This window comes from Dromiciops gliroides, chromosome 6 (assembly GCF_019393635.1).
Source record: "Dromiciops gliroides isolate mDroGli1 chromosome 6, mDroGli1.pri, whole genome shotgun sequence".
Taxonomy (NCBI): Eukaryota; Metazoa; Chordata; class Mammalia; order Microbiotheria; family Microbiotheriidae; genus Dromiciops; species Dromiciops gliroides.
Window position 1 is genome coordinate 85,583,519 of NC_057866.1, and position 66,426 is coordinate 85,649,944.

At 39.3% G+C, this 66,426-nt stretch overlaps 2 protein-coding genes across 5 annotated transcripts; one reads left to right on the plus strand and one right to left on the minus strand.

The window, feature by feature from the left end:
- Nucleotides 1–4,261: 4,261 nt before the first annotated feature.
- LYAR (Ly1 antibody reactive) lies at nt 4,262–21,768 on the minus strand. Of its 3 annotated transcripts, none has more exons than XM_043969474.1 (10): nt 21,612–21,767; nt 18,435–18,542; nt 16,135–16,304; nt 14,945–15,059; nt 13,002–13,109; nt 12,060–12,143; nt 9,805–10,252; nt 9,545–9,625; nt 6,510–6,595; nt 4,262–5,513 (listed from the first exon to the last, which is right to left on the minus strand). In XM_043969474.1, exons 3-10 carry the CDS (start codon nt 16,254–16,256, stop codon nt 5,379–5,381), a joined length of 1,179 nt encoding a protein of 392 aa, XP_043825409.1. In that variant the 5' UTR covers nt 16,257–16,304; nt 18,435–18,542; nt 21,612–21,767; the 3' UTR covers nt 4,262–5,378. The 3 variants fall into 3 exon arrangements, with proteins under 3 accessions (XP_043825409.1, XP_043825408.1, XP_043825407.1); XM_043969473.1 differs by having other exon boundaries at nt 4,263–5,513; nt 9,545–9,628; nt 18,435–18,539; nt 21,612–21,768; XM_043969472.1 differs by having other exon boundaries at nt 4,263–5,513; nt 9,545–9,628.
- A 104-nt stretch (nt 21,769–21,872) lies between these two features.
- Nucleotides 21,873–54,405, plus strand: ZBTB49 (zinc finger and BTB domain containing 49). 2 transcript variants are annotated; one of them, XM_043969703.1, is made up of 8 exons: nt 21,873–22,007; nt 32,216–32,386; nt 33,629–34,743; nt 37,200–37,246; nt 47,466–47,539; nt 49,427–49,509; nt 49,604–49,765; nt 52,995–54,405. In XM_043969703.1, exons 2-8 carry the CDS (start codon nt 32,235–32,237, stop codon nt 53,669–53,671), a joined length of 2,310 nt encoding a protein of 769 aa, XP_043825638.1. In that variant the 5' UTR covers nt 21,873–22,007; nt 32,216–32,234; the 3' UTR covers nt 53,672–54,405. The 2 variants fall into 2 exon arrangements, with proteins under 2 accessions (XP_043825638.1, XP_043825639.1); XM_043969704.1 differs by lacking the exon at nt 49,604–49,765.
- Nucleotides 54,406–66,426: the final 12,021 nt, after the last annotated feature.

Genomic DNA, 66,426 nt, shown 5'->3' on the forward strand with positions numbered 1-66,426 from the left:
GAGAACTACTGCAAGTTGTTAATTGCTCTTGTTCCTAGAAATGCATTAGGAGAAAGTGAATTCCCTAAAGCTCTTAAAGTTTTCCTTATCTAACTACCAAAAAAAAAATACAACTAAAATCAAGACTGCAGTCCATTCTAAATAAACAAAAGGTTGTGTGGCTATTTTTTTTTTAAAGTTCCTCAGAACCACTTTCGAAGAAGCCTAAGATTAGAATTTCAGACCAAAATGTTTTAAGTGGACCCAGATATTTCAAGTTTTAGGCTTCAAAGGAAAAATGAGAAGAATAAATGTGAAAGGTTTTCAGAGACAAATGATTGAGGAATATAAAGAAATACGGAAAAAAATCTATTTTGAATAATGAAAATAGACCTGGGAACAGAGAATACACCTTGATTAAAATTACATTAAATATTTTTTTAAACCTCTATGTAATCATAGGCTGATGTATCAAGGAAATTTTGAAGTACTATGATTAGTATAGTATGTATTGTATTTTTTTTTTGAGGGTTTTTTGCAGGGCAATGAGGGTTAAGTGATTTGCCCAAGGTCACACAGCTAGTGTCAAGTGTCTGAGGCTGGATTTGAACTCAGGTCCTCCTGAATCCAGGGCCAGTGCTCTATCCACTGCGCCACCTAGCTGCCCCAGTATGTATTGCATTTCATTACTGCAAGGATCCCTGATTTTATCATTGCAGGTATTCCACTGAAATAGAATGTAAGTCCATTATAACTTAGTAAAATGTTAAAAAAAAATATACTTCAACCCCAATCCATAATTTAACCTTCCCTTTTGATGAAGAAAACATAAGTAAAAACATCCAATACAGTGGTCATACTTGGCAAAATGTACAGTATTTTGTCCTAGTTATGCCCTATCTCTCTGCTGAGAGATATTTCATTATCTGTTCTCTAGAACCTTTGTTTTTCAATGACTAAAATTTCCTTCTAGTGATTTTTGTCATTGCTGTAGTTATTTGTGTCTATCATTCTCTTGGTTTTGCTTATTTTTTTTCTTTGTATCAGTTCACACAAATCTTCCCATGTTTCTTTCTTTTTTTTTTTTGTGAGGCAATTGGGGTTAAGTGACTTGCCCAGGGTCACACAGCTAGTAAGTGTCAAGTGTCTGAGGCCAGGTTTGAACTCAGGTCCTCCTGAATCCAAGGCCAGTGCTCTATCCACTGCGCCACCTAGCTGCCCCCCATGTTTCTTTAAATACCTCAATTCATAATTTCTTATTGTACAATAATATAACATTACCATCTTTGCTTTTAGCCACTTCTGATCTATGGATTGCCACATTGTCTCCAGTGTTTTGCTCTTACAAAGTGCTGCTGTAAATATTTTGGTGTCTATTAGACCTTAGTTGTCTTTGCTTTCCTTGAGATATATTCTACATCTACATACATCTAATAGTCAGTGCATATACTCCAAACCACTGGTCTTGCTTCCAGCCGAGCCTCCACAGCCATGATCCAGGAAAGAAGCTCTTGTGGAGAAGGGTCTAGCCATCTCCACCAGCTGCCAACTAGCTTGCACTTATAAGACAGCCAAGCCAGCCTGAAGAAGCAAGGCACTCTGAAGGAGAGAGAGGGAGTGGCAAGTGTCAGGCAGGAGAAAGGCCTGCCCCTGTAGTCATCACCCTGGGAACCCAACACCTGAAGACATGCTCCCTGGCAACTGCCACAGCAGGTGCAGCCCCACCTCTTCAGCAGGCCTGGAAAAGAAAGTTCTCACCACCAAAATCCTTAGTACTGTGCCTCAACATCAGAAACAAGTAAGATTTTTATCATCTACTTTGCCACAAGATACTTGCCATAAGTACCATGGGATCTTCCCATCTGACTTGTGGCTGAAACCTATGTATTGTCTCCTACATATGAGCTCCTGGAAAGCCAGGACTGTCTTGCTTTTCTGTGTTTATCCCTAGTACTTAGCATAGCAATCTGCACATGGTTAAGTGCTTAATAAATGCTTTTTTGTTCACTACTGGGTCAAAGGGTATGGATTTTTTTGTTTTTACCTTCCAAATTGAAATCCAGAGCAATTGGACCACTTTGCAGGTCCACCAACAAAGCACTGGTGTGCCTACCTTCCCACTAATGTTGATCAATTGTACCTTTCATTAGCCTTGTCATTTTGCTAGGGACAAAGTGAAAACCAAGTTGTTTTAATTTGCATTTCTACTACTGTTCATGTTTTCATATAGTCATTTATACTTTATAATTCTTTAGAAAATTTAATATCCTTTTGATGTTTTGATTGTATCTATCCCCTAGGTTTTAGATTTTAGAATTTTAATTTCTTTTCTGTTGTGATTTTATTCATGCAAAAACTTTAAAATTAAATATGGTCAAAACTGCCTATTTTGTCTTTTATGATCTCCTCTATTACTTGTGTGGTTAAGAATTCTTACCCTAGGGGCAGCTAGGTGGCGCAGTGGATAGAGCACTGGCCCTGGATTCAGGAGGACCTGAGTTCAAATCCGGCCTCAGACATTTGACACTTACTAGCTGTGTGACCCTGGGCAAGTCACTTAATCCCAATTGCCTCAAAAAAAAAAAGAAATTAAGAATTCTTTCCCTAGTCTTAGTTGTAAAAAGTACATTTTCTTGGTTTCCTAAGGCTTTTATATTCAGGTTGTCTATTTTTAGCTTGTGGTATCTGGTGGGAAATGTTGATCTAAACCTTGTTTCTGCTAAATTGCTAAAGTATCTCTAGTCTGTTTAAAAAATGTTTTTCTAGCACCGGCCCTGGAGTCAGGAGTACCCGAGTTCAAATCCAGCCTCAGACACTTAATACTTACTAGCTGTGTGACCCTGGGCAAGTCACTTAACCCCAATTGCCTCACTAAAAAAAAAAAAAAGTTTTTCTTCTAATAAACTGTGTTCTTCAGCTTATCATAGTGGACTTTTAAAAATTACTTGTTCCCTGCATAGCTAATTATGTTCCACTGATCTACTTTTTAAAAAACTAAGCACCAAATAGTTTTGCTTTATAATGTTAAATCCTGTTGTAACAAAAAGTATAATGGCTTGAGGGCAGCCTGGTGATGATCATGAGTTAACTTAGTCTGGTGCTTGATGACACACATAGAAGTCTATCACCAGCTCTGTGTACAAAGCCTTGCTTATGCTCCACTGCTGTAGCCTTAAAGATAAAGCCAGTCACCTGCCACAATGACGAGGCATCAGGAGAAAGCTTCTGTGGGGATTATTAAATGAAAAGTGGATAATAAAATAAAAAAGAATAAAATTATGTGTTCTGGGATGAAAGACTTCCATGCTGTCTTCAGTACTGTTCTTTAACAACTTATAGCCATTGCTTGCTCATCTGTTTTCCTCCCTAACAACCGTGTTTTAAATATTTCTATTTCACAGAGTGGGCACAAGCACAAAGTCTAGTTTTCTTTTATAAAAGTCAGCAGAACCAGCCCAAACAAGCTTGTTTTCACATGCATTATATATTCTTAAAATTTCTGGTCTGTGATTTGACTTGTGTAGATGAAGAAACTCCTTCTACCAATGCAGACAAGCATCTGCTATGATTTGCCTGGGGCACACAGAGACTAAAGGACTTGCCCAGAGTCACACAGCTAGTCAGAGAAGGGACTTGAACAGAACTTCAAATCCTCCTAAAGTGTGGGCTTTCCATCCCCAACTCCAGGCTCTCTCAGGTATTGGCTTTTCAGATCCACCCAACCATTGTATTCCATCCCAGAGAGATATTTGGGTAAAAAAAAATCCCATCACTCACTATTTCTAGTGTAGCTCAAGAGATGACCCAAAGCCTCACTTCTCTCCAGCTACTCAACAATCCTCCCAAACTTGAGAAATGCTCTTATCCTGCCCAGAATGGAAAATTCTCTATTGGGGAACTAGCTTTGGTGCATCTTCCCCTTTAGGAAGTACCTCCAGTTCAGTATGATATCACCCATCAAAAGATTCCCCTTCTTTCCTACACTTAGTCTGCTGGATTCCGTTCAATTTTAAGTTATGGCCAAAAGCACCTGTTATTAATCTGTCTACGGCAGCTCTTCCAATCCAAGCCAAAAATAAGGCAAGCACGTACAACTTTAGGAAAAGACTACTTGAATATATAAAAAATCTGAAGGGGAAAGAACTCAAAACAAAAAAACCCAAAACCCCAGTAATCAGAAAGGTAGTTATTTCTTTTAAATAGTTGTCTCTCTATATATAAAATAAAATTTAACCACAACTCTCTACTTACATATTTATTTTGCAAATCAAAATATACCAAGTTATACTAATATGGTAATAAATTAGAGAGTCATATAGATTTTAGAGCCTCCTTTTAGCTGTTACTTTCAGTTTCTGGTTATCTCCACTGGTTTTTGAAGCATGAGATATTCCTGAGGGTCTCAGTGTAAAGTAGATAAAAGCTCATCCCCTGAACTTTCCAAATTTTGTTACTAGCACTCTTTTCCCCTCCTGCCTAACAACTCATTTCAGTACTGGGTGCCCCATTTTGGTTCTGACTGGATATCAATCAGCCATTTACTAAGTCAGCTGAGAACAGTTTAAAGTGGAATCTCTCTCTGAAGTACTGGCAGATGCAAGTGGTGCTGACACCCAGTGAATGTGAGAGGCCACACATACCCATAACCTCCAACAACAGAGCTAGAATCCCCTCCCTTCTCTACCTCGAGAGTGAATAAAAGTCTTGGCATGTCAGCTGAGAAATGATGCAAAGGTCATAGAATCAATCCCAAATGGGCCATTAACCTTCACATCTAAGCCCGTCCAATCATCTCTTAAATCTATACCCTAGATCTTAAGGTAGATGAAGAGTAAGTACATGGATGGGTGAGCACAAACCCACCAACACTGATGGAAATAATAATCTAGAGTATTCTACTGATGGTGGGTAGGCATCCCTTCAAATATACAAACAATATATTCTTGTCACTCCTAGAAGAAATTCTGCAACTCCCTCATACACATACATAGAAAAAATAAAACAACCACTACCACCACCACCACCAAAGTCACATAGAATTCCTGCTAGATTAAAAATGCTTACAAAGGATTAAAATGTACTTCAATTAAATTTAATTAACATTCCCAACTCACTGTATAAGGAATGACATGTCAATGTTTCTGTGTTTAACTGCTGCCAAGGTATCTGTATATTCTAATAAATAAATTCATACTTTCTCAACTCCAGTAATTTTCTGTATCATAAGTTTGGAATAGTAGGCAATTACCTTTATTTTCAGTTAAAAGCTCTACCAAAAATAAACATTTTCCTTAACGTTTAAAAAACACCACTACAAAATCCAAGTGGCTGTCGAATTCTCTGTTTTACAAATAGTGATGGATGGTGGCAGCAAGCAGAAGTCAGGAATAGGAAAATGTTCATTTCAAAAGTTTTACTTTTTCCTTTAAGATCTTAAAGGTGGGGTTCTTGCTGATCTTCTTGTTAAAGGTGACTAGCAGCTCCTCTTCAGATTTGTGGTGTTCATTCGTCACTGCATAGTACTGTGCTAAAACCTCCATGTAAAGAAAACAAATGTCAAATGGACTTAACTGTATTGAAAGGTTGATCTTCAGTGATAAAAAGATGTATTTTGACTAGGGACCAAGGATGACAAAATAACAGTAAAATACTAAAAGAAATGAACTCTCCATGGTAGGACAAACATGGGAGGCAGAATATGATGATGATGATGATGCTCATCACATAGTGTTTACCACATGCCAGGCCCTGCGCTCAGCATTTTGATCCCCCACAAGAACCCTGGGAGGCAGGCGTAATTATTATACCCATTTTACAGATGAGAAAATTGAAGCAAATGAAGTGACTTGCCCAGGGTCACAAAGGTCAGATCTGAACTCAGGTTTTGCTGACTCCAGGCCCAGCACTATCTCCACTGTGCCACCAGGGCCTGGAGTCAGAAGGCCTGGGCTTAAGTTCTAGGCAAATTATGTACTTATTTTAAAATTCATTTTCCTCGACTGTAAAATGGAGATACTAATTGTGAAGCATGTTATGAAGGTGGAATGGACTGGCCTTGATGGCTAGATGTGGCCTTGTGGCTTGAGTCCTATAAAGACAATACTGGAAGTTTCCAACATGGGAAACTTGTTAAATAGCACTGCCAGGAAGAACAGGTCTGAGGGGAAGATAATCTTGGTGGAGCAGGGGATAGAGCACTGGGCTTAGAGGTGGTTCAAATCTGCCCTCAGACCCTTTCTAGCAGAGTGACACTGGGCAAGTCACTTCACCTCTTTTTGCCTCACTTTCCTCAACTGTAAAATGAGGCTATACTAATAGCACCTACCTCACAGGGTTATTGTGAAATCAAACACAGTGCCTGGCACATAGTAGGTGCTTAATAAATGCTTCTTTCTTTCTTCTCCCCTACATCACTGGGTTGTTATAAGTGCTTTGAACATTATACAAATATAAAGTGCTATAATAAAATGCCTGAATATTTTAAAAGAAGGAAACAATCTCGCCAAATAGAGTAATTTAACATTCCATACCTTTTTCCTTAACTTTTTAATTGCTATTTCATTGTCGGGGGCTTGTTTCAGAACAGCTTTGATAGTTCCTTTCCAGTTGAATTTCCCTAAAATGTGATGAATTATACAGAGTATATTATACATGTGCATACATGTATGTATACATATAAATATAATAAATATTTGTTACAAGTTTGGTTTTTTTTTTGTAATAAACATAGAAACACCACCAACTGAGTGAATAAGAGGGTTAGCACAAGGTAACTACTTTTGGAAATGGATGAAATCTTTCCACTGAATGTGCTCACTCGTACCATATTACATTCCAGCTAAGTGGAACTAAGAACTGCTCCCCAGTCTTGTACTTCATTCACTCTGCTCAGTGCAATTCAGTGCGTTCATGCAGGTCTCTCTCCCAATGCCTGGCACATACTCCCTCTACCTCTCCACCTTCTGAAAATGTCATCTCTACCTTCAAAAACACAACAGCTGTTTGTGACTTCAAGAAGCTTACATCTTAATATGAGAGGAAAGATATAGACATGAGTACTGGGGAAGGTTTCCCAGATAAAGTGGTTTTTGTGCTGAGCCTTAGAAGAAACCAATTACATCCCAAGGTAAAAGGGGGAGGGAGGAAAACATCCAGGGCACAGGGAAATAAGGGGCAAAGGCATGAGATAAGAGAGAGAGTATCACGTGTGTGGAACGTCAAGTAGGCTGCTGTAGCTGACAGGAAGGGGCCCAACCATAAAGATCCTTCAATGCCAAAACGTTACACTTGATTCAGGAGATAACAGGGAGCCAGTGGAGTTTACTGAGCCTGGGGATGGCATAGACCCCTCCTTTAGACCCCCTTTGACATCCAGGTAAAGGATGGAATGGAAGGAGTGATTTCAGGCAGACAAAGCAACCTGAAGACTATTGCAGCAATGGTGATGAGAGCTTGAACCATGATCCGAGCTATGTGAATAAAGGAAAAGGAATTATGAGGAATGCTGGGATGGTACAACCAGGTCAACTGAATATGTGAGGTGAGACTGATGAATAGATGATGACACTGAGGGTGTGAACCTGAAAGACTGGTGACCCCAAACAAAAATAACAGGGAAGTTTGGGAAAGGGGAAGAGTTTTGAAGGAAAGAGAATGAGTTCCCTTTTAGACATGTTGAGTTTGAGATGCCTATCTACAGGAAATCCAGTTTAAAAGGTCCAAAAGGCAGTTGGAGATGTGGGATTGGAACTCAGAAGAGAGGCTAAGGCTAGATAGATAAATCTACAAGTTAGAGATAACTGAACCCACAGGAGTGAACAGAAATAGCATAGAGAGAAAAAAGAAAAGGACTGAGGGCAGAACTTTGGAAACATCTATAGTTAAAGGATGAAAATCCCAATTGAGGAGCAATAAAACAGATAGAAACTGTCCAATTTATTCCTAAGGAGTACAGTATTGAAAACAGGGCAACTAGGTGGTGCAGTAGATGGAGCACCAGGCGTGGAATCAGAAGACTCATCTTTATGGGTGCAGACCTGGTGTCAGACACTTACTAGCTGTGAGACCCTGGGCAAGTCACTTTACCCAGTTTGACTTAGTTTCTTCATCTGTAAAATGAATTGTAGAAGGAAATGGCAAACCACTCTAGTACCTTTGCCAAGAAAACCTCAAAATGGGGACATGGAGAGCCACACATAACTGAAACTACTGAACAACAAGGTATCGAAAACATTTGCCCCAAAACCTAATTGGGTTTGATAGATTAAATAACCATATTACCATTACTGCTAAGTTTTGCATGTTTATATATTTATCATTATATTAATTCCATAAGATAAATTATATTGTGGTATCAGGTAAAAAAATTATAAAGCAATCCAGGCAATATCCAGATAACATTATTAGAACTATAGGCCCAAATGCCAGTTTCCCTACTTTATGGACACACACTGTACAAATGTTTTGGCTTACAAATTCATACAATCCTCACAATAAACAAATGGAATATTTATATTTGCCTACGTGCACAGGCTCTGGATCAGAAGAAATCACATAATGTACTTCAATTCCTTCATAAATCCTTCCCTGAGCTCTCCTGAGCTGGATGGGAGTTTTCCCTCATTTAATCTCAGATCACCTTGTACTTCTTTTTAGGCCTTTCTATTCTGATTTGTCTTTTATTTATATGAGTACATGGCTAATTGGTATTTGGGTACCCCCCCTCAATACATTTTTAACCACATGAATGTGAAGAATCTATTTTCTTTTCCCCAGATTTTCACCAGTGCTGAGTATTGAAAAGATCAATATCAAGTCTGTTATCATTTTCTTATTGATGCTACTTATAAGGAATTGATTTTGTCCTGTAATTGCTTAAGTCATGGTTATTTATCTCTGAACTTTGTTCAGAATTCACTTGGCTATTAATGGGTTACGTTTAGAACTCTAACTCTCAAAAAAAATTAAAAAAAAAAACAACAAACAAAAAACTAAAACCAAAACAAACAAAAAAAGAACTCTAACTCTCCTGCTAATCACAGATCTATTCTTGCCTAAGGAATTTAGCTAACCTTGGGGAACACGTGTGAACACCAGATAATCAGGTCTAGTATCTTTACACCACCAAACTATCCTTCAAGGATGTCTGGTTTGCTGTCCCAAAAGGTCTGTCTGTTATCTCTAAACCTTGCAGCTGCACTCAAATAATAAGCACTTCTTAGTTTCATAAGAGAAAAGGGGCTGGGGCTGGGAAGACTCTTAGTTAATTAACCCCCATTACCAATCTCCCAACCAATCATGTTGTCCCCAGTCTCATGATGTCACCAACCTTGCTCTGTACTTCCCAAAACCTATAAAAGGGGAATGGTTCTTTTGCTCAGGGTCTTTGGCATAGGTGGAAGCAAGTCACTCACCCCTTTACTGACAGGCAGCATACCTCTGCTAATAAACGTTATCTTGTGCAAAGAACTGTCTCAGTTTACCCTTGTTAGATTTCATACAATAGCACATTACTCTGAAAATGAAAGTACTAAGGAAAATTTAAATAAAATTGGTTGAAACATACCTTTTATAGGTGTTTCACACTCTTCAGTCTCCACATTAGTGTCTTCTGTGTGTTTTATTTTTTTCTTCTTAGAATCAGCTGCTTCTAGGCATTTAGAAAATTAAAGTACAACACCATTACTACCACTGTCCATAATTTGGAAGGGAAAATACCCCTGTTGGAGTTTTGTACTTAGACTTCAAAATACTTGTGTCAAGAAAAGAAAGAGCAGACTGTTTTTTTCATCATTAGAAAACAAGGTACACAAATGATCCACCTACCTTCTGAATGTTTACGTTTCCTTTTTTCTGCAGGTACTTTCGTCTCTTCCTCTGCCGTCATTTCAACGTGATTCCCATTTCCATTCACTTCTGATTCTGTTGCACATTCCTTCTTGTTTTTTTTCTTCTTATTTTTCTTTTTTTCTGTGTTGCTAATCTCTGGATTTTCTTCCTTTTGGGTATCAAGTTCTTCTTCCTGGTCCCTCTTGCGCTTTTTGGATTTCTGATCACTTGAATTTTCTTGATGGTTTTCCAACTTCAGCTCTTTCTTTTCTTTTTTCCTGTTCTTCTGTCGCTCTTCCTTGCGTTCTCTTTTGTTCTTCTTCACCTCTGGTTGTCCGACTGTTTTCTCACTGACTTCAGTGGGGGGTGTCTTAACTTTGTTTTCCGAATGTTGATTTTCCACTTGGTTGAGGGGCTGTTTCTCTTGTTCATTTATATTTGGTCCCTTGTTATTGGGGGAAAACACAAAATTCAGTCATTTTCTTCCCCCATGTGTATATTAATTTAAGATATCTTTCCACATTATCACCAACATGTGATGAGTTAATAATTTAAGGGAAGAGAGTTTACATTTATATACTATTCTGGTGAAGTGGTAGCCTATATATATATATATAGTTGAAAGACCTGGACCTGGTTCTATTACTCACTAATTTTATGATCTTGGGTAAGTCACTTTACTTCTCTAAATCTGCTTCCCTACCTAAAAAATGAGGATAATCCCAGAAATACCTACCTCACAAAGCCCTAGCAAGAATCAAATGTGATTACATATTACCATAAGCACGTTACTTATAAGTAAGCTGTTACTATGATAGAAAGCACAACAAAGCAGCAATGAATACAAAAACAAGAGGCAGTGACTATCAATCACACAATCTCCAGATAATGCAGCAGACATCACTTCTCCACTGAAAGAGTGAATTTCTTGCCACCTAAACCAGGCCACTCCTTTCATATCTCTCCTATTCTTTTACTTTAGCCTAAATGCTTCCCCTTGACACCTGCTAAAGAGCCTAATGAATCTTTCTTCCTCAACTACCCCTTTAAGGCCACCAAAACCAAGAAAAATCAGTAAGACTGAAAACTAGATATGCAGTGACTCACTCTAGGAATTAAGCCAGAAAACAATGTCAAGTAAGACATATATTCCAAGCTTCCCAAATTAATTTTTTCCTGAATCAATTTTTTTTTTTTGGTAGTTCTGAAGACTCTACCATAAGCAAAATGACTTGTAAATGTCAAATGAAAAATGTGTTTTGGGCGCAGCTAGACAGCACAGTGGATAAAGTACCGGTCCTGAATTCAGGAGGACCTGAGTTCAAATCTGGCCTCAGACACTTGACACTTACTAGCTGTGTGACCCTGGGCAAGTCACTTAACCCTCACTGCCTTGCCAAAAAAAAAAAATGTATTTTGTTTGGGAAGTATACATGCATCAATACATATAAGTTTGTCTCAAACAGCATATAATAAGGAGGGTACTCAATACCATTTTGACCAAGGAAATAAAAACATATAGATTATCAATAACATGGGTATTTACTGAGAAGAAGTTAACAAATAAATTATAAGAGTGGTATTTCCACTAATATTGTAGCAAATAATTTGAAAAAATAAACAAACAAATAAACACCTTGATTCAAACGATAAGTCAATTAATGTAAGGGTACATCATATTTGCAAAATGGAGCTGATAAGATCTGCATTTTCTGTATCAGAAGGTAGGTGTGAGGAAAGTAAACCAAACAATACTAAATAAAATATTGGGTATCATCAAGACCTATTAGTAGCCTCTCAGAGAGTTCAGTGTATTTAAGCACACAAATTTAATTATCTTAAATTTCCCGTTTGTGGGTTGTCCCACTGAAGCAACACCATGTACAACATGGATGATATTACAAACTCTTGCCCAAGCCAACAGGAAAATACTCTCTATAGCAGTCAGGTTTTGGTTTTATCCACAAATTATAAGGCACAAAGAATCTCTATGGAAAAATGTCACACTCCAAGCAGAAACTATCATTTTCTTTCTTTCTTTCTTTTTTTTTTGGTGAGGCAATTGGGGTTAGGTGACTGGCCCAGGGTCACACAGCTAGTAAGTGTTTAAGTGTCTGAGACCAGATTTGAACTCAGGTACTCCTGAATTCAGGGCCTGTGCTTTATCCACTGCGCCATCTAGCTGCCCCTGAAACTATCATTTTCTAACCACTACTCATCTTAACTTTAGCCTACGTTCAGCTATGACTTACATTTCTGGTCGCTTCAGAAAAGATATCCCACACCTGTTCCTGAAGAGAGTCGTTATAAATTCTTAAACTGTTCTTCATCCAGTTCTGTCAAGAAAAGAAGTTCAAAGTTGTATGCGTGACCATCTCTTGATTCAAAATAACAACAGGCCATTCCTAATTTATTCTCTGTCCTTGAAAGGCAAGTCCAGTGGTCAGAGCCACTCCTGTTCTTTCCCTGTTGCTGCTTACAGTTTTTTGGTCTTCCTATCCCAGACTGCTGATGGCTGTGAAATTCCTGTCCTCGACCCCTAATGACCAGGGCAGGGGTGGATGGTGGCAGCAATGGAAGAGCTGAAGAGAGTCCCTGTGCCACTTCTCCTCCTGTCCTTTCTGCTGGGTTCCTGCTCTTCACCCCAGAACCTGGCCTACTGTGATGATTTCATAACTCTCAATTCAGATGAATTTTACTTAGCCTTTGCTGGCATTTAAAGTCCCCATCAATACCTATTTGAAAACAAGCTAAGTAAGGCAGGTGGCAAGGCAAAGGGAGGATGACTTAGGAGAAAGAGCAGCCTCTCCTAAGAAGGGAAAAGGCAAGTCTCGCAAAGCTGTGCCAGAGAAGATTCCCTTCTGAGTTTTTAATCAATGGAAATGCCTCTATTCCCACACCTCTTTTTTTACAGAACAACTTCAGGGGCTCCCTTTACCTTCTCGAGTTAAAATTCTGAATATATTTTCTCCACAGAAACATTGTATTATGGAACAAATTCCATGTCTAACATTGTGGTTTAAATAAGTTTTTATAGGCTAGCCTGGGAACCTAACCAAGACACACAACATTGTTTCAACAAGTATGCTTTCAAACTTAAACAAAAAACCAAACAATATGCCCATGAACTTTCAGAGACAACAGGATGATCTTTTCAAACCTCTTTTTGTAAGGAAGTGACTTCAACTACTTACCTGAAACTTGGCCTTTTTTCTTGGAATATTGTCAAAACCACTAACTTTTTCTAAAATCTCCCGCAATTTGGGGCTAATACTGGGTTTCTTCATTACTTCATGAATCTTCTGCAAAAGGAGAAATGACAGATAGCCATTAAGGATGAATAGTGGTATAAAATCAGTGAATCCAAACATAAACCCAACCAAAAATTCATTATGACACAACAGTTCAACAACCAAATTGATACTACTCACCTACAACTTTATCAAGATCAGAAAGGTCTATCTATGAACCTGTCACTTCCCTCTCATGAAAAAATAAAATACCTGGACAAAGAGTACGACCACATAGCATCCTTTCTTGACTTGGAGTTCATAAACTTTTTTAAAAAGTTTTTTATAACTTTATTTCAATATAATTGGTTTCCTTTATTATCTTAGGTATTTTAGCATATTCATTTAAAAACACTATTCTGAGAAGGGATCCATAGGCTTCACTGGACTGCCAAAAGGGTCCAAAGCGTACAAAAATGTTAGAAACCTTTGCTTTAAGTGGTAAGAGACAACCTCAAGTAGAATCTCAATGAACTAGATTCGAACTCAAAATTGGCTTCATTGAGGTCATAATCAGTAAGACCTATTGCTATGGAAGATAAAAGGACGGTATTTTTATTTATTAGTTCATAGGGATCATGGTCATATTTATAGAGTTGGAAAGGCCCTCAGAAGCCATTTGGTCCAACTCTTTTCATTTCTCACTTCAGGAAATTGGTGTTAACTCTCCCAGAATTTGAACCCAGGTCCTGCTGATTCCATCTCCAGGGCTGGTTTCACTTTGGGGGAATGTTATTAAAGTGTTTAAAATCAATCCTTCTGCACTCTCATTTTCACTTTCTATCTCTTATTTTATGTGTCCATTTTACCCTCTCCTAGGTGATCTACTAGTTACTATATAGCTGTTTTATGAAGTTTATGGTGAATCGAAGAATCACACTTTGTATCACATGTATTGGAGTTTACCTTCTCCCCCTACTAAGCTATGAAGTTCTATAAGGGTACTAATGGTATCCCATTTTTTTATAGTCCCCACCACTGGAAGGAAAGGTACTTTGGCCATAGCATATACTCAATGGATGCCTTATGAAAGAATAACACAATTAATTTTAAAATTGAGTTACATAATGGATCAAAATTGGTTTCCACCCAACTACATTAGATGATCTCTAGTGTCTATCAAATTTTCTGAAGTAGATTTTTTGGGGCTATCCTGCAAATCTAATAATCAATAATATTGTTTCTATGGAGAAAGTATGTTTCAAATAGATGACTTACAAATAAACTTTTAGAACATATCCCATGAATAACTGGCATTTCCTGCACAAACATTTTAGGAAATCTGTCAGGTGATAAAAATCTGTCAATATACATCTCTCTCTCTCTCTTTTTTTTTGGCTTTTTTGCACAGGGCAATGAGGGTTAAGTGACTTGCCCTGAGTCACACAGCTAGTTAAGTGTCAAGTGTCTGAGGCCAGATTTGAACTCAGGCCTTCCTGAATCCAGGGCCAGTGCTTTATCTACTGCAACCACCTAGCTGCCCCCAACATAACATCTCTTTCAAAAGAGCCAATAGTTAGTTATTCCCAGGAACGGTGTCCAGAGTATCCAATTCTATTACCTATTACAGTACTGATCATCTTTAAGGAAAAACTGTTTGGAGCAATAAGCTATTGAGTAAGCAAAGTATGATGTGATTACTAATTCTATCCCTCCTTACTCTTTCCCTCTCATCAAAACCTATCCCTGTCAAGAAGTATTCTTTGCTTTAAAATCAGATACATTTGTAGTCCTAGCAAAACAACAATGACAATAACAAAAAAGCTAATCTCAGTGTATACTATGTACCCAATGTACACAGGACCTTTTTGAAGAAAATTATACAATACAAATGGGATGTATTTTACCTGAATCCATTCTTGCTGTTTAACATCTCCTTTGTTGGTTTTGGCTTCATAACCTTTGCCACCATATTTCTGATCTTCGCTGATACACTTCACATGTTTTTTGTATTCATCACCCCTTAAATATAAAAAGTAACACATTTCAACATATTTGAATTGAAAATGTTAATTCTTATCCTAATACATTAAATACACAAAATACTCCCTATCATATCAATCATTAATTCCAAAATTCCAACATTACACTTCCCAGTAATAATAAGAGACTAGCATTGATACAGCACTTACTATGTGCCAGGCACTGTGCTAAGAGCTTTACAATTATTCTCTCATTTGATCCTCAAAACAACCCTAGAAGGTAGTGCTATTATTATCTCCATTTTACAGATAAGGAAGTTGAAGCAAACAGGGTTAAGTGACTTGGCCAGGGTGATTCTGCTAGTATCCGAGACGAAAACCGAATTCAGTGCCACCTAAGGCTAGCAGGTCAAGGGCTATAACCATGTGATGCTCCCTTGATGTTGCTGTCCAACAGCATGAACTTCATCATTTTCTCTCCTCCAAGGTCCAAAATATAAAATGAAGTTACCCAACTCTGCCTATTCCTTGAATTTTTATGACCAAGCCTACACTATGACAGCAGAATGCCTTATGGGTATACTGGATAGCCATATACAGATGAGCTAGTATGTAAAAGCACTCTAAGCACTAATGTACTAGATGTTTAAGGTTTGTTTTGGCCTTTTCTGGACCTGTAATGTCTTTGCTGACAGATATCCTGTTAATTTCTTCCACTGATGCAGAGCAGTAGCTCAATCTTAAATGGTGGCCCAGGGTGCCGGTGGTCACAAAGTACCTGTCAGAGGCAGGTGTTCCTGACTCTAGCCCCCTTTCCAATATGCCTTTGACAATACAGATGCAAAGCACAAAATCAGTGCAAAGTGACAGCAGCAGCTTCAGTGTGGATGTGTACACACAGGAAGACCACCAAGACAGTTTCTTGGGAAGTACACATAGGCTCCTCCGACTAAGTTACTGCCTCGATGTCCTCACTGTCTCTGGGCCTTTCCTATTAGGACTCTCCCAAATCCTGACTACAACAGCAAGCCTAATTTTCAGGCTCAATGGGAGAATCGATACAACAGCAAGGTCATTTAGAACAGCTTTGAAATTAGCTACAGTAAAAAGCTTACCAGAAGTCTTTGCCACAGTCAATGCAAGAAAGGCACTGACAGTTTTTGCAAATGTTCACATGTTTTTCCACTTGCCCTTTCTTCACTGATTCACCACATGCATTGCATGTAAAAAATACCATTTTAGTAAATGTTTTTTGCTCTACCCAAAACAGATGAAAATTCTTGACCTAAAAGAAAACATGAGATTAATTTTAGATGCCTCAAGAATTTACAGAATACACACATATATACATATATATTTAAAATATATCAAGAAAGATACATATTAAGAAGCAGTAACTATAAATTTAATAGTTTATTCATAATTAAATTAGTCATATGGCTAACTTTCTAAACACATTTTACAGAGACAAATTATACAATACAAACAAAAACTAAAGCAACCTAAATAAAATTACTATGGAGCCCAGTCAAGCCTGGCCTCTTTTTTTGATAAGCTTTTACCCCCTAAAATGGCTAAACCGTAAGCAAAAATAACAAGGTAACAATTTACACCACCTACCATGCATCATTCATACCTAGCTGAATGGTATTTATGTATATGAAATTCATAGAAAAATAATTCTAAATTTGAATTGCAAATGATTATAGCTCACCAAGTGAAATGATAATGCAAATAATAAGGTATCTATAGATTTGTAGGTGCACAGCATGCAGAAGGCTGAGTATTGCTGGTATAAAAGAGAACTACTTCTCCCCCCCCAAAATCACAAGGAAAATAATATAAATGTATTGGTGATGACAGCTGTTTGTCAAAATAGGCCATTTATTACAGCATTCTGCTTCAATACTGCAACTTGCTTACTTGGCCTCTTTTAACAGCAAATAACCCAGGAACCTTTTAATGTTTCTGTCCTTGAATTCCAAGTGAGCCAGAAAAGATCACAGAAAAATAATCCTTAAGACCAGCAACCCATACTGAAAACCAGAGGAATAAACAACTAATCTGGTGAGACCGTCTTCAATCAATCACTTCCTCGAAGGTCCCTGGAAGTGAGCCAAAATTTGGCCGTCACTCTATCTTCGTAGATATAATATAATCAATATACCTCTTCTACTTGCAGGTATTTCTTCCAGGTCTCTAAGTGATAAGTAATGCCTGGCCCTAAGATTAAGAGGGCACACCTAGAGATGGACATTTCTCATGAAGAGAATGTTCTGTCTATAGTGCTTGATGGCATATTACATAAAATACAGGGCTGGGCCACAGTCTCACTGTTAAGGTAAGCTGCTAAGAACATAAACCTGCTCTGTGGTGGGAGCCTAATAAAAAGTTTGGAGGAGGGGAGAGAACACCTCCGAATCTGCAATTACAGGAAGGTTCTTCCTATCACCACTATATACCTCTGTAGGTACTTCCTAAATGTTACTTAGTGATGACAAAGCAGTAATTTTACTTTAACAGGAGAGACACCTATTAATTGAAAGCAGTAACTGAAGGTGCCACATCAGATTCTTGATCTGTTTTAATAGGTCTATTTTAGATCTAATTTCAAATGATGACAAACATAATGCTAAGTATAACAAAAAGTCAACTCCCAATAAAAGGATTAAGTTCATATGAGTATGAACTGTAAAGAATTAATTGTTATTTGAGGATTTTATGCCTTGGTGAGCACTGGCCTGGGGCTCCACCCAATGGTTGTAGCCGTTGCCACGGCGCTGGCACTCATGTCATCACCACTCTCCGATGCCTACGTGGGCCTGGCAAAATTAGAATGACTAGAAGCCTAGTGAGGGCAGTCATGTGACTGTCAGAGCAGCCATCCCATTGGCTGGGGCTGTGTGGGGTTTTTCTGGGATTGGGGGAGGAGAACTGGGCATTCTAGCTGGACGCTGGAACAACAGGAGGTCTGCTGTATATTCTCAGCTGATTCCTGGGTGGTGGTATCTTTTGAGGTTGTATAATTTCCCTTTCCCCATTTTATTTCCTTTCCCTTGATCCTACTGATCCTGTTTTTTTTTTTTTTTTAAGTTCGTTCTTGTTAAAATAAATCCTGTTCTGTTTTGAGGGAGGCTGCCGGTCTCCTTCCTTGCCCCAATATTGCAGCGAGCCACTTAGTTAACACTCCCCAATTAAAAATCGGTCCCCACAGAACCCAGAAAGATGTCATAATCTATGGCCAAAAGTTATAGAAATAATGAACACATTAGGTACAGTAGTCTGCTTGCTGATCATTTATTTAATATTCCAATAATGATTAAAATTTCTATTCTACAATTAAAAAGAATGCCAGGAACATAAATAAGTAAAGGAGTTTCCAATGCTTTTGTGGTGAGGAATGACTGATTCTTACCTGAGGCCTTGTGATCCTGTGGGGGAGGGGCTGCTGGAGAGGAAGGTCCTACCAGCGGACAGGAGGGCAAAGTGATGCTGTCCACAATCAACTGGCCAGGGACCTCTACTAAAGAAGACAAACGAGTGACTCAGAAACATAAAATAGAGTTCAGGAACACAAAATAAAGTTTTATCCTGGTAATGACCTAGTCCAACACTACTGAACTAAGCTACTCACCAAACTCAGGATGACTGAGGGGCTGAGAGAGAGAGAAGCAATCTCCGCCCTGCCTCCCTCCTTCCCCTGACCCTACCACTCATGTGGCAGTGGGAAGTAACAGGAAAGAGAAAGGGAGAACTAGAAAAGAGGATTAGAAGCAGACACGGCAGTCTCCTAGACCCTGTCCTCCTGCCAACCTTCCAACCCAAGGTTTTCAGCACCACTGACGGGAAAGGAAGGAAAATGGATCCACCACATCTACCCCACTCTGGCCCTCAATACATCCTCCAGTCACTACCTCCGTTTCTGCTCCTCACTCCAGAATTCCCTCCCTAGTTGTTTTTCTTTCTTTCTTTTTTTGCAGGACAATGAGGGTTAAGTGATTTGCCCAGGGTCACACAGCTAGTAAGTGTCAAGTATCTGAGGTCGGATTTGAACTCAGGTCCTCCTGAATCCAGGGCCGGTGCTTTACCACTGCACCATGTAGCTGCCCCAGCCGCCCTAGTTGTTTACATACTTTCCTCCAGTAGAACATCAGCCCCAGCTCATGCAAATGATTTCAGAGCTGGGAGAGTGCTCTCTTCTAAACAACCGGATGGAAGGCAAGGGGAGAGTGACTCTCCAATTCCGCAACTAGAGTTGAAGTCTTCAAAGGAAAGGCATTCCTGATATCCCAAGTTAGAACCTGAATTATTTTTCTATAGAATCACTGTTATATTTGAGGTTTGGGCTCAACAATACTATACTTCAGTTCTATTATGAATTATATAGGTTTCAGTGCAGTGCTCTGGGAACCTCAACACCATGTGTGACATCCTTTTTATAAAAAAAAAAAAACTGTCTGAGGTTTTTTGCACAATGATCCATTCCTAAATTAGGGGTTGCTGTTTTAGAAAACAATTTCAGTCATGTTCTGGAGCTTTGGGTAAATTACAGGATCTCTTTCTGCTCTTTTTTGGTACTTTACATTTAGTGGAGATAACAATTTCTACCACCAGCTTGTTATTCATATGGATTAATAGGATAATGCTTGTAATCAGCTTAGTTCTCCTTTAGAAGTCCCAGTGCACATATTAGTATGAGCCATAAAAATAACCTTGATTATCTTTCACACTGTAAAACTGTAAGCCTACAGGAAAGAAAACACACCCTATTCTTTCACTTTATGACTGGGCAAACCAAGTATTAACTCTAAAGAAATCCTGCTTGAACCTACTCAGTGGTACAAATCAACAAGTTCTGATTAAGCATCTACTATTTTCCAGACCCTACGCAAGGCAAAGTTGATGGCGTGAACCCTTGTTAAGTGGGACACACTTTATGTGAAACATTCCCTTCCCATTTTAAGCCATGACTTCATAGTAGTAGCACAGGGACTGGATTTGTGGAAGTCCTGGGTGTGAAAACTCCCTTTGCCAATGCAGGTAAGCACTTCGAAGCTTTATTAAGGGAGCAGGGTCAGAGACAGGACGTTGGTTTCAAGATGGCCCTCTTACTGTATCACACTGCCTCTTGACTACTCAATAATATACTTAGGAAGTGAAGCAAAGACTTATCCCACAGACTAGTGAGACCCAGTGGGAAAATCACAGGTTGATAATTCTGCCCCTAGCAAGCTGTGTGACCTAAAGGAAGCCACTTTCTCCCCCTCTTCCCCTAAAGTCCTGTGGTGATGTCTCATCTTGTCACAGAGACAGTCCTAAGGTCTCAAAATTCAGCCTAATTCAACATTTATTAAGTGCCTATTATATGAAAGGCACACAGATAAAGTAGGAGAGGCAGCTGTAATGTAATGTCCAGTTTGGTATTCAGGAAATGTGGGTTTTAAGTCCTGCCACAGATACACAATAGTTCTGTAATTTAGAAGAAGCCTCTTAGTGTCTCAGAAAACTCTCAAAGTCCTTCTTTCTTGGCAGCAATTGCTCATCACTCATCTTTTAGCTGACTACTGCTCTAATTCTCTTTCTTTTCCTTTCTCCCTATCAAAACATTCAGGGATTAAATGAATTTACACATTCATCGTAACAGAACTGAAAGGGTCCCAAGCAAGTCCAACACTCTTTTTACAGTCATTTTTATCCTCCAAAAGCCAATTCATTTTTTTCCAGGCTGCTTAGCATTTCTCCTTTGCTCTTATCCCATTCTAGCTTACATCATGTTTGTGTATCGATCCTGTTCCCAGAAATCATTTCTCCTCTTTAGGTCCTCTTCGACTCCACACCCCAATCTCAAAAACTTAACGATCTGCTGACTAGAGCTGTGGATAACAAGGTCTCCCCAAAAGGAACAGGGGCGCCTTGCAAGGACGGCTGGGTGTCAGTGCATAAAGCACCTGGCCTGGGCCTCAAACGCGTCCCAACTGTGCGGCCCTGGGCAAGTCAGCTGGCCCATTTGCCTCAGTTTCCTCCCCTGTAATGGGGATAATAGCATCGCAGGACGGCTGTGAGGAGGAAGTGAGGGAATGACTTGTGAGGCTCTAAGCCCGGAGTCATCGCACAGACCGGGCGGCGGTGCAGTGGTTCGGTCGGGCGCCGGGGCTGCCCGTAACTCGCTCCGCTTTGCTACCTGTGTCACCTCCCTCGCCCACCCGGACTAGCCTCTTAACCGGAGATCCCAGAGGCTCGGGCCACATGCAGGAAGAGCCTCCGGAGGTCCGGCCGGTCCTCAGTTAAAGATGACCAAATAGGGACCGGCGGCCAGGGACTCGAACCCAGGTCCTCGGACTGCCGGTCCCTCGCTTTGGCCACGCACCCCACAGGGACTTCCCGGGCACCGGCCCCGCCCGGCCCCAGCTGCACCACGAGGGCGGCGGTCGGCTCAGCCGCCCCTCGGCAGCCCGGGCGCAGGCCGCACGGGATCGCCGCGGTCCACGCTGGGGCTCCGACCCCGCCGGGACGGCCGCCGCCAGCCAGCCCCTTCCCCCGGTGGCGGCCCGTCCTCTGCAGCCTCAGCCCGCCCCACCGGACCATCACTCACCCCAGCCCCGCGCCGGAGAACCGTTTCAACCGCCCGCGCCCGGCACGTGGGCTCCCCCGGGGCGGCGCGTCCCGCGAGTCCGCCTCCCGCCTACAGTCCACGCCGACTGTCTGAGAGTCCGCAACTTGAAGAAGGCGGCGGGGACCGCGCATCGGAGGACACGCGCATGCGTACGCCGCAACCTTTGCTTTTCCCTTTTTTCTCGGCCCCGCCTCCGGCCCCCCCCCAACATCTTCACGCGGAAGTGACGTTACCGGAAGTGCTGTGACAAGGTGCTGTCAAACCGCGGGGCCGAGCGGCCGCCGGCGGAGCCCTGAGTGCTCCGCTGAGCGGCGGGAGCGGAAGGAGCCCGAGGAGGAGGAGAAGGCGGAGTAGGGCACGCGCCCGCTCGGACGGGTAAGGAAGGCCCTCGGGCGCTAGCTGAAGGGACCGGGAAAGACGAGGCCTCGCTCACCGCCTTTCTTGACCCCTGCACCCTCGCCAGGGTCCTCAAAGCTCGCCCAGAGCTTGGGGGAGGCCGGACCGCCGCTGCCGCTGCGGTTCGGGAAGGGTCCTTCACGGCCACCGTAGGAGCTCGCGGTTGGTGTCGCCCCCGGACCAGCCGGACTGCCGTGCTCCCCATGCCTGAAGGGAGAAGGGAGGAAACGGGAACTGGAGTCGGATGGGAGGCGGACAGATAGAGCACCGGAATGGAGGGGTTGACCTAGGCCACCTTCTAAGTTTTACAGATAAGGAAACCAGGTTTCAGAGAGATTAGGTGACTTGACCAAGGTCACAGATTTGAACCCAGTTCTTTCAAATTAGCTCAATGCAAAAAGCCTTAATGGAAGCAAGGAAATGCTGAGTTCTGAATCCTGGGTACCACGTGAACTTTGGGGGCCTCTTTCGTGGCTACTCCACGTGTGTAAAATTAGGGAACAAGCTTTACGAGGTGCTGCACTTAACTGTCAATCAGTAAACAAGCATTTGTTAAGTTTCTTCCATAATGCCAGGCACTGCTAGGCGCTAGGGATTCAAAGACAAAAAAGTGGGAAATGGTCCTGTCTTCAAAGACTTTAAGGGACTAGGGAGAGGGGACAACAATGCACATATGTAGGAATATATGATACAGACAAGAGGTGATTTGGGGGAAAAGCTTCACGTAGAAGGTGGCCCTTGGTCTGAGCACAGAAAGAAACTAAAGATTCCGGCATGCTTGCCTTTTAAATAAGGATTTTTTTCTATTAATAAAAGTATTTTATTTCTCACTATCGACTTCCCATTGAGGGAAAAAAGAAAAACTTTTGTAACAAATATGCAGAAACTAGGGACGCAGAGAGACTGGGGTGGGGGACCTTCCAGACATGGAAATGTACAAAAAAGCTCCAAGATAGATGACTGGAATATACCCAGTCTCAGGAACAAGAAGAAATTCATTTTGGCTGGACCACAATATCTTCGGAAGGGGAAGTAAGACTGAGAAGATAGGCCAGGACTAGTTGGTTACAGCTTTTAAATGCCAAAGGAGTTAGATAGTCCCATCCTGGCCACAACTGGGAGCCAAAGGAATTTGAAATACTGGGGTAGACGAAAGAACACTTGACTGACTAGAAGTCTGGAAACAGAGGTCTTGTCCCTGCTGTGTCACTAACTGTGTGACTTTAGATATGTCTCACTTGATTTCTTTGCTCTTCAGATTCCTCTTGAGGGAGTTGGTCTAGATTATCTTTAAGATAGCTCTTCTTGTTCCAACGTTCTATGACAGTCACTTAGCTAGTGGATGGAAGAGCATGAATTCTTGATTCCTCTGCCACTAAGTTTTTCGTTATAAATAAAGTCTATAGAAGTAAAAAAAATATATATATGAAATGCTTTGTAATTTTGTATAATGATGGCATCAGGGGCCAATCAAAAGAATTTCTTTTGTTTTTACTCTATCTGGTAACTGAGTTTGTGCAGTGAGAAGTGTTTGATTTATTATAAATTGGTAGTTTCTATACACAGGTGATTTTTTTTTCCCTTAAAGGTTCTTTTTTCCAGATTGAGAGTTAATGGATGATTTTTCAGGATCAGAGACAAAAAAGGTTTTTCTTTTTGAATATACAAGAGAATATCAATAATAGTAAATCCTGCATTACCAAGTTCATGTTTGAGAAAGGATAACATGATTACATTTTCTTCATAGAGGCAGATAGGTGGAACCAGAGATAGAGTGTTGAGCCAGAATTCAGGAAGACCTCATCTAGTTACTAGCAGTGTGACCCTGGGCAAATCATTTAACCTGTTTACCTCAGTTTCCTGAACTGTAAAATGAGGATAATAATAGCAACTAACTTTCATGTTTGTTGTGAGGATAAAAGCCTTGAACACATAATAAGTGCAGAATAAAAATTTGTTTCTTTCTCCTCTTTGAAAAGAGAAATGTTATAATATTTGCCAAAAGTAGGCGACATTTTTTGCTCCAGAGAGGATTTGTTTTCCTTGTATTTTGTAGTGACTTAGAATTCCTATGTTTGGGGGAGGAAGAGTTCAAATTTCAAGGAAATAAACTGAAGTAAACAAACAATCCAAATCAAGTAGTTGTTATCAATGCTAGTTTCTCCAGGTTATGAAGATCAAAATGTTCAAATAATGTTAGTATTTTAAATAGATATAAACTGTGATGATACCTTGTTTTCCACTTAGACTTTTCATCTAAAAAATTATAATGACTATAGAAACGATTAGGTAGGATAACACATTGACAATTTACTGAGATGGAATAGTAAAAGCAGCAGCAAGTAGTAGAATGTGCTTACAATAAGCATAAAGGTAGTTTATATTCATTTTGCAATTTAGGTAAGGAAGGAGAAGGGAATAAGCATTTCTATAGTGCCTACTACGTGGCAGGCATTATACTAAACACTCTTTGCAAATATTATCTCATTTGATCCTCACAACAATCCTGGGAGGTAGGTGCTGTTATTCTCATTTTGCAATTGAGAAAACTAAGGCAAACAGGGTAAGTGTTTTGATAAGCTCAGGGTCACACAGCTAGTAAGTAGCTTAGGCTGGATTTAAACTCAGATAGTCCAGACTCTGTGTCAAGCACTGCCTAGGAGAAAAGTATTATGCAAGTAATTGTCTTCAGTTGTGAATTACACTAGTAGCAGGAATTTTGAATATTTTGCAGATTGGCTCCATTATTAGACAATCATTAATGCCTACCATATACATAATTCTTTGGTAGTATATTATAGACTGACTGATGATGCTCCTCAGATTTTGGAGTTGTGTAAAGGAAGATACATCTATCTTATGCTCACTACTAAGAGGGCAAATCAAGTTGTTTGATAGACAAAGGGGATGATGTTGTGACAAGTACATTATCAGCTATACTATTAATCCCAGTTCCCAGGATTCTCAGGATGAGATGTTCTCAAAGAGGACCAAAATGACATCACTTTGTTAGAGTCAAGTTGCAGTGTGTTCAACTATGGCTGATCAAACCAATACAAACTTGGAATGCTCTACCACAGATAGTCCACATGAACATTTGGTTGGATTCTCTAAATTTATACATCTCATGTTTCTCTTGAGCTACTTCAATTCTGCTTTGCTCATAAAGCATAGCACCTTCTCTGATGAGGGCACGTCATGCTGGTTGGTCCTGTGCCAGTGTCTCCCATGTCATGCATCAGTTCCAGAATTCTTAAGAGAGACTTTGAGAATGTCCTTATATCGGTTTTTCTGACCACCATGTGGGCGCTTGCCTTTGGAGTTCTCTATGAAATAGTCTTGCACATTTGGCATTTGAACAACGTGGCCAGCCCATCAGAGTTGGCCCTCTGCAGTAGAGTTTGAATGCTTGGCAGTTTAGCTCAAGAGAGAGGAGCTCAGGGTCTGGTATCTTATACTTAGGTGATCTTCAGAATCTTCCTAAAACAATTCAGATGGAAGTGATTTTGTTTCCTGGCATGGCAGTGGTATACAGTCCAGGTTTCACAGGCATACAACAATGAGGTCATCACAACAGCTCTGTAGACCTTCAGTTTGGTAGTCAGTCTAATACTTCTCTCCCACACTTTCCTTTGGAGCCTCCCAGACATGGAGCTAGCTCTGGCAATGCACGCATGAACCTCATTATCAATGTGTACATCCCTGGGAAGTATACTGCCAAGGTAAATAAATTTATCTACAGTATTCAAAACTTTTCCATTTGCTGTAACTGATGGTTCCACATATGGATGGTGTGCTGATGGAGCACCTATGTTTTCTTGGTGTTGATTGTTGGGCCAAATGATCATAAGCAACAGGGAATTGGTCCCTACTTTGTTGCCTCTCAGCTTCAGAGGCTGCATGCAGTGCACAGTCATCTACAAACAAAAAATCATGCCCAAAAACTCCCTCCTTTTCAAGTTGAAGAATTTACCATAAGTGCAGTGGTAGACCTTGATGACGTGTTTGTCCTTGTTGAAGGTGTTGGACAACCTGGCTGAAGAAGCATGGGAGCAAGCAGATAGCCTTGGTTTCTCTCCATTGGTGACTGGGAAAGTGTGAGAGCTTTGTCCATCATCCAGAACCCAAGGCAAGCATGCTGTCATGAAATCGACATACAATACTGATGAACTTCTCCAGGCAACCAAATTTTGACATAATTTTCCATAAACCCTCACCAGTGACAGTATCAAAGGCCTTGGTCAGGTCTACAAATATTGTGTACAGACCTCTGTTCTGCTCCTGGCAACAAGATGCAACAGTACTGTGTCCAAAAAAAAAAAAGGCTATTTAAAAGCAAGTCCCATAGGTCTCTGTGGCCTGTGTGCTATATCACTGCTAGTAACATACAAATACAAAAGATGTTCTAGTAATTCACAATGGAAAGAATCATATACATAACATAAAACATGGGGAAAGTAATTACAAAGCAGCATATGAGTAACTGAAAGATAATACTTACTATAAGGTATGAACTGTACATATAACTGCTGAATGAAGGCATGATTTAGCCAATAAGCATTTGTGTGCTTACTTTGAATAGCATTCAGCCCTATTGAAATTCATTGAGGCAACATGAATCTCTTTCATATTTGTAAAAGCATTTTCACTAGCAACTACAAGGCTTGTCAAGTAGTCAGAAACTGTATGCCTCCATATCATGAATACCGAAGAGTCAGAAGGTACTGGATAGGTTGAAAATAAACATCACTACCAAAAGGTGGAAATTTACTATATCTTAGGAAATTTTTAGTTCCTGATGGAATAATTTCAGAATCAGCTTCCTGTATGTTGTCAGATAGGTTAGAATAAAGGTTAAAATCAACATAAAACTGGAAATGCTATAAAAATTAAAATAGTTTTCATCTAACTGATGCAATTGAGCTTTTGGTGCTAAAAAGTGGGAACTGGTGCGGGGGAGATGCAAAGATACTGACCTTTATTATCATGATTTCCTATAAAAGCTTAGCTAATTGAAAGCTGTGGCCACAGAGTCAAAAGAACCTCAGAAATTATCTTAGCCTGCAATTCATCTTCTTCTTAAAGAGACATTGCAGCAAAGAACAATACAACTTTACAAACTCTTTTAAAACACTACAGAGGAGGATAGCAAAAAATTAATAGTACTTATAAGCCAGTTTGAGCTCTATTCTGCTTTACATGGAAAACTTAAATTGGACTTCCCTTTATAACTTGTCTTTCCCCATTAGAAAATGAGCATTTAAATTCAGGTACTGACTTGCTTCCTTGTATTTGTATCCGTGATGCTTAGCACTGGTGCTTGGCACATAGTAAGCTTCATTATTCATTCATTCATTCATTCAAAAACTATTTTAAAGTTTGGTGTGAGATCCAGCTAAGCCACATCATCCCCAGAAGGTATGTAAATGAGGCTGGCAAGAGGACAAGTAAAATAGAACAGATTTTCAAAGTTTTTATAATGACTTTCTTTCATCATAAATAGTAGTGAAATCACCACATTTAGATAACTCAGTTTCTGATATGCTAGACAAGGAAGCCCTGTATTTTCTCCATTTAATACATCATTCTCATTAGTTGTTACTTTAGTTCAACAGATGTTTATCCACCTTACTGTGAGCAAAGGTCTACTAGATGCTAGGTATACAAAGACAAAAATGAAACGATTTCTGTCCTCATGGGAGATTGCATTCTACCTTGAGGATGCAATTATTTACACAATCTAATTGGTGTGAATGAGAAGTAGAAAAGCCTCTTAAGAATGTCAGAAATGACCAGACCAGTTTTGAAAGCAGTGCTACCTCCAAAAGGATTCCTTTCCCAGACCCTTCTTCCAATTGTTAATGCTTCCAGTTTGGTTTGCATTCATTCATAAATAAGTAAATATGGAGGGAGAGAGAGATCTATGTAAATATATAGATATACATATACATTGTATTTACTTATTTGGTTAAGTAAACTGCCACTCCTGGTGGAAGGTAAACTTGAGAGCAGGAACTTTTTTTTCATTTTGTTAACAGGTCTAGTATAGTATCTGGAAGGTAGTAAGTACTTAATAAGTGCTGAATTGAACTGAATCATTTTATAAAATATTCCAGAGAGGAGAAAATACTTTTTAAAAGAATATTTAAAAATCAGGTGATATTAGTATGCAACAAAGTTATCAATATAGGTACGTTAATGCATTGTTGGTGGAGCTGTGAATGAGTGTAACCATTTTGAACAACAGTTTGAAATTATACAACTAAAGTGGGTAAAATGATGTCACCTTTTGACCCCGAGATTTTGTTGCTAGGCATATACCCCTAGGGTGGCATTGAAGAATAACTGGAAGAACAACCCTGTACAGACCAAAATATTAATAGCAGCACTTTTTATCGTAGTCAAGAACTGGAAACAAAGTAAATACACATCAGCTGGGGGATCCCTGAGCAAATCATGATACATGAACATAATGAAGTATTCTTGTACTATAAGAATCTATGAATATAACAAATAGAGAAATAGGGAAAGACTTACATGAACTGATGCAGAGTAAACAGAGCCAACGAAACAAATACATACAATAGCTACAACAATATAAATTGAAATAATAATCCCCACAATAGAATTGAAAATGAATGTTGCAAAATTGCCAAGAACAAACAGCCTCAAAGAAGATACCTCCCCCCATTCCTTTTCAGAAGTAGGGAATCTACAGGTTCTCTCCTATATGGATTACTTTCTGGCCTCAGACACTTAACTAGCTGTGTGACCCTGAGCAAATCACTTAACCCTATTTGCCTTAGTTTCCTTATCTGTAAAATGACCTGGAGGAGGAAATGGCAAGCACCTCCAGTATATCTACCAAGAAAACCCCCAAATGACTGAGCAACAAAAATGAAGGCCTGTATTAGTAGCAGTGGGGAAAGTAAAGGGAAAGCACATTTGTGGAGCATGTTAGGAAGGTGAAATTGATTAGCCTTGGTACTTGGATATGAGAGGTCCTGGAAAAGAAAGAATTCTATAAAAAGAACACCAGCATTTTAAAAATGGGAGACTAGGTTAATGGTAGTGCTACTGCTAGAAATACCAAGCACTTGAGGATGAAGTTTGAGGGGAAGATGAACTTGGTGGAACAGTGGATAGAACACTGGGCCTGGAGTCAGGAAGAACTGAGTTTAAACCCAGTCTCAGCCATTTTCTAGCTGTGTGTCCCCGGGCAAGTCACTGTTAACCTCTGTTTACCTCAGTTTCCTCAACTGTAAAATGGAGATAATAATAGCACCTACCTCATAGTAGGCACTATATAAATGCTTATTCCCCTTTCTCCTGGTTAGTGGTTCTACTGACAAAAATACCAGTCAGGAGGAGGATTAGAGGGTGGATCAAAATAAACTTGAGTTTGGACATCTTTATTTTGGTGCAAAAAATGAAACATCCAGGTAGAAATGTTCTCTAGGCAGTTCAAAATACATATCTGAGCTCAGGAGAAAGTCAGGGTTAAAGATGTATATGGAGGTGGTAGTTGAATCCTTGAGAGTGAATGAAATTAAGGGGCAGCTAGGTGGAGCAGTGGATAAAGCACCGGCCCTGGATTCAGGAGGACCTGAGTTCAAATCTAGCCTCAGACACCTGACACTAGCTATGTGACCCTGGGCAAATCACTTAACCCTCATTGCCCTACTCCAAAAAAAAAAAAAAAACAAAACAAAAAGCTAGTGAGAGCGAATGAAATTGTTGAGAAAGGAATGCCAAGATCAGACCCTTGGGAAACACTTATCTTAGGGGAGATGGAAAAAGGATTAGTGAAGAGGAGAATCTGAAGCTTGGGAGGAAAGACTATCCTGTAAGAAGTGATCAATAATGCCACATGCTTCTGAGAGAAAAAGGATGAAAACGAGCTACCAGATTTGACCTAAAGTCATTGGTGACCTTTGAAAGTTAGAGTGCTGAGATTAGAATCCAGATTACAAGGGTTTAAGATACGAGTGAGTGGAAATGGAGCCATTAGAGGTGGAAAACTTTTCAGAAGTTTAGTAGTGAAGGGAAGCTGGGATGATAGTTGAATGATGAAAGGATCAAAAGAAGCATTTTTGGAATTGGGGAGAACAGCATATTTTGGAAATAGATGGCAAGAAGCCAGTAGAGATGCTCTTTACATCTTCCATTTACTCCCATGGAAATTTCTATTCTGTTTTTTAACTTAAAACAGACACTTTATCCCGCTTCCCAAATCTGTATCTCTTGTGCTGTCTCACGTAAGATCCAGTCAACTTTAGGACATTTCCACTTGGATAACAATACAACTTACTTGTAAATATTTTACAGATATTTAAGTTTAGCTGTGTGACCTTGGACAAGTCACTTAACTCATTGTCGCGCCCCCCCCCCCATAGATATTTAGATTGTTGTATTCAAGATGCTGTGTTAGGTTCTGGATAAAACAAAGATAAATGCAAAGCAACCCCCAGTACTGAGGAGGGGAACAGTAAACATACAAATAAGTCTATTCCAAGGAAAATTGAGGAGGGAGAAAGCATTAACAACTAGGGGAATGGGAAGACAATGTAGAGAAACCCACAGTTAAGCCTTGAAGGAAGACAAGGATTCTGAGAGGCTGAGGTAAAGGAGGAGTGCATTTCAGGCATCAGAAACAGCTTGTAAGAGTAGAAGAACTAAGTAATAGCTATTAATACAGTTTGGACTGGAATGCAGCGTTCATGAAGAAGATTAAATAGCCTAAAATAACCTGAAAGTAGGCAGGAGAGTATTGTGGAAGACTTTACATTTAAGGTATGCTATATAAAGGATTTTCATTTTATTTTATAGGCACCGAAGAACAACTAAATTTTTTTGAACAGAGTTACAACATGGTCAGACTTGTGCCTTTAGAAGTTTATTTTGGTAACTGGAGGACAGGTTGAAGAAGAGAGACACCAGAAGCAGGGATACCACTTAGAAAGTTATTGCCAGTAATACAGATGAAAGGTTAGAAGGGCTTGAAGTAGGGTGGTGGCTTGGATGTAATCAGGTAAGTCATTCTGAGCTATTCAGAGACCTCTGAGCTGTGCTTCAGGAAATATATGGCAATGTGTACAGTTAGAAAGGAATCAAGAGAACTACTGCAGAGATGAAGACCAGTTAGATGGTTATTCTAGTAATCACAGCATGAAGTGATGAGAACTTAAACTAACTTGGGTAGAGGCAGTAGGAGTGGAAAAGAGAGAGCAGATGTCATGGGCATTTCTGAGACATCAACAGGGCTTAGTGACCGGTTGGTTATATCTAGGGCGATCTGGATTTGTGGATAATGGGTAATTTCAGGCTCTACAGGTTGATCCCATCCTATGTTTGCTCTGTCTCTTATTTCACTATATAGATCCTCCATTCCAGCCAAACTGGGTTAACTCTCAAAAGTGGCAGTGGAGTAGAAAGAACATCAGATTTGAGTCAGAAGACTGAGTCTGAGTCTTAAATTTAATACATACTAGTCATGGAACTTCTGGGAAGTCATTCAGAGGGAGTTACTCTTTCTAATTCTGCCTTTCTGCTGATATCTTTTGTTTCTGCATCCCCTTAATTTTTCATCATAGCTTTCCGCCACCTCCTAAAGCCATCCCTATAATAAAGAATAAATATGTGAGAAAAACCCAATTCAGTGCAATACTGTAATTTTTTTTATTTGAGTATACCAACCTAAAATGCTCTCTCACCTCTGAACTCTTAAAGTAACTATTGTCTCTTCAGCTCACTTGATGGTGACATACTGCTTTGTGTGATATGTTTCTGTTGTTCTTATTAGTGTTTAAATGTTCACTTGCTATTTAACTCAATATCTTGTCTTCCTAATGAGATTATAAATCCCTTGTGAGTAGGGACAATGATTGATACATGGGTACTCAGTTTTTGTTTTTGTTTTTTGGCAGGGCAGTGGGGGTTAAGTGACTTGCCCAGGGTCACACAGCTAGTAAGTGTCAAGTGTCTGAGGCCGGATTTAAACTCAGGTACTCCTGAATCCAGGGCCGGTGCTTTATCCACTGTGCCACCTAGCCGCCCCCTATGAAGAGAGCTTATTCTAATAAAACAAACATCAATTTAAATTCCTTTCAAGAGTTTCTTTGAGCGTTTAAGTGAATTTTTATTAATTCTGTAAATTAATCATATTCTTACTCTAATTTTTATTTTAGGTGTCTTGAATGATTTAGCATGGACCCTGTTGCTAGTCATAGCTGCCACCTCCTTCAGCAGCTCCATGAGCAGCGTATTCAAGGCCTTCTCTGTGACTGTATGCTGGTGGTTAAAGGAGTCTGCTTTAAGGCACATAAAAATGTTTTGGCTTCTTTCAGTCAGTATTTTAGGTATGTGTTTTGGGCTTGATTCATGCACAATCATATACAAGAACCAATTTTAAAACCAAAATACTTTCACTTAGGTCTAAGTTTTCACTTTTTATCTTTTATCTTTTTTTCATCTTTTTATCTACGTAAATTCCATTTAAGCTTGTTCTTTTTAAACTATACAAATCTTGTCTATGAAACAATGTTGTGAGCTTCCTACCTAAAAGGTTTTTCAACAAGTTAGATGATATAATAAAAGTAGTATTCAGTTATTAATAAAAATTATTGTAGAATACTTTATAAATTTTTATATTCTAATGAATAATTCCACTGATCTAGAAGCAATTCATACTCTTTGGAAATGAAAAGATTAAGGAATTGAACACTGGTCATGGGTGCTTTTGTGATAAAATATCACTTTCATAAGAGATCAGGGAAATTTCGTTGATGTCCTTTAAAAACATAATTAAAACATTTTCATTTATTTCTCACATATGCTAAAGAAAGCATACTTTTTAAGGCATTCCAGTAGGATGTTCTAAATAGAAATATAAGTATATATGTGAAATAATTGATGATAATTTGAAAGTCTATATGATAACTAAATATGAAAAATGGTATATAATTTTTGATGTGTACTGTCATTGAAATTTATACTATATGAGACAGATAGATGATAGGATACTAGGCAGATTTTGTTTTCCTTAGAAATTATCTTCGAACCTTTCTGTATTTATTGAGATGTCATCTATATATTTTTTTGTCCAAAACTATGTTATCATCTGCCTAGGGAGCTCCCCTAATGAGGCAAATTTCTTCTAGCAGTGAAGATTAGCAACTTTTCTGTAAACCGTAGTTTACAGAAATGACTGGGGCACTAAGAGGTTAAGTGATTAAAGTCACCTAGCCTGGATGTGCAGGGGCATGACTCAAAGCCAAGTTTTCCTGACTCCAAGACTGGCTTTAACCATTATTCCATGCTTTTTGTCAGTGATTCACATTGTAGTTTGAATTTTAAAACACGTTGCCAATTTAAAGTGTGGACTTCATAGTGATATCTTTTCCATCCTTTTTGATGATTGTGTTAATTTGCCCAAATTGTTAGAAAGATGGGATTTTAAAAAACTCAAACAAGTTTTTAATCCTGATAATTGTGGAATGATAATTATTAACATGGGTTTATTTGGATATTATTTGTAAGCAAAGATTGTTAGTGTAGATGTGTTCTTTGACACTGTAAACAGATATACTTTCTTTCATCAGGACTTTATTTCAGAATTCTTCAGGCCAGAAGAATGATGTTTTTCATTTGGATATAAAAAATGTAGGAGGCATAGGGCAGATATTGGACTTCATGTACACTTCTCGCCTGGATCTTAACCAAGATAATATACAAACTATGTTGGACATAGCACAGTGTTTACAAATACAGAACGTACTGAACCTGTGTCACACATTTTTAAAATCTACTGCCATAGAGCAGTTGCCCAGCTTGCCTTGTAATAGTACATTCTCCCTACACAGTGCTCTTGCTACTGATGCTAATGGTGTTATGAGTGAAAACTACCCTCCTCACCTGCTGCAAGAGTGTTCAACAGGTACACAGACTCAAAAGGTTTTGGATGGCCAGCCTTCCCATGGACACCAACCAATTCATCTTCCTAATTCTTCAGGTGAAGGACAAAAACAAGCAACATCTGATACTATAGATGGCAACTGTACAGAACTTCCATTTAAACAATCAAATTACTATTACAAACTTAGAAACTTTTACAGTAAACAGTTCTATAAACAAACTTCTTGTTCCAGTCACGAACGAGTAATTGAACAGCCCTTGACTTTCAATGCATCTACAGATTTTAACTCGGTAGAAAACCCTGACTGTGCTGTCAGTCCCTCTGAGTGTATCTTGGAGTCTTCTGAACAACTCCCTTCTAACTTCCTTGCCCAGCCTTTGAATGAAGCTGCCCCAGATCCAGAGTTTGACAGCACATCATTGCAGCCTGCCGAACAGAGGAGACTGAAGAAAGCTGTCCACCTCAAGAAACTGAGCTTTTTAAAATCACAGAAGTCTGCAGAAGACTCATCTGAAGCTAAAACAGATCATAGTCTACCAAAAGGACTAGCAGAGTCACCCTTAGTTAGTGAAAATACTGTAGAGAAAACCCGTAGTCAGGGAACTGAAGAAAAAGAAAGTGAAGAAATCATTAGTTCAGAGAATTTTGATTTTGCTGCTGATGTTGAAAGGACTGAGGGCACCGTCATCCTGAAAGACCAACCACAAACTCTTCAGTTGCAAAGACAATACACTTGTGAACTATGTGGAAAGCCTTTCAAACATCCAAGCACTTTGGAGCTTCACAAACGGTCTCATACAGGTACAGTGCCTTTAGTGCAAAATGGTCAATGCTTTTTTAGATAATGTTGTATGCTCACATTTTTGTAAGAGGCTTTTCTGTTGTTTGTTGATGAGGCTGATGGTTGCAAAAGATAATTTACATCTTTCAGGGAAGCATTTTAGCTTGTTCTCTTTTCCGTTTTTGACTTTTAGCTTACAGGTGCACTTCCTAAATCTTAGAATTCTACAAATGGTTTTCTGTACCCAGAACAGAAAAGATGGCATCTTTTTATCTTATTTGATTTCTGTTCCATATTAATGTTTAAACCTTTGAGTTTTAGAAAGAAAATATAACATTTATTTTTATGTCATTAAGTGTTTATATATTCTGATAGACTAGATACTATTTAGTAGAATATTTATCAGCTATAGCTTGCACTAGTTTTTTAATTGTATAATGTAAAATTAATTCATGAAAAAAGTAAGATCTTTTTCTTCATGAACAAATCTGATTAAATCATTTGATATATCTGCCCATTTTAAAATTTTAATTTTAAAATGAGAATTATTATAAACTAATATACACAGATTGAAACTGACCAACTGACATTTCCCTTTTCTATTTTTCATGATGGTCTGATCTTTTAAAAAATAAATTATTATGGAATAGTTGTATAAATTGTACCTTGACTTCCTATAACTAAAGTTGATTACTTTAGAACAAACATTTCACAAAGATATGGCAGTCATATTATGGGCTCCTGAGGTGTTACGTGTTTTAGGATGTTTTCATGATGATGATTAAGGAAATTATATGATTATGGTCGATACAAGAAATATCACTTGATATGATATTTCTTTCTCTTATCTCTAGAATTCTCAGGTCTTGATTTAGCTCTTGTTTGCTAGGTTGAAATTATTTTATCCTAAAGATAAAGAAAAGGAAAGTTGTCTTTGACCTTGGGTTCTGTCCTAAAAACTTTTACTTTTGTACCTCTAAATTATAAACAGTGTTTCAGAAGCCTAATTGTCTGTCTCTCTTACATCAGCTTACACACATGCATTTGACATTGAGAATCTTATCTGTATAGTTTCAGAGGCAGAAAAAAAATATTTTGTTCTTTGAAGGCACATCTCTTGAATGACAATAACAGTGTAATCAAAATTAATGCAAAGAGTCTTGTCAAAAAAGAAATAAATCTCTTGAAATATGTGGCACTCTGTTAAGAATGGTCATTGACCTCAATCATTTGGGAGCCTGGGCCACATGTGACCTCAATTTTCTTACTGTATTTCTGGTAATAGAATTTTAATTTATCCTTGAACCTATTGTCACATTATCCCACGCATGTCTGTAGAATTAAATTTATAATGAAAATGAATAGAAAATAGCCAAGGATTTTCTATCATCCACAAAGCCAACCCATATTTTCAGGAAGTGCTACAAATAAAAACATATTATTCTGTCATAAACCTAGGTCAATAAACTCTAGTTTTACTACACCAATAAACTGTAATTTTGCCAGAGTAGAGAGCAAAAAATATTAATTCCGAAGATGAGGGCACATTGTAGGAAATGTACCATCTCTTCTCTAGCAATATTTTTTAATAAGCTAGAACTTAATAGGAGGAGAATGGGAGAAATTGGATGTTTTTTCCCCCATCTGTTTTTTTCCACACCTATCTAGACTGCTAAAGTTAGTACTTTGCTCCAGCAAGAGACCACAGCTAATAATGCAAACTTAGACTGAGGCCAAGGAAAACCATTTTTTTCCCCCCTTACCCTTACTAATGGGTCCATTCTCCCTGCACTCTCCCATCCATGTGCATGGAAGATGGCAGAGGTTCAACAGCAGTGGATTTGGGGTGCAATTCCTCCTTTGTTCAGTAGGGTCCCACAGGCAAAGTACTAATCTGAGCTTGCTTCCTTATCTGTGAAATAAGGAGAATATTTGTGGGATCCTCCAGGTTGTGGCAAAGTCCAAACTGTATTTGCAGATCTTTAGATCTCTATCTAAAGCACCTGGTGAGCCTTCAAGCCCCAGAGAAGTGTCATTTGTTTCATAAGAAACACATGGTAGAAGTGGAAGTTCTAATGCAAGAAGAGTAGAAGTCCTCATGCATGAAGAGGCTGGTGATAGAGCCTGGTGGTAGGAACGCCTTGGCTTTTGGGCCGAGAATGGGAGTGCAGAACAGCTTTTTGTGCCTTTTGTGGATGGGGTTTTCATTTGAATGCATGAGTTGTTTGGCTACAATAATTAGACATATTTTGAACTAGATATATTTATTTTAGAGGGAAACAACCACTTATAAAATTTTTTATTATTTTATTCCCATCAGAGATAGGTATTAAGAATATGTGTAAATGATCCAAGAACATAGTGTTACTTTTGTGTTAAGGCCCTTGTTAATAATAGTACAAGAGCTATTTCTTCAAAGATGTCACTAATTACATCATCACTACTAACAGTTTTACATGTTCTGTTTTTGTTTTAGGTGAGAAACCTTTTGAATGTAACATTTGTGGGAAACACTTCTCCCAGGTGGGAAAAATTTTATTTACAGCTAATTACTGGAAACCTGAGTGAATTGTTTATTTTTAGTACAAGTAACACAGTTATCTTTGTTGGATTTATGAGATGAGGCTTTACATTTTTCTTGTATAATCATGCTTAAAGGATTTCTAGTTAAACCAGGATAAAAATAATTATAAAGGAAAAATTTCCATTTCCCTTATAAGGGATAAGAGAGATTTTTTTTTCCCTCAAGTGAATGAACTTTTATAATACTAAGATGGGATAATCCGTCTCAGTTCCCCCCTCCCCTTTGCAGAGTTCCCAGGAAAACCAGTAGTGTACATACCCAACAGAAATTTAGGATTGTCTTTGAAAAATAGGCATGTAAGCCATTGCTAGTCCTGTGCTTGAACACCTTTTCAGCTTAGTAGAACCTGCTAGAGTTTGTGCCCTGATGGTGCAGACTTCCAACACCAGAATATCCCCTCTACTACACAGAGGGATCCAAGGCATTTTTGAGGAGGATAGAGATATATTTAGCTTTATTGAGCATCTCGTTGACAAGATCATTGAGCATCAAATGAAATCATATGTGGAAAGCACTATGGCGACCTTAAAATACTGTATAAATGGGAGCTATTGTTAATTATTTTTATTCCTCTTTTTGTGGCTAAAGGATTGAGTCTGAGGTTTCACTGTAACCTCTCATCAGCATAGTACCTAATATAGATTTTTGCATTGTTGACACATCCCAGATGTGGCTAATTAAATTATTACATAATTGGTGAATCCACATTATTCTTGTGAGCTGTGACTTTTAGGTAATAGAATTATTTGTATTAAACATATCTGTGCTTCAGTAGACAAATGGGTGTTGTCCCTGCCGAAGTCACCTTCTTGCAGCAGAACATACTTATGTTTGGGTGTTTTTTTGTTTTGTTTTGTTTTTTTGCGGGGCAATGGGGGTTAAGTGACTTGCCCAGGGTCACACAGCTAGTAAGTAAATGTCAAGTGTCTGAGACCGGATTTGAACTCAGGTACTCCTGAATCCAGGGCTGGTGCTTTATCCACTGTGCCACCTAGCTGCCCTGGAACATACATATACTTATGTCATCAGTGTTCATGTCACTGCTCAAAACATTTTGGAAACTTCTCTTTGGGTATTGCTTATGACTCCTAAAGCATGTTCTTTTCAGAATATTTAGTGGCATATATTTGCCCTTTGAGTGTTTTTTTTTTTAAATACCCACAAGCTATTTGTAGCAAGGTCTGGTGAATTAGGGAGATGATTAAAAATTGCTGGTGGAACATGTGGGGAGTGTGTGCATATATGTCATTAAGACTCCAAATTCCCTGCTCTATTTTTCTATTACCACCTCAATTCCTATATCTTTCTTGGCCTCTAGTCTTATAACTTCCTTTCTTAGCCCTTAATTTCTTTTATCTCTCACATCTAGGTCACTACCAAAGTACTTTTTTTTCTGTATAACATTACTTAGGATCTTCCCTCTCCTCCCTTTGGATTTCATTTCAAAGCTGCAGAACTTATTCATGGCCTAATCACCTTAGGCAGCCATTATGGCAACAGTATTCTCTCCTACGACTCTGAGAGCCAGAATCATTCATTTCCAATGTCATTTCATTAATATCAACTCCCTTGAAAGATTGCCAACTGTGATCGTCTCTTACCTCAAATTATAGCTTCTCCTGACTTCAGTTGATTTCTAGCCAGCAACCTTCTTTTTTTTTTTAAGAATAAATTAACAAATATTTATTAAACACCAACTATGCACTAAGCTCTTTTGTATGCTTGTGGGGGAATCCATAAGATTGTCTGGTCCTGGCCCTAAAGGATCTTAGAGTATCATTGAAGAAATAAGATAGAAGCACCTTGACATCTCCCTGACATTTGACAGTTTAATCACCTCCTTTCTTCTCAGATTTCTTAACACTCCACTATCCTGGCTTCTCTTTTTGTGGCTCCTTTATCAGTTCTTCTTCCTTCTGTCTTATAAACATGGATTGTATAATCACAAATTAAGACCTTGAAGGAACATTGGAGTTTGAATCTAAACTCTTCTACATATAAAGAAACCAAGACCCAGATAGATTACTTGCCTAGATTACAAATATAGGAAGTGACAGAGCCAAGATTTTCACCTGGGTCCTCTGACTTAAATCCAGCTGGGTTTCTGTTTCTGCCTCCAAGGCATTTATCAAGTTTCTGTCCTTTGTTCATTTCTCATCTGCTCTGATTTCCTCAGAAACCTAGTCTATCCTTATAATTTCAACTGGCATTTTCAAATCTTGCCTTCATTCAAGAAATACTTATTGAACCCCTGGCATGTACAAGGGACTCTGTTAGGAGTTGTGGTTCTTTCAGTGGTGACCACATGGTTCTTGCCCTCAAGCTTATGATCTGTTTAGAGATAACAGTATGCAGATCCCGAATACAAAGTTGTGTGATAAGTGTCATACAAATGGTATATAATATTGCTTTCAGTGAAGGTAATCAGAGAAGGATTTGAACTGGGCCCTGAAGGGGATTTCTGAAGGATGGAGAATGAGGAGATGGTATAAAAGTAAATATTCTGGGTGGCTTAAATGGCTTGAGCAAAGGTGGAGAGGCAAGAAAGTACAAGGCCAGTTTGGAGAACAGTGACTATGTTGGTTTAGTTAGAATGTAGGAGAGTAGTGCAGGTATAAAACTGGAAAGGTGGGTTGGTGCCATAGACATTTGAACTGGGCAGTGAAGACTCTTTTCTGAGCATTAGGTTGATGTGACCAAAGCAGAACTTTGGGAAGATAAGTTTGATGACTGATGTGCCTGATGGTGTGAAGAGAGGGAAGACCTTGCCACTGAAATGATGTCAGCATGAAATAACAGGCCTATACTCCATGGGGATGGTGGGAACGGAAAAGGAGCCAATGCCTGAGATGTTATAGATAAAACCCTGATAGCTTTCCCTAGTTCTCATCCCTCATTTTCATCTCTCTGCTGGACGTTTTCATCTGATTGTCTTAATATTACTACCCAGCAAGATCACCCTTGTCATGTTTCCCTCTCCAAGAACCTTCTGCCATTCATCTTTTTCCTGACTTTCCTCTTCTCTTTCTCTCAGTATTGAAACTCAAAACCTCAGTAATCTTTTATTTTTTTCACACTTAATACTTGATAGAGAGGCACTGAGGTTTAGTCAGAAGAGCCCTGGATTTACAATCAGAAGCCTGGGTTCACATCCTTAACTACCTGTGTGACCCTGGGTGAGTCGCTTAACTTCCCTGGGCCTCATTTATCTCATTTGTTCCTCTGTTCCCTTCCAGCTCTAAATTTGTGATCCTAAGTCTTGTTGAATTAAGTACCTTCTTGGTGTGGTAAATTGCATTAGGCACTAGAGGAAATTACAAAGATAAATAAGATACACTCCTTTTCCTCAAAAAAACTATTAGAGGAAGAAAAATGTATGCAGAGAAATGTAGTGCCTTTTACAGTTTGTCAGTGTGGTGGAGTGGAGGAAATGCCCCAGGGGTTAGAGGACAGTCCAACTCTAGCTGTGTGACCATGAGCAAGGCATGGATTTTCTCTGAACCTCAGACAACGCTCTAAGATGCCTGCTAAGTTAGAGGAAGGGTGCAGTATGTCCTAGTGGAAGGACCAAATCACAGATCCTTGACCTAGTGATGCAAGTTTAGGTCCGTGTTATTACCACAATAGCCTACTCACTGGCCACCTTCCCTCCTCTCTCTCTTCAGTTAAATTCAACGGAAAAACTTTTTTTTAGTGCCTGCTGTGGGTAAAGTTGTTTAGTGCCTCTCTGGTAGGTGCTGAGGAAAAGAGACATATAAATATATTCTACTAGGGGAGATAAAGCATGTATACAGATAAACAAATGCAGTTTGATGAAGGAAAGGCCACTAACAGCCAGGAGAATCAGGAAAGGCTTCATAGAGGAAATGACCACTGAGAGGAATCTTTAAGGAAAGTAAAGGTTCTAAGAGGCACAATTAAGTAGGAAACACATTCCAGGTATGGGGACAGTCTCCCTAAAGTGTAATGATCAAGTTATTTCCTCAAAAAAACCCAAAACCCTTTAGTGAGTGCTCTTTACTTAGCAGATAGAATCCCTGTGTCTGCTGGGATTCAGTTTGGCCATTTTGTTCATGCTGATACCATTCCCTGTGCTTTCAGTGCCAATCTCTCTAGTGTCATCTGTTGATATCATAGTTAATTTGGGTTTTGTATTCCCCATAGCACCTACCACAATGTGTGTTATATGGATGGGTGAAGGAATGATTCAACCAACTGAGCCATCTTCCCCACCTTGCCTACAGAAAGCCAGTGCTCTAACCAGGTCAGGCCAGGCCATTTACTTCCTCCAGCACATCAGGCAACTTCTCTTGACCTAACACCCCTGCCTCCTGATCACACCATTTCCCTCTGCCTGAAATGCAGGCATCCTCATGGTTCTTCCCATCAAAATTCTGTTTCTCGGACAGCAGGCAGCATAGGATACTGAAAAGAACACTGGGACTTGGAGTCAGAAGATCTGAGTTTAATTCTTGCCTCTGTCAGTAGCTGTGACATTGAATAAGTTTCTGTAGATTTCTCTTTCCTCATCTATACAATGAGCATAAAAACACCTGTACTATCTAACCATAGAGGGCCATTGTGAGGAAACCCACTATGCAGGGTAACTGGCTATAGAATTGTGAAGTGCCAGTTCAGGTGCATAAACCTACTGAACATCTCCACAGTACCCAGAGACATGTCTCAAGACATTGTTTTCATGAAATGTACTTTCAGCACTTCTCTTCCAAGCCATCCCCTCCCATTCCTTCAGATCCTGTTCATGTTCAACTCTGTGAAGCCCTCTCAGCATCACTTTGCTGGTCTTAATACCTGAAAACATCAGGTATGATGCTAATCTACCTGCCCTTTCTTTTCTTTGTAGGGATACCTATGTATTTCTGAAGACCACTTTTTTTAGTTACATTTATTATCTATATATCCATTTTGTTTAAATTATACAATTAAATTACAGTTAAATTATACAGTCCTTAGAAGTGGGATTGTTAATTTTCTCATAAAGTACTATGTGTGTAATGGATATTTAATAAATATAGTCATCTAATAGTCAATTTCTCAAAACCACAACCAGAATAGTCTTTTATGGTTTAAAGTAAACCTGTATAAACATAATGGAGTTAAAGACTCCCTTGTGATTAGCATGGATACTTGCTTTCATGGAAGTGACTTAGAATGTATTTTGGCAGCATTGGAAGATTTAAAGGTAGAAAAATGGCTTTATTGGTAAGAACCAAATTGTTTTTTCAGAAGTTATTTTAAAATTCTAATTTTGTTTTACTTAAAATTTGGTTGTTTTTAGTTAACTACAGACTGATTATATGATGCAGCTGGCACAATCTTTGGCATCATAGGATTATGGAATTAGAAGGGACCACAGAGGTTATCTAGTACAGCCCATATTTGAAACATGAATTGCTACTATAACATCCATAATAAGTAGTCATTGGGGTAGTCCATTTTATTTTGGGGTAGTGCCTATTATTAGAACATTTTCCCCTACATAGAGAAAAATATGCCCCTCACTCATTGTAACTTCAACTCATTGTTTCTTTTCTACTCTCTGTGGCTAAAACAGAGTAAATTTAAACCCTCATTAGATGACATTTAATGTCCATATGACAGGAGCTAGTAATAATTCCATTTCATTCTGGCCAGATCATGTCTGCGTCTTTAGTTACGGGTACCATATTTTATGGGCAGCTATATGGCACAATGGATAGAATGCCAGGCTTGGAGTCAGGAAGATTCATCTTCGAAAGTTCCTTCTCGGCCTCACACGTAATAGTTGTGTGACCCTGGACAAGTCATTTGCCCCTGTTTGCTTTACTTTCCTCCCCTGTAAAATGAGCTGGAGAAGGAAATGTCAAACTCCTCCACTGTCTTTACCAAGAAAACCCCACCTGGGATCGCAAAGAGTCGGACACAACTAAATGACGAAATAGCAGCAAACCGTATTTTAAGAGGGACATTGGCAAATGGGAGTTTACCAGAGTAATAAGGGATACTGAGCATAATAGCACATAAAGAGTAATTGCTTATATTTAACCTGGACAAGAAAGGCACGAGAGCTTCCTTTTAGTCTTTACAGAGCTGCCATCTTTAAAATGGAGTTGTGTGTCATTAGAGGACACAACGAGCACCATTGGGTAGAAACTGTAGCAAGGCAGGTTTTCTTTTGGCTCGGTACTGGGAAATTTTCTCATGCTTAGAGCTGCCCCACAGTTGAGTGAGGTGCGTTGTTATGTTAAGCCCCATCACTACACTTCTGGAGGAGGCTGGATGATTACCTGTCAGGAATTTATAGAAATGATTCTTGCATTGGCTAAATGTTCACCTCTAAGGTCCCTTCCAGCTCTTATGATGATATGATTTTTATTTTGATTAAACTCATTAATTTAGTAGCTATTAAGAGAATGCCCAGGACCTGGACCTTTTGTATGTCCAACAGTTTATTTTATACATATCTAAGTTACTTAAATGTTATTCCTTTCATGCAACAATGAAGTATAACAAAATTTTACAGGACAAAATGTACTCAGTTTAAATACTTGTTAAAATTGATGTTTGCTGGCAATTCCTTCATTAGTGCTCTACACATAGTAAAGGCATCTACTATAGTTTATTGAATAGAATTGAACTTCTCCTAGAGCTTATAATACCTGGGCCTAATGACAGATCTTTGTCAGGGAGCAGGGGCAAGTAACTTAAAGTTGTATCCTCATACCTCAATGTGGCATGGAGGTGACTAGTTTCTCAAAAATTGTAAAGACAAAACATAAACCCTGAACGATGCTCCCAAGGTAGAAATGTTTCCATGAAAGGTCCAGTGATGTTCTGTCACCGTTGCCCAGGTACATTTAAAGATGTTCACCAAGTTGGCCACAGGTTTGTGATATTTTTAGCCACAGTGGAGTCTTGTGATCAGCATCAGTGGAGAGAGTATCCACAATAATGCAATTTCAGAATCTGGGAGTATTCAAGTATAAAGTCTGTGCACTAAGGAAATAATATAGTAATATAATGAGCACATGATGTATTTTTAGGGACAATTGTTAAAAATTAAGCAAAATGGGGCAGCTAGGTGGCGCAGTGGGTAGAGCACTGGCCCTGGAGTCAGGAGGACCTGAGTTCAAATCTGACCTCAGACACTTGACACTGTGTTTGTGACCCTGGGCAAGTCACTTAACCCCAATTGCCTCACCCACAAAAAAAACAAAACCCAAAAAATTAAGCAAAATTCTTCATACATTTCCAGTATTAAATAGCTAAGAAAAATCAAGCCTTTTTGATGTTACCGTGTTGCAATTTTAAATGGAAGGATGGCTTTTTAAAAACAATTGTCATATAATTTATTTAAAAGAATAAGATAGTTAAAAATAAATCCAAAGATTCAATAAAGCCATGGTGAATTTCACAATTTTGTATGATAATTTTTGGCTTTCAAAATACAGGGTAATATAAAATAATTGTTGACCAGATGGTGTTTTATAGATTATTGTAATTGCATAATTTTTCTTGAACTTAATACAAAAGAGATTGATTTTTAGAATGTAATAGAATGTAGCATCCTCTTAGTAACAGAAATTCATTAAGTGTTCTGTTTCCAGACAAATTGGCATATTTTTATAAAGATTCCTTGTAATACTGTTCCTTCTTTGCAGGCCATCTGTATTCTTTCACAAAACACTAATTCCCTGGCATTTATAAAAATTATCTACTTTCTCTTTGTAACAATGGGCCACCAACTTGACCTTTCAGTTCTTACTTCCAGGCAACCCTTTAACTATAAAGCTGCTGATAGCTTTTCCGTGTATACTGATAGAGGAAGTTTCTACATTAGGAGCTTCCCATACTAACACAATCAGGGGTCCAGACCCTCCTTGCCTCTCAAAAACAAACAAAAAAAAGATTCCCACAGTATTTTATGGAGTTTTATATAAGTAAATATAACATTTAAGCATTTTTTGAAAATGTGATTATGTCCATTCACCGGTTAAATTTAGCCCTTTTTACTTACATATAACCATGAATTGTATATGTATCTTTAACAAACATTAGAGCTCAAAAAGTCATTTAAATGGTGTTTAGAGGCAAAAAAAGAGGTGTAGATTTCTTTTTTGGTTTTGTGCTTTTACTCTGAAACCATTGTATTTTTTTTTTTAAGTGAGGCAATCGGGGTTAAGTGACTTTGACTTGCCCAGGGTCACACAGCTAGTAAGTGTTAAGTGTCTGAGGCCGAATTTGAACTCAGGTACTCCTGACTCCAGGGCCAGTTCTCTATCCACTGCGCCACCTAGCTGCCCCCCATTGTATTATTTTTACTGTATTTTTTACAGTTTAATATTGATTTTTTACATGGACGTTATTATCTCCACTAACTTGAATTATACTTTGAAAAATTTCTAATTTGTAGATTAATAGAAAAGTTAAAATGATAAACCCATCTAATGGAACTAACTGTATTATGTCAAAATTCAATAAGCTTCTTTTATAAAAATATCCTATTATAGAAAAAAATCAAAATCACCACTTAGGAATCTTGAACTGTGTGGTCTCAGATGGAAGAGATCCAAGAATCATCTTATTGAACCTCTACTCACTCTTTACAGCATACCTGACAATTGCTTATCCAGCCTTTGCTCAAACACTTCCACTTCCCCCCAAGGGATCACCTTCCATTTGGGGCTTGCTTTCATCATTAGCTACTTTGTAGCATTGGCTTAAAATTTGCCTCCCTAAATCTTCTACCTCTTAGTCCTAATTCTTTCATCTGGAGTCAAGCAGAACATGTTTAATCTGCCTTCCATAAAGTTAGTAATCACAGCTCCCTCCCAAGCTCTCCCTTTCAGACTAAACGTGTCCAATTCCTTTCCCCAGAGATTATATGACATCATCACCTTTCCCATCCTGGTTATGCCCCTTTAAAATCTGTTCTTCAAACCAAGCACAGTATATCCTCCATTGTGGTCTGATGAAAGTATTCCATCTCTCCTCTCTTTATTTCCCCTTCCCTGTGCTTGTGCCACAGGGAAATAGAGATTTCTTTGTTTCTTTTACCCAGAGTGGAAATAGATTTTTACCTTATGCTTCATACTGCACATATCCAAAATCAAACTCTTCTCCCCACCCCCAGCCAATCTCCCTTCTCTATTTTTTTAATGTCACCACTATCCTTCCAAGCTTATTATCTCATTTATCTTTTGACTCCTCTGTCTCTCTCAGAGCATATATTCAATTAATAGTCAAGTGTTGTTAATATCCTTACTCCATACTATTTATTAGATTTGTCCCCTCCTTGCAACTCTCACTGGTCTTCCTGTTTCTACTCTGTCTATCCTTTACAGTTATGCTCACAGAACGTGTCAGTAACGGTTGTTACTACTCAGAATTGTTCTGTGGTTCCTTGCTGTGTGTTTAATGTATGAACTAGTCCTGGTATTCAGAGGGACCCACGATAGGGCTTTTCTGTACCTTTTCCTCCTAATCTCATCCTTACATGTACTCAGGGCTCCTGCCAAACTGGATCCTATTCTCTTTTCTGGTCCTCTCTTTCCCCATCTGTGATCCTTCATCCATACCATCACCTCTCCTGGAATGGACTCCTTCCTTCCCATTCAAACAAACAAGCAAACAAAAGACTGCATCTATTGAAGTGCCTCCCTCCTTTCAGGGCCCAAGCTAGCTTCCACCTCTTTGATAGGTTTCCTTTCCTCTCTCAGATTTGAAGCCACTCCCTTGACCTTCTCACTGCTTCTTCATATTTATTTATGGGGGGGTTTTGCTTACATTAGATTGTAAGCCCTTTGACAGCAGGGTTTTTGTATCTGTAGATCCCCAGCACCTCATACATACAGTGCCTTACACAGTATTTAAGTAAGTGGGGACTGACAAGGAGTCACTTTCAAAAGTTTGACCAAGTATCAAGAGTCTACCTTATACCACTTGTTTAGCAAGTCAATGAGTTACTGCTACTCCATAGAACTAGAATTTACGCTACTCTTTGGTTGTAGCAGCAAAAGGCCTTTCTCAGTCTTTGTTTTAGGCTGGAATTTAGGCTAGAAACTGGAAGTTAGCATTTTTTTTTTAATATCATCGATTGTAAGTATCCTTCTGAATTCATGGAGTCTTCCTAAAATCCTTGCATTATTTTCTTTGCAGGCAGGTAATCTACAGACTCATTTACGTCGGCATTCTGGTGAAAAACCCTACATCTGTGAAATCTGTGGGAAAAGGTTAGTACTGAATTTATTCCTATGCACAGAAAAATATATCCTTTAAGCAGGGGTTGTTTTCCCTTGAAAACCAGCATATGAGTTTATTCCAGTTAATATCCTTACTTGGTTCCCTTAAAACATGGTGTTAGATGAAAAAATGTTAGTAGGGAGGGATAAGGTCCATAGGAACAGTGTTAAACATGTGATTTTCCTTTATAGAGGGTTGATGTAAGATTCAGCCTTTTGAATAATGTATTTGTTTCTTTTGTGGAGCTTTATAGGTGTAGTATTCCAGGTAATAAGAGGCAGTGGGTCATAGTGGATAGAGCTGGCAGTAAAGCCAAGAAAACCTGGGTTCAAGTCCAGCTTTAACACATGCTGGGTTTGTGACCTGGCCCTGACACTTCATCTCGCAGTGCTCTAGGCAGCTCTTGCATTTAATTAAATTTGTATATATTCTCTTACTAAAAAACCAAAAGGTGTCTATCCTAACAAATTTCATTTTTTGTCTTCGCTCCTCCAAAACCTGGAACCAAATTCAGTACCCAATTGTAATAACTTATTCATAGAATCATAGGATGGTAGAGCTGTGATATCTAATCCAAATGGCTCATTTTTTTATTTTTATTTTTTGGCAGGGCAATGAGGGTTAAGTGACTTGCCCAGGGTCACACAGCTAGTAAGTGCCAAGGGTCTGAGGCTGGATTTGAACTCAGGTCCTCCTGAATCCAGGGCTTTATCCACTGTGCCATCTAGCTGCCCCCCAAATGGCTCATTTTGAAGATTAGGAAATAAGTCCCAAAGAAGGAAAGTGACTTTTGCCCAGTGAAGTTTTTTATTCTGTTTTTTTTTTTATTTTAATTTTAACTTTTCTGTTAGGAAAAGCAGTCTATAAAATGATAAATATTATAGCATCTGGTTCTATATCTTAAACATTAGATAAAAAAGATTTCTCAGAGCTCAGTCTAGAACTCATTCCTTTACCCTTTCCTCTTCTGTACACATTGTCTCACATCTCAGATTCCTGGCAGTATCTGCTTTTATTTACTTTAGATGATCTCTGTTCTATTTATTTCTGAATATCTTAATTAACATTGCATTTTAACCTACAAAATTCTTGATGTTCTTTTGAAAAATATTTAATTTGTTTAATCAATATTATTATTTATGATAATAGTTATTAAGAATAAAACCACTGGCCTAATGATAATCAACAGAATATTTTGTTCTGTAGTCCATAAAACAGGGTAAGAAAGATTTATCAGTATGAAATGATGTATAGTGAAGTGAGCAGGACCAAGAGAACATTGTTCACAGAGACAGCAGTATTGTTTAATGAAGAAATGTGAGTGACTTGACTGTTCTCAACAATACAATGATCCAAGACAATCCCAAAGGACTATTGATGAAGCATACTATTAACCTCCAAAGAAAGAACTGCTATTGATGGAATAGACTGAAGCATGCTATTTTTCACTTTCTTTCATTTTTTTTCTTTTAATCAATTTTTCTTGTACAAAATAACAAATATGGTAATGTTTTACATAATCATATATGTATAATCCATATCTGATGATTTGCCACCTCAGGGAGGGGCAGGGGGAGGAGGGGAGAAGAGGGGAAAGAAGGATAAAAATTGGAACCCAAAACTATAAATAAAAATGTTTATTACAAAAAAAAAAGGAAAAAGATTTATCAAACAATTCTTTTTTTAATGCCTACTAAGTCCCAATTTCTTTTTAAAAGCCAATTTTAGAATAGGTACTTTAGATAAAGATGGGCTACATACTCTTGATCAAACTCTGATTAAGAATTCAGTACATCCCCTCCCTCAGTGACATGCACTTAGGAAGATTCATAGAAATATTAAAACATCCTTAATTGAATTTTCATATTCCATTACAGATTTGCAGCCTCTGGTGATGTCCAACGTCACATTATTATTCACTCGGGAGAAAAACCACATTTGTGTGACATCTGTGGTCGAGGTAGTACCAGAATTTTCACTATTCTCTCTTAGACATTTCTGATTAACATGCAAAGGGTTCATCTTGAGCTCATTGCTATTGAATTCTTTTTTAGGGTTTAGTAACTTTAGCAATTTAAAGGAGCACAAAAAGACTCACACTGCTGATAAAGTCTTTACCTGTGATGAATGTGGGAAATCTTTTAACATGCAACGCAAATTGGTAAAGCACAGAATTAGGCACACTGGTGAGCGACCATACAGCTGTTCTGCATGTGGTAAGTACTACAGCTTTTATCAGGCATCATATATATGCATTCTTTTCTCTAAGGCTTAGTCGACATTGTGGTTTAGTAAAATGAACCCTGGGACTAGGAATCAGAAGCTTTGTATTTTTTTCTCAATCCTGACACTAACTAACTTTGTGATTCTGGTCAAGTCACTTGACTTCTCACTTCTCAGTTCTTCATCTAGAAAATTAGAATAAAAACTGCCTCTTTTCCAGTACTTTGTTTGGACTGTTGTGAGGATTAAATGAGTTCATATATGTGAGAACTCTCTACAAATGCTAGATGTTACTATACGAAAGTAACTAAGCTGAAGCTATTCTAATTTATTTAGCAATTTCATAATAGAATATTAGCTTCCAGTGTATAAATTAACTTAATATTTTATTTTTACCAGTCCTGTAATCTCCTGGTTTTGGAAGCAGCTGGTAGATCAGTGGATAGAGGGCTGGGCCTGGAGATAGGAAGACCTGAATTCAAATCCAACCTCAGAGACTTCCTAGCTGTGTGACCCTGGGCAGGTCACTTAACCTCTGATTGCCTGACAAAAGGATCCACTGGAGAAACAACTCCATTATCTGCCAAGAAACCTCCAAGGACAGCTGTTATCCTGAAGAGTCTAGTTGCCTTTTTTCTAATAAATAATCTCAATTCCATTTTATTCTTTCCCACTCTTATCTCTCGGAGCATCAAGTACAAGGCTATAAATAAGCCTCTCAATAATGGCTTCTGAGAGAATATGTCTTTTGAGCTCCCCCACTACCTCTGTAGAGCTCTCAGAATCTTCACTGATTACATTTTTTTTCTTCATATTGCTTATACAGTGATTCATCTGATACCTTCTAGAAAGGAACTTTCTCATATTTTCCAGCCAACTGAAACATAACCCTAGTCAATGCCAAAACCTTGGTTATTTTAGCTATTTTATTTGAAATTTTTTCCTAAAATATAATAGATTCTTTCCAACTTCGTTAAGCAGAGGATTTGGAGTGGGGAGCCAAAGCATTGGTTTCATTCAGTGTTCATCACTCCTTATGTAGAAAGTCCCTCTTATGCGGGTCTTCAGCTCCTGTTTACTTAGAGCCTTTGAGAGCTGTCTAGGGCATGGGAAATGAAGTGACTTATCCAGGGTTACACAAGCGGTGTATGTCAGTTGGGACATGAACCCAGCTCTTCCTGACCAGAGGCTGGTCTTCCTGCCACTAAAAACACACCTGCCTCTCAGGCAGAAGATACAAAACAAAACGCAGCCTTTCCTTGATGGCCAAAGAGCTTCATGAACTGTTTTGGTTTTATAAAAGTTATTAAGGTGTGCCAGGCTAACCGTCACCAGAGTGAATGGCTGCAGATCACTTGGCTCCGGGGGGTTTGTAGTTTTATTGCCACTTCTTCCGTCTGTCAGTGTGCCTGTCTCTAGTAATATCACCCTACCTCTTTCTGAATTGCCATTTCTAATCATATATGGGCTGAGAAGTTAGGGATCCAAGCTTGCCTAAAATAAGACTAAATATGTACTGAATGAGTAAAATTCACAAGTTTTAGAACATAAGTTTTGTGACATCTGTTTTAGCACATCAGAAGAGCTTTCTTTTTCTTTTTTTTTTTTAACATATTTTATTTTCTTGATTGTTTTGGATAATTGAGATTGACTAATAAGCAACCTCAAAATAAAAGAGGTTTTATGTATACATATTAGACATACTAAAGGCTGTGCTATGCAGTGGAAAGAACTTTTTACCACAAGACATCCTGACTTCTCATGTCAACCCTGCCACTGATTTGCTGTTTGACCTTGGGCAAGTCACTTTCCTTTACTTTTTCTTCATCTGGAAAAGAATGAGGAGTGTTTGGAGACAGCAGTCCAGTTTGGTTGGAGTGTAGTATAGTCTAGAAGATAATAGCATGAGATGTGACTGGGAAGTTACCATAGGGCCTAATTGGGGGGGGGGGGGGGCTTCATCCACAATCTGAAGTTTATTCAATAAGGAAATAGGGATCAGGGGCAGCTAGATGATGCAGTGGATAAAGCACCAGCCCTGGATTCAGGAGGACCTGAGTTCGAATCTGGCTTCAGACACTTGACACTTACTAGCTGTGTGATCCTAGGCAAGTCACTTAACCCTTATTGCCCTGCAAAAAAACAAAAAAAAAAGTAGCACAGGAAGGAAATAGGGATCACTGAAGACTTTTGTTCTGTCTGTGTGACCCTGGGCAAGTCACTGTTAACCTCTGTTTGCCTCAGTTTTCTCATCTATAAAATAGGGATTATGATAGCACCCACCTCCTAGGTGTTTGTGAGGATTGTATTTGTAAAGTACTTTGCAAAACCTTAAAGCACTATATAAATGCTAACTATTATTGTTGTTCATAGCAGTAACATAACCTATTTAAGTTAGGTAATCTGGCATTAGTGTGGAGGATAGATTTGAAAGGAAGAAAATGCAGACAGGGAGGACTGGCTCAAGGAGACTGTTTCCCATAATGCTCCAGGTTGTTCATAACGTGACTCTATACTAGGGCAGCCCCCTGGACTTGATGGCCTATCAGTGCAACCCCCAGAGTGAGATTTCATATGTAGTGGAGGTATGTGGTCTAGAGACCATTATTCCAAACTGCTTGCTACACATGAATGACCAGAAATCCACTAAGGCTCAAGGTTAGAGGAGCCTGTGAATGATAATGTCACACCAACTGGTAAAAAGGGAGAGGTTTTTTCCCTCTTAAACTAATAAGACATTTACTCTAGAGTGTTGTATTTGTTTCTTCATGTGCTCTGATAGGACTCCTAAGATGTGGTATGGTAGAGTGAAAAGAGCAACAGACTTGGAGGTTCAGGCTAGCTTATGCCATAGTGTGTTCATCTGTAAAAAGGGAGAACGCTCAGGGCAGCTAGGTAGCACAGTGAATAGAGCACTGGCTCTGGATTCAGGAGGACCTAAGTTTAAATCTGGCCTCAGACACTTGACACACTTACTAGCTGTGTGACACTGGGCAAGTCACTTAACCCTCATTGCCCTGCCCCCAACCCCAAAAAAGGGGGAGAACACTCCTTGTATTCACAAGGTTTTTGAGATGAGGAAGTGTTTTATAAACTATATATAAATATGAGATTGGGAAATTAAATGTTTTTAAAAAGCTAAATCTATCCAATGATCACTTTTTCTTTAAAAAAAAAAAGGAACAAAACATTTTTCTTTATTTCTTTTTGTCCTAATTTTAGGGAAATGCTTTGGGGAATCAGGTGACCTACGAAGGCATGTCCGAACTCATACTGGAGAAAAGCCATATACATGTGAAATTTGTAGCAAATGCTTCTCTCGCTCTGCTGTGCTACGTCGACACAAAAAAATGCACTGTAAGGCCAGCGCTGAGAGTCCAGCAGCACATGATGAGTTCGCGCAAGCCAACGAAACATCTGATCTTGAAAAATCTCAGAGCTCAGACTCCTTTTCCCAAGATATGTCAGTTGCTTTGTTGCCAGGATCTGTGAAGCTCCCTGTTCGTCCAATGGGGAATTCTTCAGTGGAATTTGATAGCAGTTCGTCAGGTTCCTACTGCAAGTTAAGATCCATGATTCCACAAAATGAAGTTACAGACCGAGAGAAATTGACTCTAGATGCTGCTAAACTCCCCAAACCTCAGATGCAGCAAACACCTCATCAGTCATATGCTTACCCAGAGGTAGTTGCATCTGCTGCAGAAGAGCCCCTGCAGCCTGATAGCATGTCCATGATTCGCTCGTCTATGGCAGCCCTCGACAATCCTTGTAATGATACACTGAGCAACCGGTCATCGTCTGCTGCTTACAGGAGCTCCGAAGGACCTTTTTTTTCCAGTATGACTCTTTGGGGTTTAGCAATGAAGACTCTACAAAATGAAAATGAGTTAGATCAGTAACATCCCATATTAGTAATTCTCATCCAACTTGGAACTGGGCGGACTGGGATCACAACTGGATTTCTGAACCACTTTTCACTTTGCTAGACTCATTCTAACCACTGTAAGAGGAAATGGCCAGTTCCCTACCCTTGGGGTTAGAGAGAAGGCAGGTTATAACGTCAGCCTTGACTCATCATTAGGGCAAAGCACAAATCACAGTCACAGACTGTAATATTTGAATGCGGCCTTTGAAGTCCTCTGCTCCAGTTTATAAATAAGACAACTGAGATGGTCCTTCCCACCTCCTCCTTCCCTTCCACCCCAAAGAAATGACATGTCCAGGATCTCAGAGGCAGAGCAAAAATGGCCTTCTTAGCCAGCCCTTTCATTTTACAGAGGGAAGGAAGCTGAAGGTCAGAGAGGGGACAGTGACTTGCCCAGGTCCACAGGGAGCCTAGGTTCTCAACCCAATTCACCTGATGACAGATCAAGTTTTCTTTTCACTACCCATGTTGACAGATAATATTATGAGTCAGAAAAGCCAGAGGGTTTATACACTATTGGTTTACATGATATTGAAAACATTTAGGTAATATGTTACTACACACTTGATAACAACTACTGTGCGTTTTTTTTCCTAGTTGGGGTAAAAATTGTGTATCCAAAACTTTATTTTTACATTTTTTTTAAAAATAAGATTTGCATTTTCAGCATTTTTATATACATACATATATATTTTTAAAGCGTAAATATTTTGCACAAAAATTTTATTTGTATATGTAACTCATACTGTAAGTTAATTTAATAAATGGAAACTACCTTTCTATGTGGTATAATATACTAGTGTGTGCGTGTGTGTGCGCGCGCGCGCACACACGCATGCGCACGAGTGTGTTCAGTTCAACAAATATTAAGTGCTTACTATGTCTGGAAGTCACTGCTAGGTGTTTGTATGCTCTGACAGATAAAGCAGAGGTCTTGTTTCCAAGAATTTTATAGCCTAATGGGGTTGGGGTCAGGACATATACTGGACATAACTGGAAAAAGGACGAATGAGATAAATGCCAGGAGAAGTCTAGGCAAAGGGGCATAAAAAATTTGAGAAAAGAGCATTTTCACCTTTTGTGAGTCAGGGGAGGTGTGGGATCTGAACTGGGTCTTTTTTTTTTTTTTTAACGTATGAGGTATTTTATTTTTTCCGTTACATTGAACTGGGTCTTAAAGAGAGGGGCTTGCACAATTCGAGTACGTGGGGAGAGGAAAGTCCATTTTGGGTGTGAAGGATGGCGTGAGCACAGAGAGATGGTGTGGCAGAATAAGAACAAGAAGCAAAGACTGGCTCAGTTGGCCCAGAATGTAAAATGCATGAAGGGGAGTAGTAAAAGATAAGGCCAGACAGGTAAAGATTGGAGAAAGATAGAAGTAAAGACAGGGAAAGATTAGAGCCGGCTTTTAGAAACTTTTTAATGTCACAAATTAGGCCTTTCCACTTTAACTCATTGGCATTGGGGAGCACCTGCAAAATTTTGAGTAGAGCAGCATTGGCTTTACCATAGTGATGTTTTGGGAAGATTGCTTGGACAGTGGTATAGACCAGTGGTGTCAAACTCAAATAGCTCAAACAGAAATAGGGCCCACTGAACCATACATAAGGATTGCTGTGGGCCACATGTTGACTTAGTTTTTAAAATGCAATGTTATCTGTATTTTTTGTATTTTTATTTTGTTAAAAATTTCCCAATTACATTTTTTTTTCTTTTTCTTTTTTTTTTTTTTGCAGGGCAATTGGGGTCAAGTGACTTGCCCAGGGTCACACAGCTAGTAAGTGTTAAGTGTCTGAGGCCAGACTGGAACTCAGGTCCTCCTGAATCCAGGGCTGGTGCTTTATCCACTGTGCCACCTAGCTGCCCCTCCCAATTACATTTTAATCTGATTCAGGCTGCACTCAAGAGTGATAATGGGGCCACATATGACCAGGACCTCATGTTTTGACATATCAGATGTAGCAGACAGATTGAGAGGAAATAAATGGGAGGCATGGAGAAAAGAAATCCAAAAATAACAAGAGACATGGAGAAAAATCCTAAGGCAAAGTGACCGTTCTGGAGATAGAGATTGGTTCATGAAGGTTATTTAGTTCAGTTCAGGGATTTGTAACCTGAAGTCCGTTGACTTTTTTTGTTTGTTTTTTTGCAGGGCAATGGGGGTTAAGTGACTTGCCCAGAGTCACACAGCTAGTAAATGTCAAGTGTCTAAGGCCGGATTTGAACTCAGGTCCTCCTGACTCCAGGGCCAGCACTTTACTGCACCACCTAGCTGTGCCCCCCCCCCCCGCCCCTGTTAACATTTAAAAATATATATATTTTATTCCTATAATTGCTGAGTCTTCCTTACCTAGGAGGAAATACCATTCCCTACATTGTTAGTGATCTGTCTCCTGGCAAGGTGTTCAGTCCAAGCATTACCAGAATGACCGCTCCAATAGTAAACTCACAATTTGAATAGTTGTTCCCCTAGAAGAAGTAAATGGTATTTTCAGAGCTTAGCAATTCAATGGGATTCTCTACTAGAGCTATTCCATATTAATAGTGGCATTTATATAGTTCTTTCTGATCTGTGTATATTAATATATTTTTTCATTTAATCCTCTTAAACCAACCCTATGATTTGTAATTAATTAGTTTGTATAGTTTCTTATTTAATCCTCTTAACAAGCCAGCACTATGAATTAAATCATATGGTCCCCATTTTGCAGATCAAACAAAATTTAACAGACTTGTGTGTGACCACACAGCCTGTTGAAGTCTGAACCCGAGGCTCCTGACCTCTGAATCCAGTGCTCTTTCCATTATACTTTTTTTTTTTGGGGGGGGGGGGGCTAGGCAATGAGGGTTAAGTGACTTGCCCAGGGTCACACAGCTAGTAAGTGTCAAGTGCCTGAGGTCGGATTTAAACTCAGGTCCTGCTGAATCCATGGCTGATGCTTTATCCACTGCACCACCTAGCTGTGCCTTCCATTATACTTTAAAAACAAAAAACCCCAACAACAACATGCCTTTTGAGAATCCAGAGAATAGGAACTATGCTCCAGGTATTCCTGTTTAAGGAGGGGAAAAGCTTGGCATTTAAAGACTACCAGCAGATCTACTTTTCAAAACTGATTTTAATTTTCTCCTGTGAATTTATTTTCATTGCTTGTCTATGTGCAAAAATAGTATAGATGGCTCACTTAACAGCATTTGCTTTTAGGGCATATTCAGAAATGTTAAAAATAAGCTCAAGATGATGGGAGTGATTCATGACTAGCCAAGCTGTTTGAAAGAGACATCGCTAACAAAAGATCGGGAATGTAAATTATTTTGGTTAAATGGGAAACAAAAATGAATTTCCTCCCAGGGCTCAGCAGTTGGGGTTACCTTTTATTGGTTTCCGGAATGACCACGTTAGAAGATATCCATGAAGGCTGTCAAAATCCTCAGATCTACCAAGAATGTAATAAGCCCTTTCACTGCTGAGTGCCAAGACTGCATGAACATACCTTTGATAATGTCTCATAGCCCTAGCCAGGAGCCTAGGAGAAGGGCCCCAAAGCCACTCGCCAGGGTCCCGTAGACCCCAAAAGAACAAGGACAAAGCATCAGGAACCAGGTAATTAGATGATGCTGCAGCAAGTCATTAGGCCAAGGTCACAGGGCAGTAGTAAAAACCCAAAGTATTAGGTTGACAGATTCAGAGGATGGAAGAAACTGTAGTAATCATTTCTTCCAACCCCCTATTTTATGGGATCAGGCACAGGAACAAGTCAAAAGATTTTGCACTAAGATCCCAGCCTTCAATAAATGCCTTGCTGGGGCAGCTAGGTGGCACAGTGGATAAAGCACTGGCCCTGGATTCAGGAGTACCTGAGTTCAAATCCAGCCTCAGACACTTGACACTTACTAGCTGTGTGACCCTGGGCAAGTCACTTAATCCCCATTGCCCCGCAAAAAATAAATAAATAAATAAATAAATGCCTTGCTTAGTCCTGTAGGAGAATCAGAGAAGAGCATATTCTCCATAGAATGACTCGCCAAGCAATCCTCAACCCTTTAGGATCTGTCTCACTACTCTTTCCAACTGTACCATGGATTTCTCAATCACAAGACCCAATGGTGTTCTGTTGGCAATTAATTCTGCATCTTAGCAGATTTTGCCACTGCCAAGCATCCACTCTCAATCCTTTGTTTTCCCTTGACTTCCAAGACACTGCTTTGGGGCCCACCCCGCCAATTGCCCCTTATCTGTCAACTTTGCTGGCTTTCCTTGGTATGTTTGGGCTGGAAGTAATTATAAAGATTGTAGAACAACAGCTTCATTTTACAGATGAGGAAACTGAGGACCAGAGAGATAGCACAGTACAGAAATAAGATCCCTAGTTTTAGAGTCGGTATCGTAGCCTTCCTGCTCTTTTACCCCTCTTCACTGACTCAGTACTCCAAGTCAGACAGGACCGTGCCCCAAACACAGCTTCTGATCTCCCACTTCCATCCCCATTTCCTCCCTCTCCTCTACTTCCCCAACTCAGATGCCATCTTATCCATGAAGTCTTCTATGATCTGCCCAGCTGGTAATGACCTTTCCTCCCGGGCCTTCTGTTTTTCACCCTGGGGATGGAAATCTAATATACTTGTGATAGTAGCGCAAGCTGGGTATGCATTTAGTGGGTGTCCAGGGGACACAGGAAGTGTCAATTTAGCAGGCGGGGAAACCAACATGAAAAGGAATGTTACATACACTTTGTCCAGCAGGTGGTGCTACACTCAAGCCTAAAGCCAAGTGAAAAATCTCCCCAAAGGCTGCAGTATCCCCTCTGACTACCAGAAGGCACTCAACCTGTAAACAACCTGTAACCTTCCCAATGCTTCATTCTACCTGCCTTAATGGCGCCTGGATTTTGCAATGGTCAGTATGGAAAGGAATACCATTTTCAAGTATTAAAAAAATAGGACAATCTATATAGTTCCAGAGTCTCCATTCCCAACAAATGGGAAATCTCCCACTCTTTGTCAAGAGACCTCATTTCTAAGATTCAGTCAATTGGCTTTTCAGTCAATTATTAAAACCCAATGCAGTAAACTCTTTCTTTGGTTTTATAAATTAATTCCATGAAACATTCAATGAAAAATTAATTCCAATATTGCACAAATTATTGGGAAAATAGTAGAAGACATCCCACAAAATTCTTCCTATTAAAAAAAAGTATGAATCTGATACCTAATTGGGGAGAGTAATTATTATGAAATAATTTGCACTAAGATCACAGCCTTCAATAAATGCCTTGCTTAGTCCTGTAGGAGAATCAGAGAATCAGATAACCCAAATGTCATTGGGCAGATGTCTTAGGGCAAACTTTGGAAACATCCTGCACTGATTTCAATTTAATAAAAATGATAATCACTGGGGTCATCAGAGAAAGAGAAATACAGACCAATATCTCCAATGAACATTGGTGCAAATATATTCAATAAAATATTAGCAAATATATAGTAGTAAATTTTTAAAAAAAACCCTATCCACTCTGTTCAGGCAACATTTATACCAGGGATGTGGAGATAGTTTTACATGAAGAAAACTATAAATATACTAGAACATATCAATAAGAAAGCAATAAAAGCCACATGATTACAATCAAAAGAGCATTTATGAAACACCAAACATCAGTCATTGTGTTAGATGCAGAAAAAGCTTTCAGTAAAATGCAACATTCATTTCTATTACAACCAATAGAAAGAGAAAAAGAACAATACAATATTTTTTTTGGTTGCATAGAGAGAAGGGAGGTGAGATCTGCAGAATGGGTAAAAAATAGAGCAATTCATCAATTGGTTACTACCTGGATAAACACTGCACACATGCACATGTATATGAAGTGAACTTTCAAAGAAACTGTCATGCATTCCCCTCTCCTGGATCACATCACCCAATAATTACCTGCTCCTCCCCCTTACCCTACTTTCACCTGCACCTGGGAAAGATGAAAGAATGAGATTGCTTGCTTAGCTCAGCAAAAAACAAAAACAAAAAACCCAGAGGGGCAAAGGAGTTGAGATTGTTCCCCCAAACCAATCCCATTGGTTGTTAGGGTTTCATGGCAGCTACAAGTACAGTTTTGCTCAGTCCCAGCCTTTATTCAGTCCCAGTCTCTACTCCATAGTCTAAGACCCTCCCATGATGCCCTGGTCTCTTCTGTAGCCCAGGGCCTCTGCCTGAACACTGATGCTCTCAAGCAGGGCTCTTGTTTTTAATCCTTTTGGTGAAGCCTATGGGCCTCTTCTCAGAATCACGTATTCAAATGTATAAAATAAAATACACAGTATTAGAAAGGAAATCAATTCTACTGAAAAGCATTTATCAAAATATTTTTTTAAATAAGTCCATGCATGCCAGATTAAGAACCTCTGTTCTAAAGGAGCTGTCTCACTCCTTCCTTCATGGCTCCTAGATCAGGGCTGCTACAGAAGTGTTTTGGTGGTAAGGGTATGATGGTAAATATTTAACAACCAGCTCCTCAGGGAAAAAATGTTACAGAACACATTTTAAAATTTACTGTTCATTATTAATATTTTCTTATTTGGCGGGGGGGGGGGGGGGAGGTGTTAATGGTCAATGAGGGTTAAATGACTTGCCCAGAGTCACAGCTAGTAAGTGTCAAGTGTCAGTTCAGATTTGAACTCAGGTCCTCCTGAATCCAGGGCCGGTGCTTTGTCTACTGCGTCACCTAGCTGCCTCTGGTCTCCATCATTTTCTTAAGTCTAGACAATCAAGAAAACAATAAGCTGATCCTTTTGCCTATTTCTGAGGTATAAATGCTCACAATAGAAAATTCAACAATTGGGGCACACTCTTTTTTTTTTTGCGGGGCAATGGGGGTTAAGTGACTTGCTCAGGGTCACACAGCTAGTGTCAAGTGTCTGAGGCTGGATTTGAACTCAGGTACTCCTGAATCCAGGGCCAGTGTTTTATCCACTGCGCCACCTAGCTGCCCCGGGGCACACTCTTTATTGGTCACGTCAGTAGTAAGTACCAGGTGCCTAGAAGCTCTTCACCTGTTCCCTGCTTCTAACAACATAGGACAGTCAACAGCATCTCATGCCAAAGGGGAAGGACTGAGTTTCACTCACATACCTACCCCCACTCACCCCTACCCCACAATCTCACCTCTTCTTCTGACTTAATCGGCTTCATCCCTGCTCCTTGAGGTGGGGCTCATGCAGTAGGGATCCTAAAGTCTCAGTGACTTAATTTCCTTTGTGAAAGCCCTCAAGGTCCCTCTGGATCCCAGTTTCAAACACCTGAAACATAATAGTTTATCTTTATTTGTGTGTTGTATGGTCTCCCTTTAGACTAAGTCCCATGAGAACAGGGATCACAAGCACTAAATAGAAGGTTATTTATTATTTATACAATGCCTACATTGGCCAGGCCCTGGACTATGGATATTTGCCTCTTTTTATCTCCAACGCTTATTACAGTGCCTTGCACTTAGTAGGCATTTAATAAATGTTTATTATGAAACACTTTGGGCTGTAAGGAATTCACATTCTACAGTTTAATGGAAGAAATATTCATACAATTGACTCATTTTTTATGGGCTTACAGACTTTTCAACTTGAAGGTTTTATAAAATCTAGTGGTGCATTGGGGGATCTGAAGGTAAAGTTTCTGGGTTTGAAACTTGGCTCTGTTATGTGCTGGCTGTGTGCCTTTTGGGGAGGTTAGTTCAGTTTCTCATCTGTAAAATGGGGGTGTTACACCAGGTGGCCATTTAGATCTGACTTCTAAAGCCCTTTCTAGCGTAGTTGTCCTTTGGGCTGAATTGACAAATACTGAAAGGCTTCTTGTGAAGGTTGATTTTGGTCACCACCAGGTGGCAGTATAATCTTGAATAATGAGTAGTGGAGTGTGTTCTCAGAATTTAGAATAACAGGGTTAGAGGTCATTGGGTCCTTGTTTGAGAGCTAGGAGGGACCTCAGAAACCCTCCAGTCCAACCTCCTCTTTTTGTAAATGATGCAAATTATTCAATTTGTCCCTGAAAGAAAATTAAGTCCCAGGGGGCTGAAGTGGTGTCTTTGCCTCACTAAAAAAAAGAAAAAAATAATAAATTCACAAGTTGTCAGTGTTGTTTGTCCTTTCTTGAAGAAGTGATGTCATGACTTGCACTGAATTGGATTCAAATGAGGGAAGTCTGTGCAAGGTCACCAACCTCACTCTCTCCCCCAAAGCCACTGGGTCCAGAGGTAAGATATACATCAGGACCACTGGAGTTGGCCCCGGATATTTTAAGGCAATTGGGGTTAAGTGACTTGCCCAGGGTCACATGGCTAGTAAGTGTCTGGGGTCCCATTTGAACTCAAGTCTTCCCAATTCACAAGTACAAGATGATGGAAGCATAGATGCCCTGAGGCTGCTCTGAAAAAGTTCTGGGCTTTATTGCTGGAAACTCAATGAGTGAGGAGTGTGCTATGAGCCCCCAAAGCTACTATCACTCATTAAGTACTTACTATGTTCCAGGCACCAGATTGAGCACTGGATGTGAACTTGGGCTTCATCAAGGAATAGGAGGTGATGGCCCTGCTGTACTTGGGAGAGCTATGTTCAGTTCTAGGCACCACAAATTAAAAGGGATAATGATGAGCTAGAGAGTGTCCAGTTGAAAGAAACCAGATGGGGAAGGGCCTTGAGTCCATGATATATGAGAATTGGTGGAAGGAATTGGGTGTGGTTGGCCTAGAGAAAAGAAGCAGGGAAGGGAATCAGGGAGAGACTCATAATAGCTGTCTTAAGTGTCCCAGGGAGATGGGATGATCCTTGTTCTCTTTGACTATATGGGGTAGAACCAGGAAAAGTGGGGACAAGGTGCAAAGAGACAACTTTAGTCTAAAATGTCAGGAAAACCGAATAAGTCAAGTCATCTAAAATCAGAATGGCTCAACTTGAGAGGTGATGGGGACCCCCTCCTTGGAGGTCTGCAAGCAGAGAATATAGATAACCATCTTCCACATTAACAAAGTAATTTTTCAAAAGCAGAGATGTGACCATGCACTCCCCCAATCCATTAAACTCCAGTAGCTCCCTATTGCCTCAGGATCAAATGTAAACACCTGCTTGGCATTCAAAGCTCTTTACAAATTGGTCCTAACTTACCTTCCCTTCTCACTTTGACAATCCAATCTAACTCAGCTTCTCATTGTTCCTCCTGCACACCACTCCATTTCCTATCTCTGTGCCCTTATATCAGCTATCCCCACTCCCCAAATACAATTCAAATCAATAAACATTTGGTAAGCATCTACTATGTGCACTGTGCTAACCACTGGGGAGACCACTAAGTTAAAAAAAAAAAAAAGACAGTCTCAGCCCTCTTGGAGCTTACAATCTAATAAGAAAAGATACAAAAGGAAGATGTAAAGGGGGAGTGGGAGGGAGCAGGGAAGGCACCCAGCCTGGGAGAATGATGTTCTGTGGAATCAAAACCAAGTGGAGTCCCTTGGGTTTGAATGCACTCCTTCCCCACTTCCACTCAATTTGAGTGACATGAGGTCTTTCATGATTTGCCTAGCTACTAGTGCCTTTCTCCCCCCAAAACTGTCCTTGTGCCTATTTAATATATATTATAAATTTAATTTATATTCAATATATTTATATCACACAAATATATATTAGTATATTTAAAATAATAATTATATGTGATATATTTAAATATAAATTCTGTTGTTATTGTTCAGTTTTTTTTGTTCTGTTCAACTCTTTGTGACCCCATTTGTGAGCCCATTTGGAGTTTTCCTGTCAGAGATACTGCAGTAGTTTGCCATTTCCTTCTCCAATTCATTTTACAGATGAGGAAACTGAGGCAAATAGGGTTAAATGACTTACCTAGGGTCACATAGGTAGTAAGTGCATCAGGCTGAATTTTAACTCAAGAAGATACTTTCTGGTTCCTGGTCCAGAGCTGCTCTATCCACTGTGCTACCTAGCTACTATATATATATATATATATATATATATATATATACACACACACACACACACACATATGCCCATGCCTATACCTACATATACATATACATATACACATACATACTATAATATACTTATATATACGATATAATATATGTATAATACTTTTAAAGTATATGCTAGTAAATATATAATAACTATTAGAAACATTTCCATATATATTTATCTTCCTCATAGAATGTAAGGTCTTTGAGATCAGGGTCTATGGAACCTCAGGCCTAATACATAGTAGGCACTTGTAAAATGCTTATTGATTGACTGATGGACTTTAATATTGATGCTGGAAGGGATCTTAGAATACTGAACACAGAAGCGACTTTAGAAGGTCCAATACTTGTGCTAGAACAGCCCCAAGGTGATAGAATGTTAGACCCTTCCTACCAAGTTGCTGTTTGCTGGATTTTCCATCTCACAATACATTGGCAGAGCTGAGGTTGCCGACATACCTTGGCACTAATAAACAATGGATGTTTTTTCTGGATTTCGTATCTGCTGGCTTTCCATGCTTAGGGGATGGATTCATCCCCAGATACCTTCACCCCCTTCCTAGAGTGTGGATTTCCACATTCTAGGTCTTATAACAGAAAGATACTTTATACAGTAAGTACTATGAAATAGTTCTTTCGTCCATCAGCCTCCCCCCATGACGACAGTCTGTCTTCTTTATATAAGCTGACACAGTGATTCCAAGATCTTTTCACAGAAGAAATTCTAATATTTAGAGTGAAGATGCATCCTTTACATCTCTGCTGTCTCCCATGGTATTATTGCTTAAACAGATAATAAAGAGGCCTTAAACCATAAAATTAGCGTTTTGACTCTAGTCATGTGGGAAAGCTCAGTCCGCAAATGGAAACCAGCTACTGCGAGCTCCACAACAAATATTGCAGTCATGAATAATTGAAACACCCAGCGGGGATGCACGATGTGATGGATGATTCAAAGCGAAAAATATTTCCAAGAGAAATTGAGGGCATTAGATTTTCGGCCACATTGGACAGGGCAGGATTAAAAATATGACTTCCAGCTACTCTGGGTTTCTCTGAGTCATAGCGATGGCAAATCAAGAAAGGAAATCAAGTATGATTGCCTCAGAATTGCAGTTTGATTATCTTCACGGTCACCTAACAGCAAGCAGAAAGTCCTTCAGCTCAAAATTATTCTTAAAACTATGCTATTTGAATTTAGATGACTGACCCTTCACAATAACTCATAGAAAACATGGTGTCCAAGACCAGCAGAGGTAACCTAAAGAGTGCCAACAGTTCTCACTTGGGAAGGGTCTTACTGGTGGTTGAATTGTGCCTAGAAGGCCTACCTATTTTCACATGCAAGTGTTTTCCTTAGCCTTGCCTCGGATAACTTTCTGCAGTTATGCTGATGATGAGGTTGGGGCATATATGTAAATCGGGTGGAAGAAAACCAACACCAGGATATCGAAATGCTGGGTAAAGGAAGAGAGAAACACCAGAGCTGTCAGCCATGTACAAAAACATCCTTGCACCCCCAAAGAGCAGCTTAGAAGGAAAAGCAAGACAACAAGCATCTAGTAAGCTTTTACTGTTTTCCAGCTACTACTGTGCTTAATGCTGGAGATAGAAATACAAGAAAAAAGAAAGATAACCCTTGCCCTCAGGGAGCATACACTCTAATGTGGGGAAGACAGCACACTAAGGGATCTATAAAGGGTTGAGGAGAGGATACCTGCAGGGGGGCATGGTGAGGAAACCCAGAAAATCAAAATCAGAACCAAGAGGGGAATGAAGGTTGACTTTGCCTCTCCCCAGAATGAAACACCTCGAGGAACTCACTGATGGGAAGAGGCCAGCATGGTGGATGGATGTTCTGAGAAGGTTGCAGATGATCAGAGTCCTAGGTGCAGAAGCCCCAGGCTCTGAAGTAGCCTGTTGACTGACTGACTGACTGACTGTGTTTGTAATCCCAGCCTAGCAGAATACTTGGCATATAGGAGGCTCTTAATGCTTGTTGATTGATTCCATTTCAATCAATCAATACACATTTATTAAGTGTCTACCATGTACTAGGCAAGTAAGCTCTGGGGATACAAAAAGAGGCAAAAGACAGTCTCTGCCCTAAAGGAGCTCACAACCTAATTTCTGGCCCCAAAATTTGGAACCCCATATTTCTAGCCACTGTCCTCTGGATTTTACACATTTTGGGTATCTCTCTTAGCAAGAATTCCAGCCATACCCTTCTCCCCACCCCAACTCACCCTACCTCCAACTTCATGCTAAAATATGGAGACATAAAAGCTGGAGTGGGTTAGGCACAGTGAATAGACAAAGCAATGGGCCTAGAGTCAGAAAGACCTGATTTCAAATCTAATTTCAAATGCTTACAAGCTGTGTGACCCTGAGCAAGTCACTTAACCTCTGTCTACCTCAGTTTCCCCTTCTGTAAATGAGGATCATAATGGAGCTTACCTACAGGATTGTTGTGAGGATCAAATGAGATAATATTTGTAAAGCACTTAGCACAGTACCTGGCACATGGTAGGTAATTAATAAAAGGCCTTTTTCTCATCTGTCCCTTCCCCACTCCTTCATCCATTCCCCAGTTGCAGGGGTCTTTGCCTCAGGGCAGAACCAGAAAAAATTGTATAGTACACTAACATTCTATAACCCGACAAAGTAATTCATTCATTCAATGTGGGATTTAAAGGACTTCAAAGAGTAGGGCTTCTAATTCCCTCAT

Excerpts from the sequence above, each read along its gene's own strand:
- LYAR (XM_043969473.1), bottom strand. The coding sequence starts at position 16,256 with ATGGTATTTTTTACATGCAATGCATGTGGTGAATCAGTGAAGAAAGGG. Across the intron at positions 15,060-16,134 it reads GACTGTGGCAAAGACTTCTG|GGGTGATGAATACAAAAAAC; the intron begins GTAAGCTTTTTA and ends TTTATATTTAAG. Across the intron at positions 6,596-9,544 it reads GTGTGAAACACCTATAAAAG|GGAAATTCAACTGGAAAGGA; the intron begins GTATGTTTCAAC and ends ATCACATTTTAG.
- ZBTB49 (XM_043969703.1), top strand. The coding sequence starts at position 32,235 with ATGGACCCTGTTGCTAGTCATAGCTGCCACCTCCTTCAGCAGCTCCAT. Across the intron at positions 37,247-47,465 it reads GTGGGAAACACTTCTCCCAG|GCAGGTAATCTACAGACTCA; the intron begins GTGGGAAAAATT and ends TTTTCTTTGCAG. Across the intron at positions 49,510-49,603 it reads GTGTGACATCTGTGGTCGAG|GGTTTAGTAACTTTAGCAAT; the intron begins GTAGTACCAGAA and ends ATTCTTTTTTAG.